General features: G+C 48.4%; 3 protein-coding genes across 3 annotated transcripts; 2 read left to right on the top strand and 1 right to left on the bottom strand.

Moving 5' to 3' along the window:
- The first annotated feature begins 34,238 nt into the window (after nt 1-34,238).
- On the top strand, nt 34,239-35,403 carry LOC103635426 (uncharacterized). The gene is made up of 3 exons (XM_020542715.1): nt 34,239-34,520; nt 34,723-34,799; nt 34,872-35,403. Exons 1-3 carry the CDS (start codon nt 34,239-34,241, stop codon nt 35,401-35,403), a joined length of 891 nt encoding a protein of 296 aa, XP_020398304.1.
- A 1,012-nt stretch (nt 35,404-36,415) lies between these two features.
- LOC103635424 (phosphatidylinositol 4-kinase gamma 4) lies at nt 36,416-39,782 on the top strand. The gene is made up of 2 exons (XM_008657881.2): nt 36,416-38,805; nt 38,880-39,782. The coding sequence occupies exons 1-2, from the start codon at nt 37,528-37,530 to the stop codon at nt 39,261-39,263; spliced, it is 1,662 nt and encodes a 553-aa protein (XP_008656103.1). The 5' UTR covers nt 36,416-37,527; the 3' UTR covers nt 39,264-39,782.
- LOC100282188 (RGG repeats nuclear RNA binding protein) lies at nt 39,460-42,196 on the bottom strand. Its single transcript, NM_001371832.1, has 6 exons — nt 41,834-42,196; nt 41,254-41,653; nt 41,004-41,148; nt 40,038-40,196; nt 39,896-39,955; nt 39,460-39,792 (listed from the first exon to the last, which is right to left on the bottom strand). Exons 1-6 carry the CDS (start codon nt 41,988-41,990, stop codon nt 39,616-39,618), a joined length of 1,098 nt encoding a protein of 365 aa, NP_001358761.1. The 5' UTR covers nt 41,991-42,196; the 3' UTR covers nt 39,460-39,615.
- Nucleotides 42,197-71,489: the final 29,293 nt, after the last annotated feature.

Below are 71,489 nucleotides of genomic sequence, written 5' to 3'. Positions count from 1 at the left end.
TGACACCTTGCAAGTCCTGTTTAAAATACATCCTTGGTTGTGTGTTTGACTGTTATCACTTAACCCTTGTCATCCCTCGATCTTTACCTTGATGCTTATCTTGTGTCTGCATTTTTAAGCCGCTTCCCCCATTTCATTCCAAGAGTGATGTCTTAACCATCTCGCTCTTGTTCGTTCCCTTTCCCTCTGTCACGTTGCAAGTCTTAGCTTTTTTTCGATATCACCCTTATCTTCCTAATATCTAGATCTTTCCATGATGCTTATCTTATGCCTACCTTTTGAAATATCCTCTTTCCCATCTCGATTTGAGAATGGTGTTTTCCTACCCTGTCCTTAATTGCATTTTCTCCCTTGTAGACTACAATCCTTGCTTTAACTCCACCCCTTATTTTTATTGCATCCATATACTGCACGTCTTATTCTTCTCCTTGCCCTTCAACAACCTCAGAGAGTAGCTATTCCCATTTCAAGAAAGACCACCATTTAATTAAAAGTTACGTATAGCAACGAGATGTTTGTTGTTGTATGCTTGTGTTGTTTGTCTTTGTGTGATGACTGATTTGCTTCTTTGTGATGAGTGTTGATGTGTTGTGGCCCTTGGTCCGCAATGACATCAGTTTACAAGATGAGTGCCATAGAGTTAGGTAGTTGGGTTCTCCCCCCTGCTCTCTCTAATCCGTCTATGCTTACCTGTTCTCGCTATTCTTTCCTCTTGCACCTATCCATTTGGCAACCTCCAACTCCTCCAAATCAGTCCAGATCAGAGTCGGCAACATCTTCACCAAGTGCATATTGACGCTTCTGTTAAGGGGGTTAGCCGCTAACCCCGATGAAGACAATGCGAGCAACATCAACCAACAAAATCAGAATGGCGCAGCGAAAGCATGTGTGGGTCCTAACCCACAGGTCCAAGAGATCCTCAAGAAGTGTTTCGCTCGGTCTCAAGCGTCTGAAGGCCAAAGCAACCGGTCCGCAAGTTAAGCCAGTAAAGTCAAAGGCAACTCAAGAAAGTCGTGAACAACCTATGAACCAACCTCGTTTTCTTGCTATCTCCTTCTTGAATCTCGGGGGCGAGATTCCGGTTAAGGGGGTTAGATCTGTAACACCCTGAATTTGGGGGTATAAATTTTTTTCTCTAATATCCAACAAATTCAGGTATTACTCTTTCTTTTCTTTGCTTTTCTTCTCCTTTTTCTAAAAAATGGAGAATTATTTTGTTTTATATCGGCATAGGCCTAGTAAAATAAAACCCTAAAAGAGTCTTTGATTGTTGCATAACATGTTGAGACATTTTTATGTTGAATTGTTGTGTTTGTGCATCCATTCAAACTCATTAAATACATTTTAATTTTGGATTTCAAAAACTATATTTAAATTCGAATGGGAAAACTAAAAGGAAGAATAAAATGGAAAAGGGCCGAATTTCTCTCCCCCTCCTGGCCTGCTCGGCCAGCCTGGCCCAGCTGTCGCGCTCCCCAAGCCACCCCGTGCCCCGGCCTGCTCCTCGGCCCAGCACGCCGCAGCCCCGCCGTGGCCCACTCCTGCGGCGAGCGCACGGCCCAGCACCACATCCAGCCAGCGCGTGGCCCAACTCCCTGCGTGGCCCAGCCGCCTGCGCCCCCCCCCCCCCCGAACCCTAGCGCGCGCTGCCCAGTGCCGCGCCCAGCCGCCGCCGCCTGCACGCGCATGTCGCGCGCGTCGTGCGTCTTCCCCGTGCCGCGCCCACGTCCTTCCCCAACCGCCCACGCCAACCCCAGGGAAGGAACCTCCATCCAACTCCCCTTCCCTTTCTCTCTCCATCCCCTCTCCCTCTCCCCTCGTTGTCCTCGGCGTGACGACCATTTGCCATGGCCGAGGCTCGGTTGAGCCGGCCCGGTCGCCCAGCTCCACCTTCTCCTTGCTGTGGCGTGTCCTCTTCTTCATGTCAGAGCTCGCCTCGTCGGAGTCGCCGTTCATCACTGCGGTTGACGCACGGCGTAGCCACTGGCGTGGCTCGCGCTCGGCGCGGCAGCCTGGCCTGGTGTGCGCACTGGCCTAGCGCCTGCCCAGCCGACCGCGCCCCGCGTGCTCCCTCGCTGCATGCCTAGTGCGCCTGCCGTTGCGCACCTGGGCCCATGGCGAACGGCCAGACCCCCCACTCCACTCCCTCTTCCCCATGTGGCCTCGAGCGCGTGAGCTAGGCTCCCCACCGTGAACAAAGCCCCAACGAAGCCCACTGCGACGCTCGATCTCGCTGTCTTAGCCGGCGTTTAGCCTGGTGCCCGCGAGCGCCCGTGTGGTTGAGCTATCCCTTGCCCCATCTCTCCTCCGCGCGACGGCGGCACAGTCACCGTTGTCATCGTGTCGCGCCCTCGCCTTGTCATGCCACACTCGAGGCCCAACACGTAAGAGCAGCATGCGCCGTCGTCCGGCGTCCGGAACCGCCCGGGCGCCAACACCCATCAGGGTGACCCCGCCTGCGTCAAGCTGTCCCCACCGTGTTCGTGCTCGTCGTCTAGTCATCAAGGTAAGCGTATATGTCTCTCTCTCATCTCGTCTACCCATTGCGCACAGCGTCGCCTGGAGCCCATCGCGGGTTTGTGTCGCGCGTTGTAGCCCACCTGTGGCTCGCTTTGTAGCCCATGTCACACGAGAATAAATTGTTTGCTCTATAATAACTAATGCTAACTAATTAATTAATTACTTGTTCAATTGTTAACTGTTAGAATATCAAGTTAATCAAAACTAAGCAGTTGTTTTAATTATATTTTATAAATGCATGTTAATATGATTATGCCAATTTAAATGTTGTATTTATTACTCGTTTAGCATAAACGCGTTATTTGCTAGCGATTCTCGCATACTGTCGCATTGTTCTCACGTCGTCGCATGTCGTTCGCAAGCGTCACATGTCTGGTGCGCGCGTTGTCACGTGCTGATCTGCGGGTCGTCCGCGCGACGCCGTTCGCGTAGTCATGTTGACTCGTGTGTGTCGCGCGCTGTTCTGCGCGTGTCGTCTTTCGCGCAAAACACTAGTTGCGCGTCTAGTAAAAATCGTTTCGCCACTTTCTGTCCATTGGATAATTAATTAGTAATTAGTTGTTTAATGGTTGGCTATTAAAATAACAATTCAACCGAAAACAAACTTGTAATTTTAATTATACGCTTCGTCAATAGCTATTAGGGTAGTTGTGTCAATCCGAAACGTTTTCATTTATGGTTGGTTAGTGTAGACAGGATATCGATTAGCGCTGCGGCATATCGTGTTCGTTCTAAATTAATTGTTCAGTCACGTCGATTTCGTATTAGTAATGTATTTTACCATGTCACAAGTCTATATCATTTAATTAGCTATTCATTCGACACTTATTAAAATGATCTTCTAATTAAAACTGTTTTATAGTCTTAAGTCATGCTTTTATAAATATAAATGTTAACTAATGCCAGCTTAAATATCGTTAATTAATTATTTGTTTGTTGTTGTTCGCGCTTGACATCGTTTGCGCGTCATCATGTTGTTCACGCGCGTAGTCGCGTTGACTCACGCGTGTCGCGCACTGTCCTGCGCATTGTTTCGCGCGTGTGTCGCGCGTGCCGTTCGCACGTGTCGTCGTACGCTGTTCGTGTGTGTCGCGCGACGTCTACGCGTGATAATAATTTGTTTTTGCTTGTAAAGACTCATGTTAGTGACGTTAATTCGTCAAGTCATATATGTTGGATAATTAGCTTAAGGTTCGCTCGACTAATATTTATTAGACTAATATTTTAATTAGATTAAATGTGTAGTGTTTGTCTCGCTCTTTTATAATAAACATTAACCTGGCTAATTTTAGCTTAACTTATTTTTTATATATTTAGTAAGTGTTTAGTATAAATGTGTCACCTGTTTAGTTTTCTCATTTGTCGCGCGTGCTATTTCGCACGTGGTGGCGTTCTCGTTCGCACTGGTCGAGCGTGCTGTTTCGTGTGTCGTCGCGTGCTATTTCGCGTGTGTCAGCGCGTTGTTTGCACGCTGCTGTGTTGGGTTCGCCATCGTCACGTTGTCTGCACGTATCGCGCGTGGTGCGCGCGCTAGGTCGCGTGCGGTTATGCTGTTTCATGTGTTACGAGTTTCGTCTCGCTCCGCTAATTCGTCCCACTTAGAGTCGCTGATGTTATTTAAAGTACTTATTTAACTATGAATTGTTAGTGTGGTCAGCTAATTAAAATGGTTAGATAGCTCTAATTTCATTTTAAATAAATATCGATTAATATAATCAGGTCGAATTGAACGTTATAGTTAATATTTGTTTAGCGTAAAGGTGATATCTTCTCGACCGTAGCTTCGAGTTCGATGTTTCATTTTCCTCGCGTAACCGTAGCAACGTTCTCTATTTCATTTTGCATGTTTTATTATGTTTTTATCTGAATGGTGTAATGTTCTTATGCAAGTATATGTTTGTTTGCTTGCGCTTGTTCGTCTTCGCTTCGCGTTGCGAATAGATTGTGATCTGTTTCCGAGCTTCGAGGGATCAAAGATCAAGCGTTGGCGACCAAGTGATCAAGCTTTTCGAGTTCTACAAAGTTGAAGACCCTGAGCATCTGTTTGGTGAAGGCAAGTGTCCTCTGACCCATTATGTCCCATTTACTTTATAACACACTGTCCCGCATACTATGAACAACCTAAGGATTTACTAGCTTTCTATTTACCTGGTCCTTGATTACCTTTTGGGCTACTATGGTTAGCTTCATGCTAGCGCTTTACTTTAATCAATGAACATGATGAGATACAATGATGATACTATGGTTTTATTCTGGATATGATGATTTACTTGTGACATTTAAGGGGGCTCGAGCGGTTTCTCGAGTGCCTCTCCGTAAGGACCTGTTCGTTGAGAGACCACCCGGGATAACAGTGCAACCATGAGGGTGAAATGGGGTGCCCTTAGCTAATTAATTAGAGGAACTAGAAGTGTAGTCGCTTCGCCGTCGTGGCGTTAATGGGGTCCAGGCACAGTGCTTGCTCTGCCGAGGCGGGGTGCCGAGGTCCTTTCGTTTTGCTTTTGTTAGTCACCCTCCTGCGGGGAGGAGTACTGTGTTTATCAAACTGGAGAAACCTAACGGGCGACTATGACCTCTAGGGAATCTTTGTAAAAGCTACGTAGTGATACCCTGCCGGACCACCTAGGAAGTGATCAATGGGGAGTCATGATCCCCGGGCAAAACGGGAATCACGGCTCATGGGTAAAGTGTGCGACCTCTGCAGAGGGTAATGAAACTGATATATCAGCCGTGCTCACGGTTATGAGCGGCCTTGGGATCCTCTTTGATTAGAGATACTTGATCAGAGATGCATGGTTTACAGGTGGTGATGAGGAGGATGGTTATGATTATGCTTATGGTAATGGTAAGTGGTATTCTTTCCGTTTGGAAAGAGTACTTTGGGTTAATAACTTGGGTTAATGCTAAAACCTGGCTTTCTACTAGTAATAATAACCTGACCAACTAAAAGCAACTGCTCGACTTAACCCCACATAAAGCTAGTCCACTACATCCAAACGGGGCATTTGCTGAGTACGTTGATGTGTACTCACCCTTGCTTTCACAAAACACCAGGTTGCCTTTGGTGCAATCTATGCTCAGGTAAAGAAGAAGGCGTCGAGGCGGATCTCCAGGAGTTCCAGGACTTCGACGAGTTCGAGGATTAGGCTAGCGACCACCCCCAGTCAGCTGCCTGTGGTGGGTTTATTTACGTTGGCTACGTTTCTATTCTGTGTACTTTGATAATATTATGTAAATGGCTCTAGTCTGTAATATTATTACATACTTTTTATTGTTATTCGAAGCATTGTGCTATGATGAGTCATTTATGTAATCGCCGTGTACGTGAATTACTGATCCTGGCACGTACATGGTTCGCATTCGGTTTACCTTCAAAACCGGGTGTGACAGAACCGCACGATACCCATCCGATGGCTACGACGCGCTCATCTAATCTTTTAATCACAGCCATCCAGTGACGGATGGACGGTCCACGCATTCTCTTCCTCCCTGAACTCGGCAGCGGCGATGCCCACCCAATCCACAGCGGCGCCATCGCCGGAGAGCTCCAGACCCGTAACCCGCGCACCAAACTTCGATCCCGATGGTGCTACGCGTAGCGGAGATTGAGGTGCATCCATGGGGCAGGTTCATACCGGAGTTAGTGATGCGCATAATCCTATCCACGATATTGTGCGGCTTGACGGAAGAGAAGCGGCTCCGGCACACAACCTAGCAGTCCCCGAGGGCCGTACCCCCGTACTGGTGCCCCGACGACCTTCCGCGCGTCACTAAGATTCTCCCCGACCATCGACATGGGCCTGTCTTGGCGCGATAGGTAGCTAGGCGCGACGGCGGTGTTCTCTGCTTGTTTTCACTCGGTCCCTCGTGCGGCACAAGTTCACGCGATGCTGGCGCGGGTGGTAGATAGGATGCTCCCGAACGCAGGTACGGCCTTATATTGTGGCGAAGACGGCGATCGGTTGACCACATCGGAGCTCGCAGATCTCGGCATGCCACCGCCATGCGCGGCAAGCCGTTCCGGAGGACTGGCTGAGGTGTGACGCGGACGCGACTTGAGAGGCTGATGAAGCGGGCCCCGCGGGACAGCGGTGGCCAGTCTAGTGCGCGATTACTGGTCGGGTGGGACCCACACGCCAGTGAGCGGACTCCGTGCCTGGTGGTGTAAAGAGGAAGTGGGCCGGCGGGCGTGCGTGGAAACGAGTCCTGGGCCAAAAGTGGTGCGGCCGGCCCAATTAGGTTAGGTTTGCTTTCTTCTTTTTTTATTTTATTTTTCCTATTCTATTTCCAATTGAATTCACTTTTGAATCTGAGTTTGAATTTTGTTTTCTATTCAAACCAAAATGCACAATCAAAATTCAGCATGATGCAATATTCATTATATATATATTATTCATTCATTTATTATTCTACATAAATAATTGCTTTTGAATATGTAGCACACATGCAATTATTTTAAGAGAAATAGTTTATATTGTATGATCTCTTAAAAAATGTTCTCATATTAATACTTATAAACTTCAATAAAGGCTAATTCATATAAGAATCTTTTTATTGAATTTTTGTTATAGAACTTTTATTTAAGGAGATGTGACTTCAAATGTTATGGGAATTCCCCATAAGAAAGAAAAAAATTCTAATTCAAGTTCTTTGAAAAATTTTACTATATTCTCCAAAATGAGATTTAGGGTATTATAGGGATTGAGGAGGAAATAAACTCCCTCAATCCCTTCAATACTCCGTGATATCTGGTCACCAAATCTCTACTACTTATTAAGGCTGCAATAGTAGTCGGCCATTCCGCGTTCTGCCATTCCGATTCCCTCCTCCCCGCGCACAGCCCATTCCCATTCCCCCGTACAGCCGGCGCCTAGCTAAAATTAAAAAAATACACATGGCCCTAAGGGGATTTGAACCCACAACCTCTCAAACAAATGCTAGCAGTAGGTACCACTACACCACATATGTGTTTATGTCTACATCTATAACAGAAAACACATCTACTACATCTCTCCCCAAGCCCACCTGCTATCATTGCACAATGCGTAGTATTAGATAAGTATCACCGAGATTCTTGAACTATATTTTTGGATGGAGTGAGTAGTATTTAAAGAAGAGCCTTACATGCAATTTCTTTTGTTTGAATAATATTTTCAACTTAAATTCTTTTTTTGCATGCGTGACATTTATTCTTTGTAATATTTTTCCATGGAACTGACTTGTGAGTCATTTTTATAAACCAACGCCAAACATGAATCCATGTTTCTTACTTGAAAACCCCAAACAAATATCATTAGCAGGAGGCACTCGCGTTGGGGTCGCTCATCGACGACAAGAACTTGGCGACTGCCAGTTCGACCTCTAGAAACAGCCCTACGTGGTCGCATGTGCCGCTATGTACGACAAGCTCTGGCGCCGCCACCGCTTGGACGCGGTGCAGAGTGGCTGCTCCGCGCTGTCCATCGTCAAGTAGGGGGACCTCATGGTCGTTGCCAACATCGGTGACTCTCGGGTTGTTCTGGGCACTGCATTCAACGACGACGCCATCACGTCGTCCAGCTCATCGTCCACCTGAAGCCCAACCTACCACGTAAGTCGCTACTGACTCGCCATGAATTCTTGTGCGCTGAGACGATGGCCATTGCTGACGTTGTATGAGTGTCCTTGAACACGATGTATGTAGAGGAGTATGCATCCGGTGGTGCAACGGTCAGGGGTACTACCTTGCTGATAAGCCCGGGGTGCACTTCGTTTTACAGCCCAGCCAAGAGTCATCAGTACTCGGTATGTCGCACGCGTTCGATGACTACTATATCGAGGACTGTGGCGTCATCTTGGCGCTAGAGGTGACGTAGAGGAGGACCGACAATAATGACCAGTTTGTCATCCTCGCCACTGTTGGGTAGCTTTTATACCGGCTTGCCTTTAATTCTCTTTGCAAATACACACTTGCCTTTTTGTTTAAGCAAAAGCGTATGGTGGTATGTGTCTGATGACTAACGATGTACGATGTAATTTCTTCCGGTATGTGTGGAACGTGCTCTATAATGATGAGACCATGCAAATCGTGACATATATCAAAGTCTGCATGATACTGATGGTTGCAATGTAGTGGTGAAATAGATAGATTATAAATAACAAAATTTATGTATGGTCAGAATCACAAATTAATTATGAAACATTTTCTCATAACGGTATAACACACATTTTGTATATAAGTTATCGTAGTATACTCGTATTATATATTCCCGTTGCAACGCACGGGCATTCAGCTAGTCAGCCATTATGTTGTGTTTTTTTATAAAAATCTATAGAATAGGGCACTCTTAGAGTAGTTTTTTTATGAATTGAGCACCAATTTAAGATATTTTTGGAGATGCTTTAGGCCTTGTTCGCTTGGGCCGGGAACGGTCTGGATTGGAAATAAACCTCCTTGGATCAGCCCCCCTTGGATGAAATCCCGACCCACATAGCAACACTATTCGTTTCAGCCCGCTCGGGCGTCAACCCCGGCCCACCCCAGGCGTTCCTTCCTCATCCCGGCCGGGGTACAAGCCTTGTCCCTTCGGCGTGGAAACATTCTCGCTGGCGACGCGCGAGGCTGCTATGGCGGTCTACGGGACGAAGGCGACTCCACCAGTTTACTGTCTCACCAACTGAACGACTGACGTCGGCGGCAGCAAGATCCACGGGACGGAGGCGGAGGCGGAGGCGGAAGAGGCAGCTAAAGGACGGAGGCGCCCAAGATCTGTAACACCCCAGGTGTTACTCAGGGTGTCCACCCAGGGCTACACCACTTAAACCTACTATCACATGTGGGTTAGTTTGAGCAAAGTACATCAAACTTAGAATTCAAGGTCCTAAGCAAGTGCAACCCATCTTGGATATCATACCCTAACTTGTCATGCACATCTAAAGGGGAGAATTGCCCGAAACCCTAAAGCAAACCCCTTTGGACAATGGGAACCCTAGATGTAAGTATGACCAAAAGGTCATGAAAACCTTATGATCATGGCTTGGGCCAAATATAAAAGTAGTAGTACACTTAATAACCTACAAATAATAGTAAAAAAGTAACCCCAAAAAGATTTCAGAAAAGCCCCAAAAGGTTCACCAAAGGTTTAAGCACAAAAGAAAAATCAGAAATTGCCTAAGTCTAAAACTAACCTTTGGCCAAAGATCACACATGTGCACCCTCATTCAAACTTCAAAACACTTCGACCCAATTGACAAAGTGGCACCAAATTAACCCTAGAATGCCCTGGAAAAAGTTGACACCTACCCTAAGAAGTTTGACACGACTTGGCACCATTTTTGTCTCGGTTTGGACATCTCTGACATAGCCAACTTCCCACCCCCATATCTCTCTAACCCGACCACATCTACCCTTGGAACTCACGTGAACTAGGTAGCTCTAGGTGCAGGGAAGAGATCTCTCACAGGCTCTAGGGCAAGATTCGTACGTTTTGGCCGCTCAGCGGAGGGAAGAACACGGGCAGAAGCAAAGAGCCACGTGTTCGACGCGCTCTGAGCTCGCCAGAGCACTCCCACGCGCGCCCCCGCGTGCCCCGCGTCGCGCCAAAGCCCAGCCCGCTCCATGGCCCGCGCCAGCGCCTATAAAGCCCCCAGGGACCTTGACCGTACCCCTCCGCACGCGCTCAACCTCACCGGAGCCCAAACCCACCAGCGTTTGCCCGTGCACGGCGTGTCCGCGGCCGCCCAATCCCCCTGCCACCGTAGACCGGCCAACCGGACCCTTCCCAACCCCGTCCAGCCCTCGGAGAAGACTGAGCACACCTCGGTGAAGCTCCCCGAGCGAGGAATCGCAGTTTGCTTCGCCGGAGAGGCCAGTCCACGGTCGCCGGACTCCACCCGACCGCCGGCGAGCGTAGACCGGGTAATCCTCTACTCCATTCCTCGATTCCTTATGCACACAGCCTCTACGTCACCCCGTGAAGCTCCCTGTGCCATTGGATTTAACTAGGTCACTGTGGTTTGGCCAGAGAACCCGCCGCCGACGAGAGCACCCGCCTGCGCACGTGGACCGGACGATTCCGGCCACCCCCGCCGTCAAGCCGTACACCGTTGTGACCGCCAGGACCTCCCGGAGCCAACTCCGCCCCTCGCCGGACCTCTCTCACCGTCGGTAAGCCGCGCCGCCCTTTTCTTTCTCGCGGGTACTGTTTAAACCTAGGGAGGGACCGCGGCGGAGAAGAAGAGAAAGCTAGGGGGTTTTGCGCATTGTCAGTGACTCAGATGAATAGTAGCGCGGTTGTATAACTGAGAGAGTTAGTTTGGAAATAACCCAAGGACCCCGGTGCAAAATGGTTTTCCAGGAAACCTTTTATTAAATCTGATTTAAAATTTAAACAGAACTTGAATAATTCATATCTTCTGTTTTATTCATCCAAATTGAGTCAAACCAATTTTGTCAGATCTTAAATAATATAAACTACTTAAGAAAAATATAAAACCTCTAAGTGCTACAGAAAACCTTAGGGTTCTGATTTAATTATTGTTTTGGCCAAAAGCTAAATAATAGGAAGAAAAATAGTTGCACTATTTAACTGAGGGTAAGAAAATTTGGAGAAGTGCATGACCACCTACTGATCTATTTAAAAATGATAAACCCCTCTGTACACCCTATTAAGGTAGAGTTTGCCATTTATTTCACATTATGCTTAAAGTTAAAGAAAATAAGAAAGGTGATTTAATTAAGGAACCAGGGGGCACCCCTATTTTTGTTAGGGTACTTATTCAGTGTAGTTTACTAGGAAAATTTATTATACCCTGGTTTAGTATAAAATAAATAGGATACCTTTTATTTTAAGAAAACAAGGAAAACTTAGAAAAACCCTACAAAAATAACCCCAAGGTGAAAACACCCCAACCCTTGGGATAGTTAGTGTTTTGTTATGAAGAACATAGGAAAAATATGAAATTTGCTGTTTGACATTTTTTCAAATAACAAAGTAGTGGAAAGTGCCTTTTTGGCATTAAACTTTGGAAAATCACAACTAAATAACCATCCCTTAGCTTTCTGTGATTTTTGGCACAGAAGCTTGTTATTATTATTAGATGCCAACAAAAATAACCCTTAGGACAGAACCCACCCCTAGTTAAGAGTTGTAGTGCAAAGTGGCCCATTTACACAACTTTTGTTATTTTTGTCTAAAGCATAGCCTTTTTATTTTGAATCTCAAATTCCTAGAACAGGCTATATTGACCAATGGCAAGCCACTGTAATTTTTACAGAATTTTTGGAAAAAGTTAATTCACTGTTGTAGTTCAAACCTACACGAGAATTCATAAATAGAAAATAAAGAAAGGGAAAATGAATAATGGAAATTAGTGTCATCCTAAAACACTTTGTAAATTGTCCACTGAAATATATAAAGGAAATACCAATCCACTATGCTTATCCTTAACAAAACTTAAACCTGGAGTGATAAGCATAAACCACTAAAAGCCACGTATGACCAAGAAACCCTAAGTTGCCAACTAACTTAGTTTTCTTCCTTTAGCATGATGTTATTAAATCCTGTATAATCATGACATACATATTCATTGCATTTCGATAGACTGTAACCTCGCTGACGGAGAGTACGTCCTCGTGCCGGAGCAAGGAGCTGCTCAGGAGGTAGCCCCGGATCCAGCACCAGAGCCTGCACCAGAGGATCTGCCTGCCACTGCTTTGGATGGCAAGCCCCGGTTTTATGCATAACCTGTTATTTATGCTATTTTACTACACTTAATGATTGTAGGGTTGAATGTGCACTTAAGTGTAGGAGTTGTTTGAAACCCTAGTTGCATGATCTCAGGAATCCTATTGAGATGAATACTAGTATGCTAGGTCGAGTAGCTGCTTTATTAACTAGGATCTCGGTAGAAGTCGAGTGGTTTTTCTAGCACTCGCGCGAGGTCAGGAATTGGTTGTACCCACTTTCATATCATATTGATAGTTGGTTTGTGGACACGGATCCATGGGGATGTGTGGCCTATGAGATGAAATTGGAATAAGGATTAACGTGCGGATACATGTGTCAAGCGTTTGAACGTACTAAGCACATACCGAGAAATATGGTAAATCGGTAAGTCTAGTACCTGAGTGAACCTGGCAGTGGACATATCCCCTCACGCGACCTGAGACGTGGTCTCCCATTCCGGTTATGGTGGGTACAAGTGCGGTCACTGCACGATGGCAGTCGGGGTCAGTGAGGCATTGTACTCCAAGGCGGTGAGCCCTGATCCGCTGACGGGGAATCAATGGGGACGGTTGATGTGTGTGGGGACGGAGTGCCCCTACATGTCGTGTGTTTAGGTTTACCTTGCAAGGATAAAAACTCGATTCGAATCGTCTGCTTCTCGCAGCTAATGAGACTGCTTGATTCATTGTACTGCATTGAGTAACAAGTGGAAATATGATGAGTTGATACAAGATGTTGATTGCTAAAAATGTTTGCTACCATGTATGAGTAGACAGTACATATTTAGCCTTAAGAGAGTCACACTTAAATTTGACAAAGTTAAAACTTGATTTAGAAACTCAGCTAGTGCTTTTGGCAACCAAACCCCACAGCCAAACAGCTGCATGTCTAGAGGTAGAGGAGTAGACTCCTCGCACCGGGTAAGTCTAGCTGAGTATTAGTATACTCAGCCTTGCTTGTGGCACAATTTTATAGGTCTTTGGAGGACATGGTTGCTGGAGTGACTTGGCCGTCCATCTTGCCACCGGGTTGGACTGTCGAGTGGGACCCTGCCTCGGCCGAGGAGGAGCATGAGGAGTGATGGGACAGGCTTCCCCTTCCCTCCATTTATCTATCGTTAGTTTTATTCCGCTGCACTTTGAACAATGATGACTACTTTTGCTAAACTCCGATGGTGATGTAATAATTTAATACTCCTTAATGTATGGTTTTATGCTTTATTGTATTTGCTCTGTGACTCACCATCGAGTGAGATTGTGGTACTTGATCCTGTCAGTGGCCTCGTCGGACTAGATCCGAGGGATTGACGGGTTATTCCCATTTAAGTGTGGTCTAGCCTCTAAGGCGGGGCTTAGGCACTTAAGTCGGAATAATTCAGGCAGTTCCGCCACAGCTGGTATCGGAACTTGTACCACCACAGAGGAATCAATAAAATATAAATACCATCCTTTTCCGAAGTAAAACTTGATAGAAACAATGTTGGATAGATCGTAGGACGATCAGGATAGACCTAGGTCGTGAAGCCTTAGGATGATAGAGGGGTAGTTAGGTGGCTAAGTGATTAAGCCCTACAGGCTACTATAAGGGATGGGAGTCCTTCCCTGTTCCCTTTACATTGATGTGAGGTCGTTCAGGACGAGCATGCATGCATTCTTAAATTAAACAAATGGATAATTGAGTAAGGACTTTAATACAAAATGATGACCAACTAAGTACCCCAGTACCAGTGTTATATTTAGGGAGAGGCTGAGATGTGTTTCCTTTTTCTTTTTCTAATTCTTTTTCTTTTACTTACACTTAACCGTACACAGATGACTTCCCACGGATCCTCAGACAACGGGAATGCACTGTCCCACACTGACGGGCTTGCACGAGAGGGCTTTCCCCGTATTTTGTGGGAGGTACTTCAGGGGGCCGGATACACGACACCTCCTCAGTACGCGGTGCAGCAGTTCGAGAAGCACCGAGTGCCCCACTGTAGAGTGAGGATGACCTTGGAGCCTCATCCCCTGCAGCCAGGCTGGCGTTCGCTGGACTCTAAGTCCTTTGGATACCGGCCTGAGGATACGATCGAGGCGATTGCTCTGCACGGGTTGACCACTTTCTGCGGATTCCATCCCTTGGAGCTATCCACCCACCCCATTGGCTTGTTCCCCACGGAGAAGGAGGACGACCCAATGTGGAAGGATCGGGTGGAGCATGCCAAGGACATCTGGGCTATCTACCCGGGCCAGACTATTCACTTGACAGTGCGGTGCATGAATGCCCTGTACCGTCTGCAAGTGATGCGTGGTGAGGCAATGTCCCATCTGACGGCACTATTGGAAGCAACTAAGATCACCCTGGACAACATAGAGGAGCTTGTGGTTGATTTGTCCACTGAGATGGTGGAAAAGGACTTGCAGGTGGAGCAGCTGTCAAATGAGATCCAAGAGTTGGAGGAATTAGTGGGAACAAGGGAGAACACCATCGAGGTTCTCGAGGATCAGCTTATCAACACCCAGCAGCAGCTTGCCGAGGCTAATGAGCACCTGGATATGCATCACCAGGAGATCCAGGACATGGAGGCTAACAAGGACGTCGACATTGAGGGAGGAGAGGAGCCTGCCTCCAGCTTGGACACTGCTGGCTCAGGGAGACCACCTTCCCCCGAGTCGAGTGTTGCCTCGTTCGCTCACTAGGTATCAGGAGTAGGGTTAGAGGTCGGAAATGGTGGGACTCCTCAAAGCTAGCTTAGCTTTTGCACCCTTGGGATACTAGGCTAGATAGAGTTGAGTCTTTTGGGCCATTGATGTAATCATGATAAACTCTTTTGGAAGCATGGTTGATGGATGATGTTAGTCTTAATTTGGGAAGAAAAAGTTATGCCTTGTGAAATCCTTTATGTTTATGCAAGAATCTATCACTTCGCCTTTGACTCTTTCTTCGCGATTGAACCTTGAACCTTAAAGATGTGTTATTGAGAATATATGTGATTTTTCAGATGGTCGGGAGAGCGCGTCGCGGTCAGAATGAGCGCGTTCCTCCACCGCCGCCACCGCCTCCCACTCTGCAGGAGCTAATGGCTCAGCAGAATGAGATCTTGAGGCAGCTAGCTCAGCGTCAGCCACCACCTCAGCACTATGGTGGTGGAGATCATCAGCGTCAGCCCACGGCAGCCACCTACTAGGAGTTCCTCAGTACCCAGCCTCCATTGTTCACCAGGGCAGAGGACCCACTGGATGCGGATGTATGGTTGAGAGTAGTGGAATCCAAATTCCCGCTACTCCATGGAGTTTGTTCAGAGGTCACTAAAGTCAGGTTCGCCACCCAGCAGCTTCGTGGACCCGCAAGGACTTGGTGGGACCATTTTCTTGCTATGCAGCCAGATGACCGAGAGGTGGAATGGAGAGAGTTCAAGGCAGCTTTCAGGGGGCACCATATACCAGCCGGAATTATGGACCGAAAGCTCAACGAGTTTCTGGCACTCACTCAGGGCAACAGGACAGTGTTGCAGTATGCTCAGGCCTTTAATGACCTGTGCCAGTATGCCGGTTATCATGCAGACACGGACGAGAAGAAGAGAGACAGGTTCAGGAGGGGGCTCAGCACTAAGCTCCGTGACCGTCTCAACACTGTCAGGGCCAACAGCTATAATGAGTTGGTCAACATGGCCATCTCCCAGGACGACTGTATCACAGCTCGTCAGGCCGAGAAGAAGAGGAATACCCCTGTGGCAGGACCCTCAGCTCAGCCACAGCGCTTCAGGATTGTGTCCGACACTCAGAACAGGGGGCCTCAGCAGCAGCAAGGGCGATGGGTGATCCGACCACAGCAGCAGCAGCAGGCACCCAACCGTACCCAGTTTCCAGCTCAGAGGAACAATCAACAGCAGCAGCAGTATCGCCAGGCAAATGACAACAGGTGTTTCACATGCGGCGACACCGGACATTATGCCAAGAATTGCCCCAGAAACCAGCAGGGGCAGAATGTTAATCAGAATCAGGGCAAGAGACAGAAGGTGCAAGTGAGGCAAGGCAGGCTGAACTTCACCACCATGGCTGATATTCCAGAGGGAGCACCCGTCATGACTGGTATCTTTACAGTTTTGAATTATCCTGCTATTATTCTTTTTTATTTTGGTGCATCGCATAGTTTTATCAGTGCAAAATTTAGTGCCAAGTGTCAATTGCCTTTTCACCACACCAATGGGGGTATTACAATTTCAACACCAGGAGGCAGGGTTGCCACCTACCAAATCAACAAGAATGTGCCTATAAAGTTTGGTAGTCTAATAATCAAAACCAACCTCCTCATTTTGGGTTTGGATAGTGTGGTCATCATATTGGGAACTGACCGGTTGACCAAACATCAGGCTGTGATTGATATTGCAGCTAGGGCCATTGAAGTGCACTCACCGACCTGTGGTGAAACCACATTATATTTGTCCGACCAAGGTTGTACTCGTTCCTGTGCCTTCGTTATGCTAGAATCCCCAGTGGAAAAGATCCCAGTGGTCTGTGACTACCCAGATGTTTTTCCGGATGAATTGTTAGGAATGTCACCTGATAGAGACATTGAGTTCGCCATTGAATTGCAACCCGGGACTGCTCCTATCTCTAAGAGCCCCTATAGGATGCCTCCCGCAGAATTGGCAGAGTTGAAAAAGCAACTTCAAGAGCTGTTGGACAAGGGGTTCATTCGCCCAAGTACTTCACCTTGGGGATGTCCGGCCTTATTTCTGAAGAAAAAGGATGAGAGTTTGAGAATGTGTGTTGATTACCGCCCTCTCAATGCGGTGACCATCAAAAACAAATACCCACTGCCCCGCATTGATGTTTTGTTCGATCAGTTGGTGGGAGCCAAGGTGTTCTCCAAGATAGATCTTCGCTCAGGTTACCATCAGATCAAGATCCGTGCCAGTGATATTCCCAAGACGGCCTTCTCAACCAGATATGGGCCTTATGAGTTTTTGGTGATGTCTTTTGGGCTGACCAATGCCCCGGCTTATTTCATGTACTTGATGAACTCAGTATTCATGCCAGAGTTGGACAAGTTCGTGGTCGTTTTCATTGATGATATTGTTAGAAATATGCCCTAGAGATAATCATAGAGATGAGCATATTTCTTTGTATCCATGATATATATTGCTTAATTGAATATCCATGGAAGGCACCTTGTATTGATTAGCAATTATGTGAATTGTTTGTGAGATTCTTTACTTATATGGTTATTCTAAATGATGTCCCTAGTCAGAGTCGATGACTAGCACATGTATTAGTTGATGACTACATTTCACAAGTCATGAACATGGAGATGTTAAACTAATAATGTGGGCGCATGTATGACATGAGGCTGGACCGACCCAACGTGAGATATTGTAATATAGTTCTCTTCTTGCAACATGAATACTGTATCCTTAGACCTGAGATTGTTGCATGTTCTCAAGATGTGAATTGACTTACTTAGGGACTATCAAACGCTATCTCGTAACTGGGTAGTTATAAAGGTAGTTTTGGGTTTGTCAGGAAGCATGCTGTGAGGCATGGTCAGTCAAGATGGAATTTGTCCCTCTCTTTGTGAGAGAGATATCTCTGGGCCCCTCGAGTGATTGGATCAAGAAATGCATGGCCGTGCTAGGGTTAAGAGTTAACCATTGAAAGGATTCCAATTCACAGTATCGAGAAAGAGAGGTCAGCTTAGAGCCAGACCAAATATCGTGAGACAAAGGGAACAGCATGTACGTAATGTCGCAATGGTTCGTCTGATATGATCTTTACGTACACATAGGAGTTGACATGTCTTGCTAGAGGCCGCTGTCAATTATTGGGCCAAGTAAGAGTACTCGGGCCATGTCTATTTGTACGTGAACCTATAGGGTCACACACTTAAGGGGAAGGAAGCCTAATTCGGATTAGATCCGAAATTAGACTGGGCTTTAGGGTTAATGATGGGCCTCGGCGTCAGAAGCCCACCATAACGCCTATATAATGAGGGGCAGGGGCGCGGTTAAGAGATAACCTAATTCGCCACCAGCGAACTAACAGCCGCCGCCCACCTCTCGCCCTCGCCAAGCCGCCGTCGCGAACCTAGCAGTTCGGTACGCGGTGCTTCCTCCCTGTACGTGTGGATACCTCAGAGGTGCTGCATCTGGAGCACTTGGACGAACCGTGCGAGGACGTGAAGGACGCCGGCGACTGCACGGCACTGCTCGACGCGTTCGTCTACATCGAGACGTCTTCCGCTGCTCTGCGCGTCTAGTGGTAATCCCATGACCTATAACCGCAGTAGATCTTGGTATTATGGGGTTGAAAATTTTGTTTTGCGCTAGTGTAGCCTCCCCGTATTCCTACAGTGGTATCGAAGCAGGTTCTGCGTAGTTTTAGGTCTGGATCTAGGTTCATGAGATGGATCTACTTAATGCACGGTTTGATTAGATCAATTGGTAATAAAGGGTTGAAGTAGATTACATCGGATATGACTGGAGAGATCAGTTCGTCCTTCTCTGTTGTATGCGCGACTTGCCCCTACCGGCTGGAATCACCATCGGGGCTAACTGCGCACACAACCAGTAGATTGACGTAACAGATCGACGTCATGAGTGTAATCTTCTTCGGGTCGAAAGTCTCGGATTTGGGTTGATTTGATCAACCGCATGAGATTTCCAGTGGAATTTCCATACATATGATGCATGAAATCCTGTGAGGTTTGTCTGCTGTAGTGGCGAACGTATAGAAACGTGTTTGTCTAACCTGTTTTTGCAGGACATGTGATCGGTATGGCTATTATGTGTATGTGATGCATGTTAATAAATTATTCATGACCTGCGTGTCGTGATCAGGGCAATACGGCTGGAGCCACATGTATTGTCCAAAATTAATGTAATGACCTGCGTGTCAACATGTGATGATCCAAAGCGTATATGTAATTTGTTTACCAGCATACGTTAGATAGGTCTTGAAGGACTCATCACATGGAGGATGGCATACCTATATCATGGAGATGGAGATCATCGTGATGGACAGATTATTGGAGATGGAGATCACCATGTGAAAACAAGCCATACCGAATCACAACTGTTGTGTGAATGCCATTCTTATTGTTCTACTTGTTTATATTGCATATAATTCCTTGCGTGCGATGTTATAAGTAGGACGATCCCTCATAAATGTTTAAGTTTTAAATGCCTCTCCAAACCTTGCACTATCATAAGTCTTGTACAATTGGTGGTGGGTCTATGAAATTAGGGTGCCACCAGTTTTCCTTGACTAGATAGGTTTGTATCGGATACGAACTGCAGAAAGGGTTGGTTAACTTAAACAAAGTCAGCTTAATGGTTAAGGACTTTGAGGCATAAGGTTGGGAGCCGAGACATAGAGATGTCACCCAACAACAGGAGTCATATATATGATATGATTAGCAAGGAGTTGCTTACCGATCTACCTTGTCTTCTAGCGGTGATGCTAAAGCTCACTAGTAGACTTGTTAGTTGTGGATTCTGAATCACTAAGTATCAATAGAGGGATATTGATTTTAGTGGGAGTAGACTATTAAATGTTTAATATGATTTACTCTGTCATGGATATTTTTGTCTTAGTATTTTGCATTATTTTGTTGTAGATAAATGGCACCTAGCACACCAACATTTACTTTGCGATCGATTCTTGAAAAGGATAAGTTAAATGGAACAAACTATACGGATTGGATCCGTAACCTGAGAATTGTTCTCAGGGCTGAAAAAAAGGAAGACGTTCTAGACACCCCACTGCCAGAGGATCCTGGTGAAAATGCAACTGCCGCAGCTAAAACCGCTTACAAGAAAGCAATGGATGCTAATCTTGAAGTAAGTTGCCTAATGCTTGCTTGCATGGAGCCTGAGCTCCAGATGCAGTTTGAGACAAACCATGAGGTGTACGATATGATCGTGGCGCTCAAGGATATGTTCCAGACTCAGGCTAGGACTGAAAGGTTCAATGTGTCCAAAGCCTTTCTGGAATGCAAGCTAGCAGAAGGCGCAGCAGTTGGGCCACACGTAATCAAAATGGTTGGTTACAGTCAGAGGTTGGAGAAGCTAGGCTTCCCAATAAGCCAAGAGTTGGCCACTGACTTCATTTTGGCATCTCTTCCACCCAGCTATGGAAACTTCATCACGAACTACCATATGCATGGGGCGGAGAGGGGCCTCAATGAACTATGTGGCATGCTGAAAACTGCAGAGGGGGACATAAAGAAAAGTGCTGGCAGCAGCGGCCATGTGATGGCGGTCCAAAACAAACCCAACTTTAAGAAGAAGGGTAAGTCTCAAAAGAAGAAGGGCAAGGGAAAGGATACAGTATCCAAGCCCAATCAAAAGCCCAAGGCTGGACCAGCTGCAGATGCAGAGTGCTTTTATTGCAAAGAACTTGGTCACTGGAAAAGGAATTGCAAGCAGTACTTGGCCTCTATTAAGGATCGCGGCGGTAAGGGTACAGCCGCAGCAGGTACACTTGCTATTCACATTACAGAAATTTTTCTTGCTGATTCTTATATTAATTCTTGGGTATTTGATACCGGATCGGTTGCCCATATTTGCAATTCGATGCAGGGAATGATAAGAAGTAGAAGCGTGAAAAGAGGAGAAGTTGATTTCCGGGTAGGCAATAATGCAAGAGTTGCTGCGTTGACCGTCGGGACGATGCAACTCCACCTCCCATCAGGATTTATTTTGGAGTTAAATAATTGTTATCTAGTTCCTAGTATGAGTCGAAACATTATGTCTCCTTCATGTTTGATGAAGGATGGTTATTCATTTGCGAGTGAAAACAATGGTTGTGTGATCTCTAAGAATGGCATGTTTGTGGCTTTTGCATCCATTATGAATGGGTTATTCATTTTAAATCTTGATGATGCACCTATCTGTAATATTAGTGCTAAAAGGCCTCGGCCTAATGATTTAAGTCCTACCTACATGTGGCACTGTCGTTTGGGACATATAAGTGAGAATCGCATGAAGAAGCTTCATTCTGATGGGCTTTTAACTTCGTTTGATTTTGAATCATACGAGACATGTGAAGCTTGCTTACTTGGTAAGATGACCAAGGCGCCTTTCACGGGTTTACCGGAGAGGACGTTAGATTTATTGGAACTCATACATACTGATGTGTGCGGACCAATGAGTACGACAGCTAGGGGAGGATTCCAATACTTCATAACCTTCACTGATGATTTTAGTAGATATGGGTATGTCTACTTAATGAAACACAAGTCTGAATCCTTAGAAAAGTTCAAAGAGTTTCAGAATGAAGTAGAAAATCAGCGTGGCAAGAAAATTAAAGCACTGCGATCAGATCGTGGTGGTGAATATTTGAGTCATGAGTTTAGCAATCATCTAAAGAGTTGTGGAATTGTTCCACAGCTTACGCCGCCTGGAACGCCTCAGAGGAATGGCGTGTCTGAGCGACGTAATCGGACTTTATTGGATATGGTTCGATCAATGATGAGCCAGTCGGACCTACCTTTGTCGTTTTGGGGATACGCTCTAGAAACAGCAGCTTTCACACTAAATAGGGTACCATCTAAGTCCGTAGTTAAGACACCATATGAGATGTGGACTGGGAAGACTCCCAGCTTGTCTTTTCTGAAGATTTGGGGTTGTGAGGTTTACGTCAAGCGACTACAGTCGGATAAACTCACTCCAAAATCGGACAAGTGCATGTTCGTGGGATATCCAAAGGAAACTTTAGGATATTACTTTTACCACCGGTCAGAGGGCAAAGTGTTTGTCGCCCGGAACGGTGTGTTCTTAGAGAAAGAGTTTCTCAAAAGAGAGAAAAGTAAACAAAAGGTGTATCTTGAAGAAGTTCAGGATGAGCCAGTGGGACAAGATTCAACAAGTGATGCTAATGTAGCAGAACAAGTTGAGACGTCTATGGCAAGAGAATCACCACCACAACCACGAAGGTCAGCAAGGCTTCGCGAGGCACGAGGAGAAGTGTTATTGTTGGGCAATGGGGAAGTGTTGTTGTTAGACAACGACGAACCTGCAACATATTCAGAAGCGATGATGGACCCAGATTCCGAGAAATGGCATGTCGCCATGAGATCCGAGATAGATTCCATGGGAGAAAATCAAGTTTGGAACTTGGTTGACCCGCCTGATGGTGTTAGACCTATAGAATGCAAATGGATCTATAAGAAGAAGAAAGACATGGATGGAAATGTTCACATCTATAAGGCTCGACTTGTTGCAAAGGGTTTTCGACAAGTTCAAGGAGTTGACTATGACGAGACATTCTCGCCAGTAGCGATGCTTAAATCTATTCAGATCATTCTAGCTATTGCCGCATATTTCGATTATGAGATTTGGCAGATGGATGTCAAAACAGCTTTCCTTAATGGAAACCTAGATGAGGACGTGTATATGATACAGCCCGAGGGTTTTGTCGATCCGATCAATGCTGGAAAGATATGCAAACTTCAGAAATCCATTTATGGGTTGAAGCAAGCATCTCGGAGTTGGAACATTCGTTTTGATGAAGTGATCAAAGGGCTTGGTTTTCATCAGAATGAAGAAGAAGCTTGTGTTTACAAGAAGGAAAGTGGGAGCGCTGTTGTATTTCTGATCTTGTATGTGGATGACATATTATTGATTGGGAATGACATTCCTATGCTGGAGTCCGTCAAGGCTTCACTGAAAAAGAGTTTTTCTATGAAGGACTTAGGGGAAGCAGCATATATTTTGGGCATAAGGATCTATAGAGATAGGTCGAAGAGGCTTATAGGATTAAGTCAAGATATGTACATTGACAAGGTTTTGAAACGGTTCAACATGGAACAGTCCAAGAAAGGTTTCATACCTATGTCACATGGTAAACACCTTAGCCAGATGCAATGTCCTGCGACGGCTAATGAGCGGGAGCGCATGAGTAAGGTACCATACGCCTCAGCGATTGGATCAATCATGTATGCCATGATAAGTACACGCCCAGATGTTTCATACGCTATAAGTGCTACGAGTAGATACCAGGCTGATCCAGGTGAGGATCACTGGACAGCGGTAAAAGGCATTCTTAAGTACTTAAGAAGGACTAAAGATATGTTCCTGGTATATGGGGGTAAGGAGGAGCTCGTTGTAACTGGTTACACCGATGCTAGCTTCCAAACTGACCCAGACGAGTTAAAATCGCAATCAGGTTTTGTGTTCACAATAAATGGTGGTGCTGTTAGTTGGAAGAGTTCCAAACAGGAGACTGTGACTGATTCTACAACAGAAGCCGAGTACATTGCAGCTTCTGAATCTGCGAAGGAAGGTGTTTGGATAAGGAAGTTCCTCATCGAGCTTGGTGTGTTTCCTAATGCATCTAGCCCATTGAACCTCTACTGTGACAACAATGGGGCTATTGCGCAAGCTAAGGAGCCAAGGAACCACCAGAAAAACAAACACGTACTGCGGAAGTTTCACCTCATACGGGAATTCATTAGGCGGGGTGAGATAAAGATATGCAAAATACATACGGATTTGAATGTTGCTGATCCTTTGACAAAACCTCTTCCACAACCTAAGCATGAGGCACACGTGAGATCTATGGGTATTAGATATCTTCTAGATTAACTCTAGTGCAAGTGGGAGACTGTTAGAAATATGCCCTAGAGATAATCATAGAGATGAGCATATTTCTTTGTATCCATGATATATATTGCTTAATTGAATATCCATGGAAGGCACCTTGTATTGATTAGCAATTATGTGAATTGTTTGTGAGATTCTTTACTTATATGGTTATTCTAAATGATGTCCCTAGTCAGAGTCGATGACTAGCACATGTATTAGTTGATGACTACATTTCACAAGTCATGAACATGGAGATGTTAAACTAATAATGTGGGCGCATGTATGACATGAGGCTGGACCGACCCAACGTGAGATATTGTAATATAGTTCTCTTCTTGCAACATGAATACTGTATCCTTAGACCTGAGATTGTTGCATGTTCTCAAGATGTGAATTGACTTACTTAGGGACTATCAAACGCTATCTCGTAACTGGGTAGTTATAAAGGTAGTTTTGGGTTTGTCAGGAAGCATGCTGTGAGGCATGGTCAGTCAAGATGGAATTTGTCCCTCTCTTTGTGAGAGAGATATCTCTGGGCCCCTCGAGTGATTGGATCAAGAAATGCATGGCCGTGCTAGGGTTAAGAGTTAACCATTGAAAGGATTCCAATTCACAGTATCGAGAAAGAGAGGTCAGCTTAGAGCCAGACCAAATATCGTGAGACAAAGGGAACAGCATGTACGTAATGTCGCAATGGTTCGTCTGATATGATCTTTACGTACACATAGGAGTTGACATGTCTTGCTAGAGGCCGCTGTCAATTATTGGGCCAAGTAAGAGTACTCGGGCCATGTCTATTTGTACGTGAACCTATAGGGTCACACACTTAAGGGGAAGGAAGCCTAATTCGGATTAGATCCGAAATTAGACTGGGCTTTAGGGTTAATGATGGGCCTCGGCGTCAGAAGCCCACCATAACGCCTATATAATGAGGGGCAGGGGCGCGGTTAAGAGATAACCTAATTCGCCACCAGCGAACTAACAGCCGCCGCCCACCTCTCGCCCTCGCCAAGCCGCCGTCGCGAACCTAGCAGTTCGGTACGCGGTGCTTCCTCCCTGTACGTGTGGATACCTCAGAGGTGCTGCATCTGGAGCACTTGGACGAACCGTGCGAGGACGTGAAGGACGCCGGCGACTGCACGGCACTGCTCGACGCGTTCGTCTACATCGAGACGTCTTCCGCTGCTCTGCGCGTCTAGTGGTAATCCCATGACCTATAACCGCAGTAGATCTTGGTATTATGGGGTTGAAAATTTTGTTTTGCGCTAGTGTAGCCTCCCCGTATTCCTACAGATATTCTGGTCTATTCAAAGAATGAAGATGAACATACTGAGCATCTGCACATCGTGCTTCAGCGACTGTGCGATCATCGACTTTATGCTAAGTTGTCTAAATGTGAATTTTGGCTGAAGGAAATTAAATTCTTGGGTCACACAATTTCTCAGGATGGGATATCAGTTAATCCTGAGAAGGTACAAGAGGTAATGGATTAGAAACCTCCTACCACAGTGCGGTAGATTCGGAGTTTTCTGGGATTGGCGGGGTATTATCGACGATTTATTCCGGATTTCTCCAGAATTGCCAAGCTAATGACTGAACTGTTAAAGAAGGGAGTCAAGTATAATTGGAGCCAGAAGTGTGAAGATGCCTTTCATACACTGAGGCAGCATTTGACAACAGCCCCAGTGCTAGCTCAACCTGACAACACCAAGCCCTTTGAAGTTTATTGTGATGCTTCTGGTACGGGATTGGGATGCGTCTTAATGCAAGATAACAGAGTAATTGCTTATGCCTCCCGAGCACTCAGACCCCATGAGCAGAACTACCCTACACATGATCTGGAGTTAGCAGTTGTGGTTCATGCTCTCAAGATATGGAGACATTACTTGATGGGAGCTCACTGTAACATTTACACTGATCACAAGAGTCTCAAATACATTTTCACTCAGGCAGATCTTAACATGAGGCAAAGGAGATGGTTAGAATTAATCAAGGACTATGATTTGGAGGTGCATTACCATCCCGGCAAGGCCAATGTTGTGGCAGATGCCTTGAGCAGAAAGGCCCAGTGCAATTGTATGAGCATGGATGCAAGAGTTACCAACCTGTGTGATGAGTTGTGCAAATTGAACCTAGAAGTTGTTTCTTCAGGTGATTTAAATTATATCTCAGTGGAGCCCACATTACAAGAGCAAATAGTCAGGGCACAGATTGAAGATAAGGGTGTTCAGGTTATCAAAGACATGATCAAGCAGAAGGCAGAGAAATACAAGTGCTTCCGTCAGGACAGCAAGGGAATTCTATGGTTTGGAGATCGATTGGTTGTTCCCAAGGACCCTGAGCTCAGAAAGAAGATATTGGATGAAGCTCACCTTTCAAAATTCTCCATGCACCCTGGCAGCAACAAGATGTACCATGATCTCAGATCCTTATACTGGTGGACCAGAATGAAGAGGGAAATTGCCAAGTACATATCCGAGTGTGACACCTGCCAGAGGATCAAAGCCAGTCATTTGAAGGCAGCAGGCCCTTTGCAACCCCTTCCCATACCATCTTGGAAATGGGAGGACATTTGCATGGAATTCATCGTGGGATTGCCCAATACCTCCAGGCACCATGATTCAATTTGGGTTATTGTGGACAGATTGACCAAGACCGCTCATTTCTTACCAGTGCACACCACCCACAAGACCAACAGGTATGCAGAAATTTATGTTGATCAAATAGTGCGGTTGCATGGTATTCCAAGGACCATTGTATCTGACAGAGGAGCACTGTTCGTGGCACGCTTTTGGGAGCAGCTACAAGAATCACTTGGGACCCAGGTAATACGAAGCTCAGCATACCATCCTCAAACAGATGGCCAGACAGAAAGAGTAAATCAAATCCTCAAAGACATGTTGAGGGCATGTGTGCTACATTATGGAAAGGATTGGGACAAGTGCCTTCCTTTGGCAGAATTTTCTTATAATAACAGCTACCAGTCTAGTTTGAAGATAGCACCTTTTGAAGCCTTATATGGGAGGAGATGTAGGACCCCGCTAAATTGGTCGCAAGCTGGAGAGAGAGAAATATTTGGGCCAGATTTGGTACTTGAAACAGAGGAAAAGGTCAGAGTCATTAAGAAGAACTTAGAAGCTGCTCAGGCCAGGCAAAAGAGCTATCATGATAAGAGGCGGAAGCCTCTGCAGTTTGAAGTGGGAGATCATGTTTACCTTAAGGTGTCACCCACCAAGGGTGTCCAGAGATTTGGAATCAAGGGCAAGTTAGCTCCTCGCTACATTGGACCCTATGAGATCAAAGCAAGTTGTGGACCTGTAGCCTATCAATTGAAGTTGCCACCCAGCATGTCAGCTGTTCATGATGTGTTCCATGTATCTCAGCTACGGAAATGTGTCCGCCTACCCACTGAAGTGCTACCTGAACCAGACATTGAGATAGAACCAGACCTGTCCTATCAAGAGTACCCCGTCAAGGTATTGGATCAGAAGGAGAGATCAACACGAGCAAGGTCGATCAGAATGTATAAGGTTTAATGGAGTCACCATTCAGTAGAAGAAGCTACATGGGAGACTGAGGATTTTCTACGCTCTCGCTTCCCCGACTTTCTGCCCAAAGGAGTCGGTACGTAACCCAAAACCCCACCCCCACCTGCCCTTTGAATACAATTATAAGAAAAACTTAGGTAATAAGGGTAGTCTAAGTTGTGGATTTAACTTAAAAAGGACTTCCTTCTGAAGTTGCAAAGAGAATGACATTCGAAGAGCAGTTAACAAGAGAAACTTGGGTAAAAGAAAGGGGTAGCACACCAACACACCTTCACGCACCCCTCCAAGGGACTCTACCTAAATCTCGGGACGAGATTCCTTTAAGGGGGGAGGGCTGTAACACCCTAGGTGTTACTCAGGGTGTCCACCCAGGGCTACACCACTTAAACCTACTATCACATGTGGGTTAGTTTGAGCAAAGTACATCAAACTTAGAATTCAAGGTCCTAAGCAAGTGCAACCCATCTTGGATATCATACCCTAACTTGTCATGCACATCTAAAGGAAAGAATTGCCCAAAACCCTAAAGCAAACCCCTTTGGACAATGGGAACCCTAGATGTAAGTATGACCAAAAGGTCATGAAAACCTTATGATCATGGCTTGGGCCAAATATAAAAGTGGTAGTACACTTAATAACCTACAAATAATAGTAAGAAAGTAACCCCAAAAAGATTTCAGAAAAGCCCCAAAAGGTTCACCAAAGGTTTAAGCACAAAAGAAAAATCAGAAATTGCCTAAGTCTAAAACTAACCTTTGGCCAAAGATCACACATGTGCACCCTCATTCAAACTTCAAAACACTACGACCCAATTGACAAAGTGGCGCCAAATTAACCCTAGAATGCCCTGGAAAACGTTGACACCTACCCTAAGACGTTTGACACGACTTGGCACCATTTTTGTCTCGGTTTGGACATCTCTGACATAGCCGACTTCCCACCCCCATATCTCTCTAACCCGACCACATCTAACCTTGGAACTCACATGAACTAGGTAGCTCTAGGTGCAGGGAAGAGATCTCTCACAGGCTCTAGGGCAAGATTCGTACGTTTTGGCCGCTCAGCAGAGGGAAGAACACGGGCAGAAGCAAAGAGCCACGTGTTCGATGCGCTCTGAGCTCGCCAGAGCACGCCCGCGCGCGCCCCCGCGTGCCCCGCGTCGCGCCAAGGCCCAACCGGCGCCATGGCCCGCGCCAGCGCCTATAAAGCCCCCAGGGACCTTGACCGTACCCCTCCGCACGCGCTCGACCTCACCGGAGCCCAAACCCACCGGCGTTTGCCCGTGCACGGCGTGTCCGCGGCCGCCCGATCCCCCTGCCACCGTAGACCGGCCAACCGGACCCTTCCCAACCCCGTCCAGCCCTCGAAGAAGACTGAGCACACCTCGGTGAAGCTCCCCGAGCGAGGAATCGGAGTTTGCTTCGCCGGAGAGGCCAGTCCACGGTCGCCGGACTCCACCCGACCGCCGGCGAGCATAGACCGGGTAATCCTCTCTCCATTCCTCGATTCCTTGTGCACACAGCCTCTACGTCACCCCGTGAAGCTCACTGTGCCATTGGATTGAACTAGGTCGCCGTGGTTTGGCCGGAGAACCCGCCGCCGACGAGAACACCCGCCTGCGCACATGGACCGGACGATTCCGGCCACCCCCGTCGTCAAGCCGTACAGCGTTGTGACCGCCAGGACCTCCTGGAGCCAACCCCGCCCCTCGCCGGACCTCTCTCACCGCCGGTAAGCCGCGCCGCCCTTTTCTTTCTCGCGGGTACTGTTTAAACCTAGGGAGGGACCGCGGGGGAGAAGAAGAGAAAGCTAGGGGGTTTTGCGCATTGTCAGTGACTCAGATGAATAGTAGCGCGGAGATCTTAAATAATATAAACTACTTAAGAAAAATATAAAACCCCTAAGTGCTACAGAAAACCTTAGGGTTCTGATTTAATTATTGTTTTGGCCAAAAGCTAAATAATAGGAAGAAAAATAGTTGCACTATTTAACTGAGGTTAAGAAAATTTGGAGAAGTGCATGACCACCTACTGATCTATTTAAAAATGATAAACCCCTCTGTACATCCCATTAAGGTAGAGTTTGCCATTTATTTCACATTATGCTTAAAGTTAAAGAAAATAAGAAAGGTGATTTAATTAAAGAACCAGGGGGCACCCCTATTTTTGTTAGGGTACTTATTCAGTGTAGTTTACTAGAAAAATTTATTATACCCTGGTTTAGTATAAAATAAATAGGATACCTTTTATTTTAAGAAAACAAGGAAAACTTAGAAAAACCCTACAAAAATAACCCCAAGGTGAAAACACCCCAACCCTTGGGATAGTTACTGTTTTGTTATGAAGAACATAGGAAAAATATGAAATCTGCTGTTTGACATTTTCAAATAACAAGGTAGTGGAAAGTGCCTTTTTGGCATTAAACTTTGGAAAATCACAACTAAATAACCATCCCTTAGCTTTCTGTGATTTTTTGCACAGAAGCTTATTATTATTATTAGATGCCAACAAAAATAACCCTTAGGACAGAACCCACCCCTAGTTAAGAGTTGTAGTGCAAAGTGGCCCATTTACACAACTTTTGTTATTTTTGTCTAAAGCATAGCCTTTTTATTTTGAATCTCAAATTCCTAGAACAGGCTATATTGACCAATGGCAAGCCACTGTAATTTTTACAGAATTTTTGGAAAAGGTTAATTCACTGTTGTAGTTCAAACCTACACGAGAATTCATAAATAGAAAATAAAGAAAGGGAAAATGAATAATGGAAATTAGTGTCATCCTAAAACCCTTTGTAAATTGTCCACTGAAATATATAAAGGAAATATCAATCCACTATGCTTATCCTTAACAAAACTTAAACCTGGAGTGATAAGCATAAACCACTAAAAGCCACGTATGACCAAGAAACCCTAAGTTGCCAACTAACTTAGTTTTCTTCCTTTAGCATGATGTTATTAAATCCTGCATAATCATGACATACATATTCATTGCATTTCGATAGACTGTAACCTCGCTGACGGAGAGTACGTCCTCGTGCTGGAGCAAGGAGCTGCTCAGGAGGTAGCCCCGGATTCAGCACCAGAGCCTGCACCAGAGGATTTGCCTGCCACTGCTTTGGAAGGCAAGCCCCGGTTTTATGCATAACCTGTTATTTATGCTATTTTACTACACTTAATGATTGTAGGGTTGAATGTGCACTTAAGTGTAGGAGTTGTTTGAAACCCTAGTTGCATGATCTCAGGAATCCTATTGAGATGAATACTAGTATGCTAGGTCGAGTAGCTGCTTTATTAACTAGGATCTCGGTAGAAGTCGAGTGGTTTTTCTAGCACTCGCGTGAGGTCAGGAATTGGTTGTACCCACTTTCATATCATATTGATAGTTGGTTTGTGGACACGGATCCATGGGGATGCGTGGCCTATGAGATGAAATTGGAATAAGGATTAACGTGCGGATACATGTGTCAAGCGTTTGAACATACTAAGCACATACCGAGAAATATGGTAAATCGGTAAGCCTAGTACCTGAGTGAACCTGGCAGTGGACATATCCCCTCACGCGACCTGAGACGTGGTCTCCCATTCCGGTTATGGTGGGTACAAGTGCGGTCACTGCACGACGGCAGTCGGGGTCAGTGAGGCATTGTACGCCAAGGCGGTGAGCCCTGATGCGCTGACGAGGAATCGATGGGGACGGTTGATGTGTGTGGGGACGGAGTGCCCCTACATGTCGTGTGTTTAGGTTTACCTTGCAAGGATAAAAACTCGATTCGAATCGTCTGCTTCTCGCAGCTAATGAGACTGCTTGATCCATTGTACTGCATTGAGTAACAAGTGGAAATATGATGAGTTGATACAAGATGTTGATTGCTAAAAATGTTTGCTACCATGTATGAGTAGACAGTACATATTTAGCCTTAAGAGAGTCACACTTAAATTTGACAAAGTTAAAACTTGATTTAGAAACTCAGCTAGTGCTTTTGGCAACCAAACCCCACAGCCAAACAGCTGCATGTCTAGAGGTAGAGGAGTAGACTCCTCGCACCGGGTAAGTCTAGCTGAGTATTAGTATACTCAGCCTTGCTTGTGGCACAATTTTACAGGTTCTTTGGAGGACATGGTTGCTGGAGTGACTTGGTCGTCCATCTTGCCACCGGGTTGGACTGTCAAGTGGGACCCTGCCTCGGCCGAGGAGGAGCATGAGGAGTGATGGGACAGGCTTCCCCATCCCTCCATTTATCTATCGTTAGTTTTATTCCGCTGCACTTCGAACAATGATGACTACTTTTGCTAAACTCCGATGGTGATGTAATAATTTAATACTCCTTAATGTATGGTTTTATGCTTTATTGTATTTGCTCTGTGACTCACCATCGAGTGAGATTGTGGTACTTGATCCTGTCAGTGGCCTCGTCGGACTAGATCCGAGGGATTGACGGGTTATTCCTATTTAAGTGTGGTCTAGCCTCTAAGGCGGGGCTTAGGCACTTAAGTCGGAATAATTCGGGCAGTTCCGCCACAAGATCCGTCATGGCTTCTTCACCGCCTTGGAGTAGGTGTTTTAGTTGGCCGCTGTGATGTTCCTGGTCGTTCATTTCTTTGCAAGTTGTAGTACTACCAATTCTTTGCAGCCCCCAATGGTTCTCGCATTCATGAGGGATGAATGAAAATGTTCTGGCCCGCCCAACCAAAATGTTCTGTTGATATGCCAAGTATCCAGAGAGGAGATGATCGTCTAATCATGTTCTGTTGTTATATATTTCAAGTTTTGAACTGTGAACTAAGACTTTTATGGCTTTTGGTTGAAAGTGAGGTTGCAGCTTAGGAAGAGGAGAGATGAGGATGATGATGTCCTTCGTCTAATCAGTTTTAGTTTCAGACGGGTTTGTAAAACTGGGTAGCAAGTGAGGTTGCAGCTTGCTGCCAATTCTCTCTTCTCCACGCATTGTAGTTAGCCTGATTGCTTTACTCGTGTATGTTGTTATATAAATAAAGTCACATATTCGCATGGTTGTATGTATTATATTTGTAGATGTATTTTTTAACAAAAACCTATTATATTTCTAGATTATTCCTGCACCGGTTCGAGTTGGAGAAGACGAACTTCCACCGTCTTGGGATCCAATATCCTCTCCATTAGGTACTTGTTATATCCTAAATGTTTTTTCTTACATATTTTTTCGCTTATGTGGGTGTTTATTTTCTGCAATGAAATTCTTTTTAGTTAGCAATGGATGCGGCATTAAGTGATCACCTTAGGAAGAGGAGAGATGAGGATGATGATGATATGATGCTGTTTTTTTACCTATGCTACATATGTTGGGTTCTAGTTCCAACACGGTAAGGAAAAAATGCAAAGGAATACATCAAAATTAAGTGGTGAAGAGCATGTTCAGGAGTTGCTGCAAGGTCATGTGAAGAACTGTCGGGTAGCGTTCGGGATGGAGCCTGAAATATTCAAATCATTGGTGAATTATCTTAGAAGGGAGAGGCTGGTTCGTGATACCAGGATTAAGGTTGAGGAAAAGCTAGCATTCTTTTTATACATGCTCAGCCATAATGCCTCATTTGAAGACCTAATAGAAGAATTTGGGCATAGTGGTGATACATATCATCGTCGCATAAAGCATTTCTTTGACCTAGTTGTTTCTACCCACTCCAAGCAATTTCTGAAGCCACCAAATCCTAATCATGTCCATCAACAAATTGAAAGGAATCCTAGGTTTTATCCCTACTTCAAGGTGATTACATGGACTATTCCATGTTATGTCAATAATTGTTATTTTCCTTCCAATGTTTAGAAATTCACGTGTAGTTTTTTCTATGCAGAATTGCATTGGCACAATCAATGGCACTCATGTGCCTATATCGATATCACCAAACAAAGCCGCTCCATTTAGGAATAGGAAGGGCAGCCTTACTCAAAATGTAATGGTAGCGTATGATTTTGATCTCAATGTAACTTTCATATCTACTGGGTGGGAGGGGTCTACGACGGATGCTAGAGTTCTTAGAGATGCAATGAACAGTGGCTTCCAAGTACCCCTGGGAAGTTTTATTTAGTATATGGTGGTTATGCCAACACACCATCTTTTCTTGCCCCATATCGTGGAGTCAGGTATCATTTGAAGGAATATGGTGCAGGTCACCGAAGACCTCAAAACTACAAGGAGATCTTCAACCATCGCCATTCAGTGTTGAGGAATCATATTGAGAGGGCCTTAGGAGTTATAAAGAAACGCTTCCCCATCCTTAAAGTTGCCACATTTCATAAAATAGAAAACCAAGTGAAGATACCGATAGCCGCTGCCGTGTTGCACAACATTATTCGATCTCTCAAAGGAGATGAACAATGGTTAGAAGATCAACAAGAAAATGTTCAAGGCAATGTTGTTGACCTTCCAGATGGAGATCAAAGCAACGATCAGGGCAATGAACAAGGCAACAATCTTAGAGACACAATTACACAACAAATGTGGACCGATTATCAACAACATAGAAATAATTAGTGGTGCATTCAAATAGGATTTAATGTGTAATGAGTATCCTCCTAGTTTGGAAATGAAACAGTTTTCTTTGTGATAATGAGTATTCTCTAAAATTTAGTATGCTTTAGCCTTATTAGTATCATGTTCTAATTATGCTCATGTTATAAGTTAACATGGTTGGAAGGGGGTCACCAAGATTAAACATGTTTGGAAGAGGGTCACCGAGATTAAACATGCTCTTATCCAACGGTGCACAAAAGAAGAAATCTCCTACAGTTGCTGCTTCAAAGACACATGGAGGCTCTCCAAAAGGTATACATGTTGGTTCTTTCTAATTTGTCTTTGTTCTTTCTTATGTTGTTTATGTGCTGATTTGTAGGGAAAACAAGAGCAAATTGGAATTCTATGTTAGAGAAGACCCTTGTTGACTTGTTACATGAACACAATACTCCTGAATATAAGGGTAACAATGGTTGGACACCTGATGCATGGAACAAGATTGCTAAGGAATTTCAAGAGAGGGAAAGATATGCAGGTTTCTCAAAAGTTCAAATCCAAGAAAAGGAAAAAGAGTTAAAGAGAGATTACAAGATGTTGAAAGATGCAAGAAAACAAAGCGGGGTTTCTTGGGATGAGAGGAGGTGTATGATTCAAGCTCATCCACAAATATGGGACAACATAATCAAAGTAAGTTTATTTCTCCAATGATCGTTACATTTCATAGTAGTGTATATGAAATAAGGTGTTATGCTAGTATAGGAAAAATGATTGCAACAATTTTATAGCATCTTCTATGTACATATTTTCTGTATAGTTACTTTATGGATAAGATTTAGAACATGCCCTATAATTTGTTTTAGTAAATAAGTTGTTTGACTTTATTATGCAGTCATTTCCAAAGGCTAAGAAATTTCGCAACAAATCTTTCCCTCTCTTTGAAGCTTTGGGAGACCTACATGATGGTTAGTTTCACCATGTCACATCTATGCTTGTTTACCATGTTGTACTGTTCCTTGTACTAAAACTTCTATGTACAAGCAATACTGCTGAAGGGACCTACAACTTCACTTCTACTCAACCAAATGGTCCAGATCTCACACAAATTGGGACTGGAGATGTTTCTATCAACGTAGAAGACCATGAAGATGTGAGAGAGCTTCTGGCAGACCACGAACAAAATGAAGTAGAAGACAAAGTGTATGAAGTTGAAGGAGTGGATGTAAATGCTGATAAACAAGATAAAATACCAAAAAGGACTGTTGTTGTTTCAAGGAATGGAGAAGAAAAAGGACCAAAGAGACAAAAGAAGAGTTCCAACATAGAGGTATTGATGGAGAGGTACCTAAACATTAGAAGCAAACAAGCTGAAGATGAAGCAACACTATTAGCAAGAGAAAGGGAGGCAAGAGGAGGTGATGACTTCTCAATTAAGAATTGCATATCAGTTCTAAACACATTGGAGGTCACAAAGGAGGAGAAGGTCAAAGCCTATAAGGTGTTCAAGGACCCTGACAATCGCCAAATTTTCTTGAGCGCATGCAATGATGATAGAGAGGCTGCATTGATGTAGTTGAGGGACGAGATGGTTTAGCAGGTATACCTAAGGTTAACTGCATATCCTAACTCGATTTTGCATAGCTTGCATTATAAGAGGTCATGAATTCTACACAATAAGTATACAGATGATATGATAGCTCATGAGTTGTCTAGTTTTATACCTTAGTCTCGTTGCATGATAAGGGCTTGTTTAGTTTTATCTTTCTTTGCACTCCCTTTCTTTCTCCTCTTCCTTTATTTCTCCACTAGATTTAATTCAACTGCCTGTGGTGCTCCTTTGCAGCAAAATTTTTAGAAGCCAGGGATATTTACCATTCCAATATATATGAATGTATATTGGACCTATAGACTTGCTTCTTTACCATTGCAATCTGAATGTATATTAGACCTACAGACTTGATGTATATTTTCTTTTGGTGATCATTTGAAATTTGGATGTATATTTTCATGTTACATATGTAGTAGGAGTGTCTGCCCTACATTTGGTTGCAGGGTCTAATATATATTTTGGCAATGATGATACCAGGGGAAGCTGCTGCTTGTGATTGGAAGTAGTGTTTAGACTGCGTATCTGACAAAGGAGTATCATGCACACTAAAAGCATCAACTTTTGCACACACAACATGTTGTGGTTGTTCTTTAGGTCTTAGCAACATTACCAGATACTCTATGCTTCATGCAGTGATAGCGTGCCTGTGTTGCTTCGAACTATTAGATTCTGTTGATATGGGTCTTTCATTATCTCCCTTTGCATGTTTCCCTAGATTAAACGAACAAGCTTTTAAAACCAAGGATTACAACCGAAGGGGATTATACCCCCAAGGGGTTCAAATGATAAGGAGAGGATTAACTCAATCCCTCTCTGGATTAAATCCCCCTCTAGAATAAAAACCTGTGAACCGAACAAGGCCTTAAAGATTTAGCACTCTCAATTCCCTTGCTCTAGAACAAGTAGGCGTTATTGTGCAATGGATGATGAGTAATGAGTGTGTGGTACATGTCATCAAACGAGAGTTCATCTTTCGTTCCTTTCAGTGGAGCTAGTCCTCGGCCACAGACCAAGTAAACATACGTCACCGCATCCGTGCATCTGGCCCAGGTCCAACCCAACTCCAGCAAACCACAGTGACCTGGGCCGACCAGAGCCAGCCATTGCAACCGTTGTCTTCTTCCACGGCAGCGCCTCTTCTCTTCCTCCCCTCGATTCGCGGCGTACCAGTGGAATGAGAGAACAGAATGCATGAATGGCTCTCTGGACACTGCTGCGCCCGCGGCTGTGTAGCTCAGCTCGCTGGTTGTTAAAGAAGGGAGAGGTACAGCCATGGCGCGGCGTGGGTGCCATGCCATGCGTCCAGACCAAACCAGGACAGGAGAGACAGCTGGCCCTAATTTTGGCTGCCCCCCAGACCGGCCGTTACTAGCTAGCGATCGACAAGGGGGTCAGGGACAGGCTGGTGGTGGTGTGTGCTAAGCTTCGCGGAAGTTCGCGCTGCCGTGCGTGGCCGGCTGGCCGCGCCGATCCATCCATATAAGAGGCTCCGGCGCCTCCCTCTCTTCCTCGGTTCTTCCCATTGGTGGTAAGGACCCATCGCCCGCTCGCGTGTCCTTTGCGCTCGCGAACTCCGTCGCCGGACACGAGCCAGGGACACCGAGTGTGGTGAGGTTGCCCCTTCCCTTCCCCCACCCCCATCGTCGTCTTGGACCAGCTCTGTACGTACCGTCCGTCGATCGTCCTTTCCCGTCCCCTCTAGCATCGATCGCAGCCTCCTCTGCTACTGCCACGTCTCTGTGCCTGCCGAGACAAGCAAGGGGGTCGTCGGTCGGGGCTAGGTTGTTCCCTTAATTCATTCTAGGGGCAGATCAGATCGAAAGAAATCAAACTAACGTAGCCATGGAAGAAGCTCCACGTCATTCCATGTAGTTACTTCTTCAGAGCGCGCGGTGGCGGCCGGCTAGAAGCTTTGTTCGTTGCATTTGAATTCATCACCAAAGGAGAAGGCGCCTGTTGGCGTTCCACCAATTCCATCCCATCGCCACAAGGTCGTCGATCACGCGGATCGTCGCGACTGACCGGCCGGCCTCCTCAGCCGTCCTTGTTGTGCTACAAGATCGAGGCGACAGGATCCAGCCAGCCACGATGTCGGCGGCCGGCGCCACCGCCGTCTGCACGAGGGACGGCGGCCTCCTCCCGCTGCGTCCGCACTGCGCGAGGTCGTCCTCCTCCTTCGCCGCCGCCGCCGCCGCCATCGTGATCTACCTGACGGCGCCGGGCCTGGCCGTGTTGCCGATGCGGGTGATGGCGTCCGACTCCATCGCCTCGGTGAAGCTCCGCGTGCAGACGTCCCGGGGCGTGAGGGCGCGCAAGCAGAAGCTCGTCTTCGGCGGGCGCGAGCTGGCGCGCGACGACGGGCGCATCCTGGACTACGGCGTGGCGGACGGCAACGTGGTGCACCTGGTCATCCGCGTCCCGGACGTGCGCCTCATCACCGTGGAGACCGTGCAGGGCGGCAAGTTCAGGTTCCGCGTGGAGCCCGGGCGCACCGTCGGGTACGTGAAGCAGCAGATCGCCAAGGACCACCCCGCGGCGGCGCGCCCCGGCGAGCAGCGGCTCGTGCTCGAGGGCGAGGACCTCGACGACCGCCACCTCATCCACGACGTGTGCAGGGCCGACGGCGCCGTGATACACCTGCTGGTGCGGCGCTCCGTCGTCGCGCGCGACGCCGGGTCCGGGCGGCCGTCGCCACCGCCACGGCGTGACGACGTCAGGATCGAGCCCGTAGGCGGCGACCATAAGGCGGCGGTGCGTGGCATGGTCGACGCGGCGCTCGCCGGGATGGAGAGCGGGAACGCGCCCATCATGTCGTCGGAGGGCACGGGGGGAGCCTACTTCATGCGGGACGCGACGGGGCAGCGGCACGTGGCCGTGTTCAAGCCGGCGGACGAGGAGCCCATGGCCGCCAACAACCCGCGCGGCCTCCCCGTGTCGTCCACCGGCGAAGGCCTGAAGAAAGGGACGCGCGTCGGGGAGGGGGCGCTGAGGGAGGTCGCGGCCTACATCCTCGACCACCCACCCAGGAGCGGGACCGCGGATGATGGGTTCGCCGGTGTGCCGCCGACCGCGCTCGTCCGGTGCACGCACGGAGCCTTCAGGCAGGGCGGAGCCGGAGCCGGAGCGAGGGCGCCGGTGCCCAAGCTGGGGTCCATGCAGGCCTTCGTTAGTAACTGCGGCAGCTGCGAGGACATGGGACCCAGCGCGTTCCCGGTGCAGGAGGTCCACAAGATCTGCGTGCTGGACATACGGCTCGCCAACGCCGATCGCCACGCCGGAAACATACTCGTCCGCAAGCACGACGGCGGCGGAGGCGGAGGCATGTCGCTGGTTCCCATCGACCATGGATACTGTCTGCCGGAGAGCGTGAGATGTTTTCCTGTCTGGTTTTTCATTTTTTGTTCCCACTTCTCTTCATCTTGGAGTGACCTGGCATGCAGTTCGAGGACTGCACTTTCGAGTGGCTCTACTGGCCTCAGTGCCGGGAGCCCTTCAGCGACGAGACGGTGGAGTACGTGCGGTCCCTGGACGCGGAGGAGGACGTGACTATGCTGAGGCTCCACGGGTGGGAGGTGTCGCGCGAGTGCGCGCGCACGCTGCGCGTCGCCACCATGCTGCTGAAGAAGGGTGTGGAGAGGGGCCTCACCGCCTTCCACATCGGGAGCATCATGTGCAGAGAGACCCTGACCAAGGAGTCCGCCATCGAAGAGATCGTCCGTGAGGCGGCGGAACGGGGAGGAGGATGCGAGACTGTCTTCTTGCAGGCTGTCTCGGAGATCATGGACCGCCGTCTCGACGACATCAAAGAACATGTTAGCCTCTAGATATGCACATGGCTGACAAAATAACGATGTAATCAACTCAATGGCTAATGCAAAGAATGGTGTACTATTTCCTCCCATGACTGATCCGAGGAAAAAAGTAAATAAATCTGGAGACCGGTCAGGCTCGAAGGATGTGTGACAAGTCTGTCAACAGCCATCAGCCAGGCAAACAGAACACGACACCCCTCAGCTGAGCTTAGCAAAACCATGCAATCACGAGCACACCAGTACATAATATCAGAAAATGTTGGATACACATAATCCGGAAAGCAAGCTTGGGAGCAACAACACTAGGACTGACTGACGCACTCCGCAAAAGTGACACAATCTTGAGCGAGAACACGAGCTGTGCTTAGGCCAGGGCAGGGAACTGAGCCTGGTCTTCGATCGCTGGAGCAGCAGCTGGTCCCCGATAACCGCCGTTGTAACCACCACGGAACCCCCCACGGCCCCTACCACGGCCACGGCCACTAGGGTTATAGTACCTTTCGCCTTCAGCTGGCTTCAAGAACTCGTTGATGCTCAGGGACTTGAGAGAGGAAGGAAAACATAAAACAGACATGACGGTCAGGGAAACAACAGTGACTCTGATTATATCAGACTGAAGCAGGTGAAAAATATCAGATATATACCTTCTTGCCCCGTTCTTCTCTTTCAGCACTTTCTTTCTTTTTCAAGTCCTTGTCAGAGCCCTACAATCAATCGTTCAAAACCGGCTGTGACCAACAGGGGTAAAAAAGAGAGGAAAGAGCAGTATGCACACAAGTAGCGTACCAGCTTGATAAACACTTCATCGCCATCCTTTTTAACTGACAGTTGTTGCATGGCCTGTAGCTCCTTGTCAATTTCAACTTTTCTCTCCTCAGCCTTAAGGGAGAGTAAAGCTTTTCGTTTTTCCTCCAGTACCTTTTCATATTCCTCCAAAGTCATCTCCTGCGTCATGATCAGAGCAAACATCATTCCACAGACTACTTTATTTTGATGCCAAAAAAAACATCCCAACTTAATTCCAGCAAGTATGCAGGTTCTGGATTGATCAAAGCATCCTTTTTTCTCTAGATATATCAACTGTGCAACAAAAACAGTTCATTCAATATTAAGTGGCATCACATCACATCTGATGCATCAAATCATGAACTGGTATGAGTGAAAATGAATATCAACAATCCATTTCTTTTGTGTGTGCTACGGTTGGTCATATCCAGAAACATTGAAAACAGCGAGTCAATGGCACACCATAGTCAAAGTTAGGTGCTAGTACAATATCCGAGATACAACATGAATCTCACATAACTGGAAAACTGATGTGAAAGCATACACTCTAATATATGGCCATTGCATTTGGCAGAGAAGAGCAAAAAGTAATGGATCGAAAAGCAGAAGAGACTCTAAATACAAAAATAATGCAATCACCAAGAAGCGCCCCATGTTGGCACAGCAGCACTAATTTTAAAGCAAAAGGTTCTAGAATAAATAACTATACTACCGAGCAAGGATTGACATGAATGAAACTAAAAGAATCACAAAATATTTCCACCAGTCTACTACACATTTTTCCATATATATAAACAAATGTTAAGAACATTGTAAGTGTCACAGTACCCAAAATCACAAGAGGTGCTAGGCATGTTAAAGGGTGCTACCATCACCCTTACAGAATGTGCTAGGCATACTACAACCATACACATTGCAACGCGGAATATGGTAGCAAGAGCATCTTAGTACAAACCAGAAATATACCTTATCCTCAGGTTCCTTTTCTTCTTCTTCATTCTCCGCGCCCTCCTTGTCCTTCTCAACCTCAGACTGTGGTGCATCTTCAGGTTTCTTCTCATCCTCCACCACGGCAGTAGTCTCCTCAGGATTAACAGCATCCACAGTGTCCCTATATGCCACACACACCAAAAGGTCAAAACTCTACATCTCCATCGTAGTAACTTGAGTGGTTCATCAAACCACATATTGAAGACTGAATAGCGACAATCTTAACTGTTCAAGGCCTTCATCAGTTGCAGTTCCCCAATTTCCACGCCCAGCCCCTTCACGCTTCATCCCGTAGCCACGGCCTGTGCCGCTGTGGCGCTCATATGCCCGGCGAGGACGTCCAAACTCATTCCCAGCCTGCCCATCGCTGTACCCACCACGTCGCCCACCTCCACGGTAAGGCTGGCGGGGCCCACGGCCCCTCTCTGCCTGCCTACCCTCACCATTTTCACCGCGAGCAACTCCACCGTCCCCAAAACCGCCGCCGCCGCCACCATACCCCCCCTCAAAGCCGTGGGCATCAGCATCGCCAAAATCTCGCCTCGGGCCAGTCCTGCCACCGCGGCCGCCTCTTCCACGTCCTGGACCATCGCGCGGTGGAGCACCATAGTTCCTTTCCTCCCTCACTATAATCACAAAAGGGCGTGATATCACCATCGGCGAATACGAATACTAATAATACGGGGCAACAGAAGAGTGAAATTTCAAAATAATACTCAAAAACTCCGAGGTCGAGACGGCACCACAGGATCTCAAAATCGGATAATTCCAACCTCGACATCGGAAGCGTATCGCTATAGGCTCACCAGGTTGCGCGGGCGGCGGAGGCTTGGTGGGCAACTTGGCCGGCGCGGGCGCGGGCTTAGGCACCGCGGCCGCCTTCTTCTCGGCAGCTGCGAGGAGGTGGGCAGGGTCGTCGTTCTCGACGTCTCCAAGTAGATCGAATTGGTTACTCGATGCCATTTCCGCTCGGCGCTTGCTCTAATCCCAGCCTGCGGTACTAATCCCCCCAGTCTCAATCGAAGCCTAGCACGCCATGGGATGGGCGCGGGTGCTCTAGGGTTTGGGCTCGGGAGGCAGCAAAACCCTAGCCGCCAACGAGTTTCGCTTGGTGAGGCGCTGAGGCGGTCTGCAATGTGCAGGTGACACTACTGTACGGCCACTGCGTCGCCTTCCGCTTTTCAGAGGACGGGCTCATTAGTTTATCATTTCCATTTGCCAAATGACGGAAAGGGGTTCAGCCAGTTTGAGGCCTAGCGTTTGTGTAGGGGGCACTTTTGTCATTTGAGTTGGTGTGCTAATCGCTCCCCTGCCCGAGAAGCGGCGGGTCGGGCTCGGGATCTGTGGGCCTAGGCTAAAGCGTGGATATGTGGACCTTTGTGGTGTTCTTGGGCGTATGCTGGTTTTTGTTGGGCCTTTTCATACTGAATGAGAAAAATGAGCCCAATAAACGAGAGAACTGTACCGGCAAACATGTACGTGCGTTGTGAGTAAAGAAAAACCATCTAAACGTTTGCGAAAAAAACAAAAACTAGAATCATAAACACTATTTATATTTTTACCCTTTTACAAAAAAAAAAAAACAAATCGAAAACCAGATCTAATTTTGGCATGACTATGTCAAAGCATCTCCAAGAGAGGACTTAAGTCGGGTCCTATATTCAAATATAGGAGTTAAGATCTTAAAATAGCTTTCAAAAAAGTTGTTATTTTATAAATTTCTATCAAATGAATATAGCACCCGAAGTCACAGTTGCTAAATATAGCACCCAGTCAGGAGACCTATTCATGTGCGTCTAATCTCACGGAGTTAACTACCACGTGGGTTTAGGAGTGGGTTTATGAGTTGTTGTTGGAGTTCATAAAAATTGTTGATCCAAGTTAACTTAAATCAGGTCCAATTTAGCTTTTGAGGCCCTAATTATAGGAGTTCCTCTTCGAGATGTTCTCATGTAAAATATAAGCTAAAAAAAATACCCTATTGAGGACAAAATATTTTTGATACCTTTTTTCCCTTTCGGTTATAAAGCACTAAATATTTTTTTAGGATAATATAATCTGGGACGATGGGACTATTCTATCTACAAGGATAAAAAAGAGAGAAGGATATGTATGAGAGCATAATAATCAGTTTTTTATTTACACGCCGAGAAATATTGGATTAGACAAAGCTGAGACTATCGAAGATCTCGCAGGCCATGTACCTGAAGCCAGAGTTGGTGCATGAGACTGTTTTCATTTTCTAGCTAGTGACCGACCAATTAGGCATCTTAGTTGTCCCAAATCTCTTGATGCTTGCTGAAGAAAAGCAGATGGACAGCAGGGCCCACGGACCTAAACAAAATGAGCTTGGCATGTCCATCAATGAATTCAAGCGGTCGTTGTTCATCATGCTTCATGCCTATCAGAATTCAGAAGAGATCTATGTCACACTCTGCTGAGGGTACCTTTAGATACAGGCAACCTATCAACCCCTCTACCTTCACTACTAGTTTCTACTACTATCTATTAAGTCAATAGTGTAGACCGCGACACTACCATAACTTCACCCTCCTCAGACCCCACCGGCATATATGTGGCCTGTCGCGGCCTCTATTGGTCATTCCGGCCTCGAGGCCCAAGCATGGCGTTCTTGCATCGGAGGCCAAAGCCCAACACAACTAGCTTCAGTTCGGTACACCTGGTAGCACTATAGCTCAGCAACAATTAGCAATAGCGGCATGCATGTAGAAGTGGCAGTTGAGTTTAAGCGCAGAAACAACCCCAGCCCCGGCAGTGTGTAGTTGGCGGTAAGTCTCCCATGCAGCGCAATGGCTTTTAATTGCCTCTCACTTACAAGTACAGTTGTAGTATCTGTTCATGTACGCACACACTCACACCAAAACTCACCCCTACCGTACACAAGCAGACCATGACTCCACCCTCCCCAGGCCCACGCATGCTCGCCAACACCCGTGTCGCCTCCCGCACCCTCTACACGACACGCCCCAGCCAGCCTCCCGCTTCTCGCGTTCACGCGGATTGGTTCTCGCCAACAACTGTGTCCTTTTCTTCATCTTCATACTTTGCTAGCAAACCATGACCTCCGCGCCAGTCTTCACGCCATCCGCAACCTCCATGCCATGTCAATTGTCGCGTCCTACCCACCCACTCCACAACAGACTCCCACCCGCTTCTTATGCCGCCGGTACTCCACCTGTAAGGAGGAGGGTGCCTGCCTAGATAAGGTTGCATCGGCTTCTCCCGTAGCTACCACTGCGAATGGCGATTGATTTCCAATAATTGGTGGGAGCTTTCCTCACTAACCTAACCGGCCAACAACTCACGATCGAGGTTCTTCTTGGCTTGATTTCCTCCCGCAGAGGGCCTGAAAGCATCTAGGCCCCTAATTGGTTTTAGTGATTAATAACAACGTAATATTATATGTGACTAACGTGTGTTTTGCAGAGCAAATGGTAAGTTAGGTCGCATTACAAGAAGTTGTACTACAACGGTGAAAACAATCCCTGAGATGAGAACTTGAAGTGACGGTTGAAACGACGAATCAAAAGATGAAGGTCTTCGTATTCTGAGTGTCGAAGGAGTTGCGGACACTCGGTATAATTGAAATAGAAACACTCCCTTCCAAATGCTATTGCCATTCTCCATTCCGGTCTGTAGCAACGTACTTAGCGCACTAGTTCAATTTTTTTATTCACTCTTCTGTATCTAGCATTGATAAATCAAACAAACTATGACAAATTAAAGGAGAGGGAGGGCACTCTAACCAGGCTATATTTTCACTGCTTCATGGATTTTCGTTATTGGGTCTCACCCCGGGAGAGATTTTCTGCATTAGCGATCATGCCCCCCTTATTCTAGCAGAGGAACAGCTTCATCAGATTCATTCCCTTGCTAATCCGCCTTCAAGTACAGGAAAGGCTCCTGAACTGCTACCTAATAATAGATGACTTCATTTTACGGAATACCTGCAACGAGGTTAAGGCGTTAACAAAGAGAGGCCATAGATAGGCACAGTCTTCCCATACTGGGAGTCAACAGCTTAGATGAAATCCAAAGGCTTCTTATTATTCACCGCTAGGATCTCTACTCGTTATCTAGGATGGGCAAATGAATGGACTCTCCCTCCCCCTCAATAATAGTCGTATCAAGAGACAGAGGTGAGTTAGCAATTTCAGATAGCTCGGTTGTGGGTACAGTTGCACTGAATACTCCTCTGCTTCCCCAAGGGAATCGAGTGGATTAAAGCACTCCACTCCGTAGTACAAAGAAATTCACAGCACTGATTTGTGACAGTACCATGCTAGCACAGTGAATTTTGTGCTTCCATTCTAATCTAATTACAGAAGAAATGATGCTGGAAGAAACCCAGCGACTTTCTCAATTCTAAATGCTAGTTCGCGTCACTCACATATGCCCAACCAACTGAGCTATCTGAACCATGCCGACTTTCTTTCAGCATATAGCGTCTACAAAAACAACATTGGATCACTTTTCCAGCAAGATCTTTCTATTTACGAAAATCTTCGATGTGGTGAAAACCGAACGTTGGCTTGTCTCGCGTGGTGGCGCTTACTACTTGAAAATACCTATAGTTTCAGTCCATCTTTCTCTTCCTGCAAGCATAAATATCCAGCCTTTGTGGTGAGATTGATTGCCTAGCAGTTCTAAGCAAGTACTTGATTTATAAGAAAGAGCCCGGTGGTACCACCCCACCATAAGTGGGTTCTTTCGGTATTGACCAACAAGTCCCTCTCATTGAGATTAATACCAGCTTGGTGAAACCGGAATTTCCTAATCAATCAAATCTGCTTGAAAATTAGCATAAGGAACAAGGTTTAGGAAAAACAAACCAAGGCCGGTTAGAGCTAGTGGTCTTAACCAAAAACACAGGGACTGGGTTATTAATCTTAAAAAAGAAATACTAGCTAGGGTTTCCAATTTTGGTCCCAATGTATCCATCATTTTTCTATTGACCAAATGCAATGTGATGTAAAGCACTTAAGATCTTTGTCAAGAAGGTGATGAAAGAAATGGGCAGCTTGTCCAGCCAATGGCTTACCAGCTTTCCGTCTTACCTGTCGAATGGCATGTGTCATATCTAATAGCAGATTGACCGCCACCAATATAGCAAGCTACGGGCCAGCAAGCAATCAATAGAAATATCAGTATGAAGAGGATGGAAAAGCTTACTGAATACTGAAAGGACAACTTGTTAAGTAGCCAGAGAATAAAGAAGTAGACAGGAAAGAGTGGCAGAACTGACTCACAAGCAGGCGGACAAGCGTCGTTCTGAACACCATTCTCGATCCATCCTTGGAATACCTCGCTCTAACAACTTTATCTGGAGATAGTCCTACTTTCTTTAAGTCAGGAAGATACCGACATGGAACTGAACTTTACTTTCTATTTTATTTTAGCTATACTATAAAGAGGGGTTGTGGATGAGAAGTTTGACCAAGAGAATTCTAGTGTAGTGTTGGTGCATATTCACACTCACATCTAGTGCTAGGTGTCACTCTATAACACACTCACGAGTCAGAACGAAAACAGATTCGAAAAATAGAAGGAAAAAGAAGTTAGGATTTCTGTCTTAGGGGCACCGAATTGTCCGGTGTGCACCGGACTGTCCGGTGCGCCCTCTTACAGTGGAGCCAGCCAGCCTCGGGGGCAGCGCCTCTGCCCCGAGAAAACCTGAGAGCAACGAGTTGGGATAAGGAATTTTAGCCGCCACACCGGACTTTTCGGTGTGCACCGACAGGAACTGTTCACTATCCAGTGTGCCATCAGCCCAACGACTAGCTGTCAGAACTAGCCGTTGGAGTCGACCGTTGGCGCGCCGGTGGCGCATCGGACTGTCTGGTGTGCCCATGCGCAGAACAGCCTGGTAACGGCTAGTTTGGTGGGTGAGGCTATTTATACCCCCTCCACCTACCATATTGAGTGTCTTGCTGCCCACATTGATGACCATACATTGCTAGATCATTACAAGCACCACAAAGCATAGTGAGGTGATTAGAAAATCTTAATCCCGCATCAAGACCTCTTTAGTGCAAGTGAGAACCACCTAGAGCACACACCACATGCATTAGGCTTCTCTTGGTCAAGTGAAAGTCTATAGCTTGTTACTCTTGGTGATCGGCATCACCTAGACGGCTTGTTGGCATTTTGGAGCATAGTGATCACCTTGGAGGATTTGTTGGTGACCCGGCTCAAGATTGTAAGTGTAAAGCCCAAAATTTGTATCATAGAAAATAATAATAATAATAATAATAATAATAATAATAATGATGATGATGATGATGACGACGACGATGATGATGATGATATAAATGAATAAATATTATTGTGTTGGGTTTTAGGATTATGAAACCGTTGGATATTACTTGATTTTCTTTTATTTGTGCATATTCAATTAATGGAATTATATTGGTTAAACAAGAAATAAATAAATATAGAAAAATGCATATCATGCTGGAATCCTTGTATGTTTGCATTTGTACTAAAAAAATTTAGTACAAGTTAAGTTGAAAAGTAGAATTTGTAACACCTAAACTACCTATTTTGGAATTTGAAAGAGGTTCTCCAAAAGATGTGAATTAAAATGGCTTTGATAAAGTTCTTCATATCCATGAAAATACTTTTTTGGAAACACATAAATGATAATATTAAATGGGTCATATAGATACATATGTTTGAATACTGAGACTGGAATTCTAGTTAAAAACAATAAATAAAATAAATATATCTATATATATTTGTACATAGATTATTTTTGTTTGGAATACAATCATTCCCAATGAATTATATATTTTTATGCCTCTATGCTTAAAGAGATAAAATAAATAAGTAAAATATAAAAACTTCGCACTCATGCTTGGAGTTTTGTCTATGCATATAAAGTTAAACTCAAACATTGATGAGAAGTTGAATCCAAATGAAATCTGAATTTGAATTTAAATAGAGAAGAGGAAACGAAAATCAGAAATAAAAAAGAGAAAAACCCTTATATGGGCCGAATTTCGTTGCTCTCGGCCCATCTTCCCTTCTCTGCGTGGCTGTAACGCCCTGAATTTGGGGTAGAATTTTTTCTTCTTTTCCCTCACCAAATTCAGGCGTTACCCTTTCCTTTTCCCTTTTCTCCTCGCTAAACCTTGATCTTTTCCAAAGTATAGCGGGATTCGGCTTGAGATCCCATGTAAAGCAAAACCCTAAAACACTTTATATTTTGTGTGATGCACCATGCCGAACCATGCATACTTTTTGATTGTTTAAAAATATAAATGCATTCATCTAGGAAAAATAGATTTTTAGAAAAAGGAAAACCTTTTTCTTCTCTCTTCCCCCCTCCTTCCCCATTTTGGCCCAGCCGCCCCCGCCCTCGCGCCGCCCCCCCGGCGAGCCGCCCCGTCCCGACCTCGCTCGTCCCCGGCTCGGCCGCCCTGCCCTCGCGCCGCCCCCCGGTGAACCGCCCCCGCGCCGGCCCCGCCGGGCCGCCCCGGCTCGGCCGCCCGAGCCCCGCCCCTCCCCGGCCCCCGTTCTGCCCCGGCGAGTCCGCCCCCGCCCCGCGCCCGGCCGCCCCGGCGAGGCCGCCCCCGCCCTCGCGCCGCCCCCGGCGAGCCGCCCCCGTGCCCGGCCCCCGCGCCCGGCCGTGCCGCCCCGGCTGCGCCGCCCCGGCCGTGCCCCCGCCACGCTCGTGCGCCGTGCTCGCCCGCCCGCCCCGGCGTGCCTTGCTCGCGTCGTGACGGCCCCGGCGCGGCCTCGAGCTCGGCCCAGCGTGCCTATGGCGCGCGGCCTTGAGCTCGGCTAGCGCGCGGCCCCGACGTGCGCACGACTAGTTCGTGGCGCGTGCGTGCGGCCTTGCGCGCGTGCTCGCGTAGTGCGCAGTGCCTTGGCACGGCCCGTTGTGCCTTCGTCTACCCCCAGACGTGCCCGTCTACCCCCCTTTTTATATTTTATGCGTGCTAATCACATTGTTCATGTTAATAAGAAAGGAAACTCGATTTAGAAGTTGGTTACGTTAGTTAATTTATATAGCTAATCGTCTATCTCATTTAATGTTAATCTACTAAAATTGGTCACGTTTCCATTAGTGCATGTAGCTAATCCTTATCATTGAAGCTAAGTAGAACTAGAGCACGTAGCATTTAGTTATTCGTCTACCCGTAGTGCGCCTCGAGCATAAGCTTTAACCCCTGCGAGACCTTTCCCCGTTTCTTTCTAACCATGGTAAATGCATTATCGTATGTCATATTCTATGCATGTTTAATCTACTTGTTCTCTTGTATGGTGTACTGTTGGTTTCCTAATTTCAATGGATGGATGTATGTATGTTTGCAACCGCATAGAGAACGATCTGGTTGAAGAGCCCGAGGAACTCGCAGGAGAAGCCCCTGAGCAGCAGTCGGTTGGTGGAGGCAAGTGTCCCTTGACCTATCTCTGTCCTATTCATTCTTTAATTCACCTCCCGCATTACACATTTATACCTAAGGATTGACTAGCCTTTGTTGTCCATGTCCTTGCTTACCTATTTGGGTTACATTATTATTGTTTAGCTTTATGCTATTGCTCAACTCTAATCAATGAACATGATGAGATTATCTATGATACGCTGTTTTCCCTTCTCTTATTATGATGTTCTACTTGTGGCCTTTAAGGGGGCTCGAGTGGTTTCTCGAGTGCCTCTCCGTAAGGACCTGTTCTTTGGATGATCGCCCGGGAAAACAGTGCAACCATGAGGGTGGAATGGGGTGCCCTTAGCTGAATAATTAGAGGATCCGGGGTGTAGTTCGCTTAGCCATCGTGCCGCCAATGGGGCTCGGTGTATGCGGCTCGCTCTGCCAAGCTTGGGTTCGCCCCCTTGGGGAGGAGTGCGGTGCATTTAGGAAACCTAACGGGCGGCTACAGCATCGGGGAACCTTTGTAAAGGCTACGTAGTGATGCCCTGCTGGACCACCTAGGCAGTGGTCAATGGGGAGTAGCTCTCTCCGGGCAGAAAGGGAATCACGGCTTGTGGGTAAAGTGCACAACCTCTGTAGAGTGTTTGAAAACTGATATATCAGCCGTGCTCGCGGTTATGAGCGGCCAAGGGAGCTCCAGTGATTAGTGGTACTTGATCAGAGACATTTTGGTTTACAGGTGGCAATGAGGTTGATGGTTCTGGTTATGATTATGGTGCTGGTAAGTGGTATTCTTTCCGCTTGGAAAGGGTACATCGGGCTAATAACTTGGGTTAATGCTAAAACCTGGCTTTCTATTAGTAAATAATAATCTGACCAACTAAAAGCAACTGCTTGACTTATCCCCACATAAAGCTAGTCCACTACAGCCAAACAGGATACTTGCTAAGTATGTTGATGTGTACTCACCCTTGCTCTACACACCAAACCCCCCCATCCCTAGGTTGTCAGCATTGCAACCATCTCAGGAGAAGATGAAGCCGTGGAAGGAGACTTCCAGGAGTTCCAAGACTACGACGAGTTCTAGGCGTGGGTTAGCGGCAACCCCCAGTCGGCTGCCTGTGAAGGCCGCGTTTATCTACGTTTCTTTTCCGCACTTTGATTATTTGTAAAGACTATGTGGATGTCTCAGACATATGATGTAATCGATCATTATTTCCCTTTTTAATACTATTTGAGCACTGTGTGATGATGTCCATGATTATGTAACTGCTGTGTACGTGAATTGCTAATCCTGGCACGTACATGGTTCGCATTCGGTTTGCCTTCTAAAACCGGGTGTGACATAAGTGGTATCAAAGCCGTGCTGACTGTAGGACCGCTAACCTAGAGTAGAATGGTCGTTCTAAGGACTATAGACCTCTGTCCCTGCCTTGACTTTGATATCCCTTCAAAAGTTGGTCATACCGACCAAACCTATGTTCTACTATATATTATACCTTGCTGAAAATTATGTTTTATTCTAATCCTTCATTTATTTATGATTCATTACTTGCTGGTCATCTTGATTCTGTTCTCACTCTTTTGCTTGCGGTGTCTTTTGTAGATGGCTCGACTTAGACACACTGCACGAAAGTCCGTCATCCCCTTCTTACCCTCCCGCCTTGCTGAGCGTCCGCTTCGCCGTCCCGTGGCCGGACAGTCCAGCCACTTGGAGAGGCTGCACCACCGCCTGCATGAGGAGCAGGAACGTCGACGACAGGAGCAGCAAGGCTCTTCTTTCTCGCTCCAATAGGAGATAGAGTCAGTGAGGAGCTGCTCCCCTGTGCTTCCTCTGGAGGCGCCCCCTGCACCACCACTGGGCACCCCAGCCTCTGGAGTAGCTGCTGGAGGAGACCCAGATGACGGAGGTGGCGACGACAGCTCGAGCCACGACACCGACTTCTCTGCTGACCAGGAGCCGGAAGGATGAGTCGCTCGACCCATCACTCGCGACGCTGCTCGCGGGTGTCACTTCCACGATGCGCTCGACACCCTGCTACGTCGGGCACTTAACCGGCGTACTTGGTCCATCGAGTATCGCTGTGTGGTCTACCAGCATAGTCGAGGGGTCTACCCGGACCGCTGGGAGGCGACCTGCTTGGTGCGCCGTCCGGAGAACAGTCTCCAGGGTGCGGAGGCCTGCTCAGAGCGGGACTCAGCTGAGGCGGCCATGCAAGATGCTGCACGGCGTGCGCTTTCGCACTACTGCTCGGTTCTCGGTGGGGTAGCTGACGGTCTCAACCTGAAGTATTACCCCCGCCGTCCATCTGGCAGCACAGGAGGCGTGATTGTTTCACCTGTCGGTGAGGACAATCCTAGGTTGAGCAGCACAGTCAACCTAGCCGCCGTGCTAAACACGGAGCTGGACCATGCACTAGACGAGCTGAGTAAAGCTCGTGCTGAGATCGCCCTGCTGCGGGTTGAGCGCGCGGAACGTCATCACCTGGATGATGGTTCCCCCCGCTCCCGTCGGGACTCAGCACCCGTACCGCTCACCTCGGCGTGGACGCCAGTCTTATGGCAATCCCGACTGCAAGACCAAGATAAATCTAGAACCATAGATCATTAGAATTGGATCTTGTAATTAATACAAAATATACGTAGAAGCTACAGTCTTAGCGTTAGTCTCGCTTTTAGTTAGTCTTAGTTAGACAGGGTAGTTTGCTATATCCTGTGCATTTATGTTTGTCATGATGAACTATGTTTGATTTGGATCTTTGTAATGACTGTCACCAGAGTGCGGGTACCCCCTGCATTTTTTGGTTTACCTATTATATTAATGGAGTTAGTTACCTAGTTGGGAAACCTTTTATTCCACTTTCCTCTTTATCTGAGAAGCTGTGTTGGTCTGTGTTGGAGATCAGTGAAGATGCTCATCTGTTCAGGGTCGTTGGAGAATTCTATACTCTTTTCTTATGCTGCAAGATTTGCAGGATCAGTTCTGATGTGTGGTTGCATTCTGCAGATGTCAGAGAACAGGCGCAGAGGAGGAAGGCGTGCTCAGCAGGAGCAAGCCGCTCAGCAGGAAGAGGTGCCCCAGCAACAGCAGCTGCCGCCCCCGCCCCGATGTCCATCGAGCAGATGTTTCTGATGCAGACTCAGGCAGTCCAAGCCATCGGTCAGACTCTGGCCGCCTTTCAGCAGCAACAGCAGCAGGCACCACCTTAGCCTCAGATGCCTCACATGCCCAGGGACAAGCGTGCTGAATTAATGAGAGGTCATCCCCCAACGTTTGCTCATTCTTCTGACACCATGGATGCTGAAGACTGGCTGCGCACTGTGGAGCAGGAGTTGCATACCGCTCAGTGCGATGACAGGGAGAAAGTCCTGTATGGTCCCTGTCTGTTGAGAGGAGCAGCTCAGTCATGGTGGGAGTCTTATCTCGTCACACATGCCAACCCCGACACCATCACCTGGGAAGAGTTCAGAGGTAGCTTTCGTCAGTACCATGTGCCTGCAGGTCTGATGACAGTGAAGATGGAGGAGTTCCTGGCTCTCAAGCAAGGGTCATCGTCTGTCAGTGAGTACCGAGACAAGTTTCTGCAGTTGTCTCGCTATGCTCCTGAAGATGTGAACACCGACGCCAAGCGACAGTACCGTTTCCTGAGAGGCTTGGTTGACCCTCTTCAGTATCAGCTGATGAATCATACCTTCCCGACATTCCAGCACTTGATTGACAGAGCAATCATGACAGAGAGGAAGCGTAAGGAGATGGAGGATCGCAAGCGCAAGATCAGTGGACCCCCGCCTGGAAGCAGCAATCGTCCTCGTTTTTCAGGCAATCAACCTCAGCAGTTCAGGCAGAACCAGCGTCCACCTCAGCAGCATCAGCAGTTCCAAAGGCAGTATCCTCAGCACCAGTATCAGAACCGTCAGAGCAATCAGTCAGGAGGTCAGTTTCAGAGGCAGAATCAGCAGGCACCTCGTCTTCCTGCCCCAGCCGCTCAGCAGAACAGTCAGGCAGCACCAACTCAGGTTGGAAACAGGGCATGTTTCCACTGTGGAGAGCAAGGCCATTGGGTGATGCAATGTCCGAAGAAGGCAGCCCAGCAGCAGTCAGGCCCCAATGCCCCAGCGAAGCAGAACGTGTCTCAGCCTGGAGCAGGCAACCGCTCCCAGCCGCGCTATAATCATGGAAGACTGAATCACTTAGAGGCTGAAGCAGTTCAGGAGACCCCCGACATGATAGTAGGTATGTTCCCAGCCGACTCCCATATTGCAGAAGTGTTATTTGATACTGGAGCAACGCATTCTTTCATTACTGCGTCATGGGTAGAAGCACATAATCTTCCAATAACTACCATGTCGACCCCCATTCAAATTGACTCAGCCTGTGGTAGAATTCGAGCCGATAGCATTTGTTTGAATGTAAGTGTGGAAATAACGGGGATAGTGTTTCCCGCTAACCTTATAGTAATGGGTACTCAGGGAATAGATGTCATCCTAGGGATGAATTGGCTAGATAAGTATCAGGCAGTTATCAGTTGTGATAAAAGGACAATCAAGTTGGTGTCCCCACTAGGAGAGGAAGTGGTGACCGAGTTAGTCCCGCCTGAGCCAAAGAAAGGAAGTTGTTATCAGATGGCTGTCAATAGCAGTGAAGCAGACCCAATTGAGAGGATCAAGATTGTGTCTTAGTTTCCAGATGTGTTTCCAAAGGACTTACCGAGTATGCCACCAGAGCGGAAAGTTGAGTTTGCCATAGAGCTTCTTCCTGGAACCGCCCCCATCTTTAAGAGAGCTTACAGAATATCTGGACCAGAGTTGGTTGAACTTAAGGAGCAGATTGATGAGCTGTCAGAGAAAGGTTACATCCGGCCAAGCACCTCGCCTTGGGCCGCCCCTGTCCTATTTATGGAAAAGAAAGATGGCACCAAAAGGATGTGTATCGATTACCGAGCTCTGAATGAAGTCACGATCAAGAACAAGTATCCTTTGCCCAGAATAGAAGACCTATTCGACCAGTTGAGAGGAGCCAGCGTGTTCTCCAAGATTGATCTGAGGTCAGGTTACCATCAGCTCAGGATCCGACCTTCGGATATTCCGAAGACGGCATTCATTACCAAGTATGGGTTGTATGAGTTCACTGTGATGTCTTTTGGTTTGACAAATGCGCCAGCCTTCTTCATGAATCTGATGAACAGTGTATTCATGGACTATCTCGACAAGTTTGTGGTGGTATTCATTGATGACATTCTGATTTATTCTCAAAGCGAAGAAGAGCATGCAGATCATTTGAGGATGGTATTGCAGAGATTACGAGAGCACCAGTTGTATGCAAAGTTGAGCAAGTGTGAATTCTGGATCAGTGAAGTCCTGTTCTTGGGTCACATAATCAACAAAGAAGGATTGGCTGTGGATCCGAAGAAAGTGGCAGACATTCTGAACTGGAAGGCACCAACAGATGCTCGAGGAATCAAGAGTTTCATTGGAATGGTCGGATATTATCGGCGATTCATCGAAGGGTTTTCGAAGATTGCGAAACCAATGACAACTTTGCTAGGCAACAAGGTTGAGTTCAAGTGGACCCAGAAATGTCAAGAGGCCTTTGAAGCGCAGAAAGAGAAGTTGACAACATCGCCTGTCTTAGTCTTGCCTGATGTGCACAAGCCCTTCTCGGTGTACTATGATGCTTGTTACACAGGTTTGGGATGCGTGTTGATGCAAGAGGGAAGAGTTGTGGCTTACTCGTCCCGACAGTTGAAGGTTCATGAGAAGAATTACCCAATCCATGATCTAGAGTTGGCAGCAGTGGTTCACGCACTGAAGACATGGAGGCATTATCTGTATGGACAGAAATGTGATGTTTACACAGACCACAAGAGTCTGAAGTACATATTCACTCAGTCAGAGTTGAATATGAGGCAGCGAAGATGGTTAGAGTTGATCAAAGACTATGAGTTGGAGATTCACTACTGTCGGGGACCATAATTAGGGGTACCCTCAAGACTCCTAATTCTCAGCTGGTAACCCCCATCAGCATAAAGCTGCAAAGGCCAGATGGGTGCGATTAAGTCAGGGATCAGTCCATTCGAGTGACTCGATCATGCCTCGCCCGAGCCTAGCCTCGGACAAGGGCAGCCGACCCCGGAGGATTTCTGTCTCGCCCGAGGCCCCCCTCCAACGGCGGACATATCTCCGGCTCGCCCGAGGCCCTGCCTTCGCTAAGAAGCAACCCTGACTAAATCGCCGCACCGACCGACCAAATCGCAAGAGCATTTAACGCAAAGGTGGCCTGACACCTTTATCTTGACGCACGCCCCCCGGCAGAGCCGAAGTGACTGCCGTCACTTCACCGCTCCACTGACTGGCCTGACAGAAGGACAGCGCCGCCTGCGCCACTCCGACTGCAGTGCCACTTGACAGAGTGAGACTGACAGGCAGTCAGGCCCTGCCAAAGGCACCATAGGAAGCTCCGCTTCGCCCGACCCAGGGCTCGGACTCGGGCTAGGTCCCGGAAGACGGCGAACTCCGCTCCGCCCGACCCAGGGCTCGGACTCGGGCTAAGTCCCGGAAGACGGCGAACTCCGCTCCGCCCGACCCAGGGCTCGGACTCGGGCTAAGTCCCGGAAGACGGCGAACTCCGCTCCACCCGACCCTAGGGCTCGGACTCGGGCTCAGCCCCAGAAGACGACGAACTCCGCTCCGCCCGACCCCAGGGCTCGGACTCGGGCTCAGCCCCAGAAGACGACGAACTCCGCTTCGCCCGACCCCAGGGCTCGGACTCTTCCCTGGCCTCTGCCGAACGACCTCCGCCTCGCCCGACCCAGGGGCTCGGACTCGGCCTCGGCCATGGAAGACAGACTCGACCTCGGCTTCGGAGGAGCCTCCACATCGCCCAACCTAGGGCGCAGGCCAGCCACGTCAACAGGAAGCGCCATCATCACCCTACCCCGAGCTGACTCGGGCCGCAGAGAACAAGACCGGTGTCCCATCTGGCTAGCTCCGCCAGATAGGCAATGATGGCGCCCCGCATGCTCTGTGACGACGGCGGCTCTCAGCTCTCTTACGGAAGCAGGAGGACGTCAGCAAGGACTCAACCGCTCCGACAGCTGTCCCTCTGCCAGGCTCCATCGCTCCTCCGACGGCCACGACATCACACCAGCTGGGTGCCAAAATCTCTCCGGCTGCCACATCGGCATGTACTTAGGGCGCTAGCTCTCCCCCGCTAGACACGTAGCACTCTGCTACACCCCCCGTTGTACACCTGGATCCTCTCCTTACGCTTATAAAAGGAAGGACCAGGGCCCTCTTAGAGAGGGTTGGCCGCGCGGGGACGAGGACGAGACAGGCGCTCTCTTGGGGCCGCTCGCTTCCCTCTCCCGCGTGGACGCTTGTAACCCCCTACTGCAAGCGCACCCGACCTGGGCGCGGGACGAACACGAAGGCCGCGAGATTCCCACCTCTCTCACGCCGGTCTCCGGCCGCCTCGCTCCTTCCCCCCTTCGCGCTCGCCCTCGCGCTCGCCCTCTCGCTCGACCCATCTGGGCTGGGGCACGCGGCGACACTCACTCGTCGGCCCGAGGGACCCCTCGGTCTCGAAACGCCGACAGTTGGCGCGCCAGGTAGGGGCCTGCTGCGTGTTGACGAACAGCTCCCCGTCAAGCTCCAGATGGGCAGTCTCCAGCAACCTCTCCGACCCGGGACGGTGCTCCATTTCGGGAGTCTTGAGTTCATGTCCTTCGACGGCAGCTACGACATGATACTCCTTCCACCGCCGCGCGACAACGACAATGGCGTCCGACAGCCCGCCCGCCGGCGGCGGAATCGACGACGTCTTCCCCGCGTAGAGGAAGAACAACATTCGAGCTCGCCCCGTCCTCTCCCCCGCCAACGGAGGAGGAGGCGGGGCAACCAAGGCCAAGCGGGAGGCCACGCCTCGTCGGCTGTCGAGCGAGTCGACGGCCCCAGCGCCCCAACGGGGGGCGCGTCGGGCATCGACCTCGCGTCTGAGACGAAGGCGAGCGCCGTCTCCCCGCGACACGCCAATCCCGAGCAAGCGGACGACGCCAGCGCGCTCGCGGAAAGCTTGCTGGGCGTCACCCTCGTACCTGAGATGACGGTGCAGTCAGTCCCTGACGTGACTTCATCGCCGCTCGTCGACCAAAAGGTACCGACCGATTCCCATCCTACGTTATTTGGATTCAGCCTCAACCCGCCTAGCGACCTTGCTTTGGCGGGCGCTCTCGTAGAGGCGAGTTCAAACCCTCTGGGGTTTCGCACGCGATCGCCTTGGGACCGGCTGACGGACGTCTCGACCTACGGGCCCTCCGGGTCCGAGGAAGACGACGAGCCCAGCATCTGTTGGGATTTCTCTGGACTTGGCAACCCTAGTGCCATGCGGGACTTCATGACCGCATGTGACTACTGCCTCTCCGACTGTTCCGACGGTAGCCGTAGCCTCGACGACAAGGACTGCGGCCCAAGCCGCGAATGTTTCCACGTCGATCTAGGGGGTCCCTCCGAAGGCAATCATCTCGGCATGCCGGAGGACAGTGATCTCCCTAGGCCGGTGCCTCGCGCTGACATCCCGCGAGAGCTAGCTGTGGTCCCCGTTCCGGCGAGGGGTCACGACCCACAGCTTGAGCAAGTCCGCGGGGCACAGGCCAGGTTCGACGAGGGAGCAGGAGCGCTTGAGCCAATCCGCCGGGACATCGGGCAGGCATGGGCGGGCCAACCCCCGGCCGGAGAAATACGTCACCTGCCCTAGGGTTTCCAGCACCGCGTCGCCGACGACGCCAGGGTCAGGCCGCCACCCGCATCTAGTGGCGTCGGCCAGAACCTGGCTGCAGCAGCGATGCTCCTCCGCGCGATGCCGGAGCCATCCACCACCGAGGGTCGGCGAATCCAGGGGGAGCTCAAGAATCTCCTGGAAGGCGCCGCGGTCCGACGGGCCGAGAGCTCTGCCTCCCGAAGGCAGGGATACCCCTCGGAACCTCATGCCGCGACTTCCCGATTCATGCGGGAAGCCTCGGTCTACACCGGGCGCACGCGCAACACCGCGCCTGCGGCCCCGGGCCGCCTCGGCAACGAGCACCATCATCGCGACCGTCGGGTCCACCTCGACGAGAGGGTGCGCCGAGGCTACCACCCCAGGCGTGGGTGACGCTACGACAGCGGGGAGGATCGGAGTCCCTCGCCCGAGCCACCCGGTCCGCAGGCCTTCAGCCGGGCCATCCGACGGGCACCGTTCCCGACCCGGTTCCGACCCCCGACTACTATCACAAAGTACTCGGGGGAGACGAGACCGGAACTATGGCTCGCAGACTACCGTCTGGCCTGCCAACTGGGTGGAACGGACGACGACAACCTCATCATCCGCAACCTCCCCCTGTTCCTGTCCGACACCGCTCGCGCCTGGTTGGAACACCTGCCTCCGGGGCAGATCTCCAACTGGGACGACCTAGTCCAAGCCTTCGCCGGCAATTTCCAGGGCACGTACGTGCGCCCCGGGAACTTCTGGGACCTCCGAAGCTGCCGGCAGCAGCCGGGAGAGTCTCTCCGGGACTACATCCGGCGGTTTTCGAAGCAGCGCATCGAGCTGCCCAACATCACCGACTCGGATGTCATCGGCGCGTTCCTCGCCGGCACCACCTACCGCGACCTTGTGAGCAAGTTGGGTCGCAAGACCCCCACCAGGGCGAGCGAGCTGATGGACATCGCCACCAAGTTCGCCTCTGGCCAGGAGGCGGTCGAGGCTATCTTCCGAAAGGACAAGCAGCCCCAGGGCCGCCCATCGGAAGATGCTCCCGAGGCGTCTACTCAGCGCGGCGCCAAGAAGAAAGGCAAGAAGAAGTCGCAAGCGAAACGCGACGCCGCCGACGCGGACCTTGTCGCCGCCGCCGAGTACAAGAACCCTCGGAAGCCCCCCGGAGGTGCCAACCTCTTCGACAAGATGCTCAAGGAGCCGTGCCCCTATCACCAGGGGCCCGTCAAGCACACCCTCGAGGAGTGCGTCATGCTTCAGCGCCACTTCCACAGGGCCGGGCCACCCGCGGAGGGTGGCAGGGCCCGAGACGACGACAAGAAGGAAGATCACCAAGCAGGAGAGTTCCCCGAGGTCCGCGACTGCTTCATGATCTACGGTGGGCATGCAGCGAATGCCTCAGCTCGGCATCACAAGCAAGAGCGCCGGGAGGTCTGCTCGGTGAAGGTGGCGGCGCCAGTCTACCTAGACTGGTTCGACAAGCCCATCACCTTCGACCAAGCTGACCACCCCGACCACGTGCCGAGCCCGGGGAAATACCCGCTCGTCGTCGACCCCGTCGTCGGCGACTTCAGGCTCACCAAGGTCCTTATGGACGGGGGCAGCAGCCTCAATATCATCTACGCCGAGACCCTCGGGCTCCTGCGCGTCGATCTGTCCTCCGTCCGAGCAGGCGCTGCGCCCTTCCACTGGATCATTCCCGGGAAGCGCGTCCAGCCCCTCGGACGACTCGACCTTCCCGTCTGCTTCGGAACACCCTCCAACTTCCGAAGGGAGACCCTGACGTTCGAGGTGGTCGGGTTCCGAGGAACCTACCACGCGGTACTGGGAAGGCCATGCTACGCGAAGTTCATGGCCGTCCCCAACTACACTTACCTGAAGCTCAAGATGCCGGGCCCCAACGGGGTCATCACCGTCGGCCCCACGTACAAGCACGTGTTCGAATGCGACGTGGAGTGCGTGGAGTACGCCGAGGCCCTCACCGAGTCCGAGGCCCTCATCGCCGACCTGGAAAGCCTCTCCAAAGAGGTGCCAGACGTGAAGCGTCATGCCGACAACTTCGAGCCAGTGGAGACGGTCAAGGCCGTCCCCCTCGGCCCCAGCGGCGACGCCTCCAAGCAGATCCGGATCGGCTCCGGGCTTGACCCCAAATAGGAAGCAGTGCTCGTCGACTTTCTCCGCGCGAACGCCGACGTCTTCGCGTGGAGTCCCTCGGACATGCCCGGCATACCGAGGGATGTCACCGAGCACTCACTGGATATTCGGGCCGGAGCCCGACCTGTCAGACAGCCTCTGCGCCGATTCGACGAGGAGAAGCGCAGAGTGATAGGCGAGGAGATCCACAAGCTAATGGCAGCAGGGTTCATCAAAGAGGTATTCCATCCTGAATGGCTTGCCAACCCCGTGCTTGTGAGAAAGAAAGGGGGAAATGGCGGATGTGTGTAGACTACACTGGTCTCAACAAAGCATGTCCGAAGGTTCCCTACCCTCTGCCTCGCATCGATCAAATCGTGGATTCCACTGCTGGGTGCAAAACCCTGTCTTTCCTCGATGCCTACTCAGGGTATCATCAAATCAGGATGAAAGAGTCCGACCAGCTCGCGACTTCTTTCATCACGCCCTTCGGCATGTACTGCTATGTCATCATGCCGTTCGGTTTGAGGAATGCGGGCGCAACGTACCAGCGGTGCATGAACCATGTGTTCGGCGAACACATCGGTCGCACGGTCGAGGCCTACGTCGATGACATCGTAGTCAAGACGAGGAAAGCTTCCGACCTCCTTTCCGACCTTGAAGTGACATTCCGATGTCTCAAGGCGAAAGGCGTCAAGCTCAATCCCGAGAAGTGTGTCTTCGGGGTGCCCCGAGGCATGCTCTTGGGGTTCATCGTCTCCGAACGGGGCATCGAAGCCAACCCGGAGAAGATCGCCGCCATCACCAGCATGGGGCCCATCAAGGACTTAAAAGGCGTACAGAGGGTCATGGGATGTCTCGCGGCTCTAAGCCGCTTCATCTCACGCCTCGACGAAAGAGGTCTGCCTCTGTACCGCCTCTTAAAGAAGGCCGAGTGCTTCACTTGGACCCCTGAGGCTGAGGAAGCTCTCGGGAACCTGAAGGCGCTCCTCACAAAGGCGCCTATCTTGGTGCCTCCAGCTGCCGGAGAAGCCCTATTGGTCTACGTCGCCGCGACCACTCAGGTGGTTAGCGCCGCGATTGTGGTCGAGAAGCAAGAAGAGGGGCATGCATTGCCCGTTCAGAGGCCGGTTTACTTCGTCAGCGAGGTACTGTCCGAAACCAAGATCCGCTACCCACAAGTTCAGAAGCTGCTGTATGCGGTGATTCTGACACGGCGAAAGTTGCGACACTACTTCGAGTCTCATCCGGTAACTGTGGTGTCATCCTTCCCCCTGGGGGAGATCATCCAGTGCCGAGAGGCCTCGGGCAGGATCGCGAAGTGGGCGGTGGAAATCATGGGCGAGACAATCTCGTTCGCCCCTCGGAAGGCCATCAAGTCCCAGGTCTTGGCGGACTTCGTGGCCGAATGGGTCGACACCCAGCTACCGACGGCTCCGATCCAACCGGAGCTCTGGACCATGTTTTTCGACGGGTCGCTGATGAAGACGGGAGCCGGCGCGGGCCTACTCTTCATCTCGCCCCTCGGGAAGCACCTACGCTATGTGCTACGCCTCCATTTCCCGGCGTCCAACAATGTGGCTGAGTATGAGGCTCTGGTCAACGGGTTGCGGATCGCCATCGAGCTAGGGGTCCGGCGCCTCGACGCCCGCGGTGACTCGCAGCTCGTCATCGACCAAGTCATGAAGAACTCTCACTGCCGCGACCCGAAGATGGAGGCCTACTGCGATGAGGTTCGGCGCCTGTTGTGGGCTTGTTCTCAAGTGCTATGAGTTAAGAACAAGGCAACATAGAAAATGTTAATCGTTAAAGTCCTTCGTCCTCCGAAGCATTATTTCCCTTAGGATATAATGGTTTACGGACGAAGGTTATGAAGGACGTACCTTCATAAATTCATTAAACAATGACGAAGGTAGAAATGTAAAGGATATAAAAGGCAACATGAACAACTATATATTATTATCAGGCATAAACAGAAATATTATTGAATTACAAGTGTACCTTCAATCGAGAGGAGATAACAGTACAAGCGCGACGCAAAAAGCGAATACCAAGTCAGCGTGAACAGTACGGGGGTCCTGTTCACCTATTTATAGGCACGGGACACAGCCCATACAAAATTACATTCATGCCCCTTACATTTGATAATAATTCTATAGTAATCTATCGAGGCTTGAATAGCCTTTTCATCTTTAAGTCGGTTTCATTTTCTGCAACCATGCCGAAGCTTTCCTGCTAACATCTTCGGCGTTGTATCAAGACCTTCGTATTATCCTGGTCTTCTTCTGCCGTGATACCGACATGAGTCCGAAAGTACCTGCTCACACATTATACTTCCAAAAATACTGTTAAATCCTGTTTTTGAGGACCTTCGGATGCCGAAGGTCCCCAACAGTAGCCCCTCGCAATATTAATTTGTTTAAAATAACGAATTTAGATTGCGACACGGACGAAGGCTTTACGCCGAAGGTCCGAAAAAACACCTTCCCTTTGCTAGAATAGCAACATTCACTGACAAGCGGGGTCTTTGAATTTTCAACGCTCTTGGCGTATAAATACGGCCATACCGCAAACTCATTTGACACGCTTTCTGGCCAACTACTCCCGCTCACTCAATTTTTAGCTCTTGTGCACTTGTGATTTGCTAAGCTTTTAGTTTTGAAGCTTCGGCTTTGAAGACAGTTTTTTAGTGTTTCCGAAGATGTCTGAAGCTACTAAGAAGGCTGCTGCTGAGATGAAGCTGAGTCTTGATGAAGAGAAAAACTTGGGATTTCTTATGGCAATGTCGAAGACCAACACAGAAAAAATCACCAAGGAGATTCTGGAAGGTTTGTCTGAAGATACTGGTGACAGCGACAGTTATGATGTGGACAGCGGTGGCGAAGACTCCGAAGATCGTCCCTGGCGACCAAGCCATTCAGTTTATGGTAAATCAACTATCAAAGAGAATCATCTTGTTAATATGAGAGGAAGGTATTTCCGGGATTTGTCCGTTGTGAGGGCCGACGAAGGGGAGAAAACTTGTCCACACCCTAAAGAGAATGAAGTCGTAGTGTTCCGAAGCTTTTTGAAGGCTGGGCTACGATTTCCCTTGAGCAGCTTCGTCGTGGAGGTGCTGAAAATTTTCGAAGTCTATCTTCACCAACTTACCCCCGAGGCAATCATAAGGCTGAATATCTTCGTGTGGGCCGTGAGAAGCCAAGGTCTGAAGCCTGATGCAAAAAGTTTCTGCAATATACACGAATTATCATACGAGACAATACCTTGGGGTAAGGAACAGTATCACAATAACTTCGGCTGCTACAATTTTGTTTCTCGGTCTGGGTCAAGCTGCCCCGTGCCAACTTTTCGGAAGAGATGGCCCGACGGCTGGATGACAGAATGGTTCTATGTAAAAAATGATCTGAAAGCACGAGAAGATATCAAAGGTGTAATTATGCGCCCTATTTGGCAAAGCTTCGGCCTTCGCAGGCCGAAGGTTGAAATGAATGAAGCTGCCGAAGAATGCCAGAGAGCCTTCGGTGTTGTCTGTTCTTTTATAGGAACGAGGGACTTAGTACAAGAGCATATCGCCTTCAGGGTATGACCGCTTTCGGAGAAATGGGAAATGCCACAAGAAACCATAAAAGAGGCCGACGAAGGTGGACTTATCAGGTTGAAGTACACTTTTAAGTTTGGAGATAAATTTGTTGAGCCAGATGATGACTGGTTAAAAAGCATTGAAAATTTAAGTGATGAGCTGCTTGGGACTTATTCGAAGGCCGAAGACACCGCAATGTCAGCAGCCTTCGGAGGCCGAAAAAAGAAGAGGCTGAATCGGGTATTTGATGCAATCGGGTTTGTCTACCCTGACTATTGCTATCCCATTCGAAGGCAGAAGAGAAAAAACACAACCTCTGCAAAAGAAGAAACTGCAACTGCTCCTAGCGAGCCAGAACCGAAAAGAAAGAAGATAAAGGTCCTTACGCATCGGCCGCGCTATATTGAACCAGCTTCGGTGCCCGAGTTTACCGGAGAAACTTCTTCGGCCACCGAAACTGAAAAACCAACCGAGCCAGCCCTGCTGCCGGAAGTCGCAGCAACGGCCGAAGTGCCAACAAAGATAGAATTGAAACAATCAAACATTTTGTTATCAGAAACAAAAGAGAAGGCCGAAGCGCCGTCCACAGAAAAAATGGAAGAGGTAAAAGAAGCAACTGAGGGCTCCAAAACATCAGGAGTTTTGAGTCCTGCAGCAAACGTTGAGACAGTAGAAAATCAAAAAGTGCCAGCAATGACTCCGAAAAGAAAGAGGATGGCTAATGTGCTAGATGTGCTGGAAATGATCAAATCTTCAAGCACACCTCCGAAGAAAGCTGCTGTCATTCCTGAAACAACAACTGAAATTTCTGGTTCTGAAGCTCCAGAGCGAGAGATTGAAGCCGAAGCTGGGCCCTCAGAGCCCTCAAAGATAAAACCCTTGGAAAGTGAGGCAGAAAAAATAACAAAGCCAACTTTTGTTGAAGAAACCGGTGTTATTGCTCCCGAAGCATCCCCCAAAGTTCGTGATTATATTTTTCGTCATGCTTCGGGGAAAAAATTATCAGAAAAAGAAGAGCAAGAGGCCCAGCACTACGCCCAAAAACTGAAATATCCAAAGGGGGCGTTAATATTCAATGGCAGTGGAGAAGAAGACTTTTTGTATTGTCTTCCCGACAGCAAGGAGATTTCTGTCTGTCGGGAGATGAGCAAGAGCTTCGGATTCCCGACTTTAGAAGACGGGCTCTCGGTGCTATCGAAGAACGATCTAGCCGACAGCCTGGCTTACAATAGCTTAAAGGTACGACAAATGAAATCCTTGTATTTTTTCGTTCGTTTAAACCTATTGACATACACATATGTCTCTTTGCAAGGCCTGATACTTAGCAATGCCCTCAGAGCACAGAAAGATGCTGAAGACGAAGGGTGTACTATAGCCCTGAGCAACCTTCGTTCCGAAGTAATTGAACTGAGGAACGAAGGTCTCGAAAAAGATAAAATATTATACTCATTGATAAATAAAATAAAGGAAGACGAAGCTGGTTTTAAAGTTCAAGCTGAAGCTCAAAAGCGCGAAATTGAAGATCTTCGGAAACAACTGGCCAGAGCTAAGGAAGAACGCATACTTGAAGAAACAAAGCGTGAACTCAGCGATCAATGGGCAGATCACCTAGAAGTGACTGTTGAAGAGCTTCGTTCGTCCAAAAAGAGATGCTATAACAAATCTATAGATTGTGTTAAGAAGCTAAAGGCTAGCTTCGCCAAGGTCGGCGCATTCTCAAGTAAGGAAAACTTTTCGAGAGGCAATCCCGAAGGTGTCATCGAATGGATCGACCACGAAGCTGACGCCTTCGAAGAAATTTTAAATAGCCGAGGAGATATATGCGCCTTCTCTGGTGCCAGAGGGATTGCCACCATCTTAGAGAAGAAGGGGTGCGAACATGTAAAAATTTTAGCACAATCCGAATCTGCTTTGTCCTTTGAAGATGCAAGAGATCCTTCGGCCGAAGCTAGTATAATTGGTGGAAAATTTTTTACCGATATCTGGGATAATGGTGGCCGAGAAATGGCCGGGGAAATTATTCGAAAAAGTGAAAAGGGCATTCACGATGCTAGAGAAGTAGCTGAGACTGCTGAAAAGAGCGCAGAGGCCGAAGGTCAATTAGGTATTAACTAATAGTTTTTATCGTGTTGTAATCTTAGGCTTTAAGATTTGTTTGCGATTTGTAATAGCAATGTAGGCGCATGCTGTCTTACTTCAGATCGTGCTAAAGCGTCTTTGGGCCCTCAGCCGAAAGGAGACGACGAAATTAAAAAGATGGCTGAAGATATTATGGACGAAGTCGTCAATCGGCTCCTGAACGAGGCTGCGGAAGTCGTTTTGAGAGAAGATTAAGTATTTTTGTGAAAACTTTCTGAAATGTAATATACTGTGACATTTTGTAACCCCAAATGTAATATACCTATTTTTGTTAGTCAATTCTTTGCGATGCATGAAACTTTATACGTACCACTTTTGAGTCTTTGACGAAAAAACACCTTCCCTTCTTTTCATGCTTCGTGAAGAAGAATTTTTCTTTGTCACAACAATATCCAATGTTCTGATGAATAATATCCAGGCTTCGTGAAAATATTTTCCGAAGCTACACCTCCGAAGATCAATGATGTATTTTTCAAAGCGTTCCTCTGTAGATTGATAATGTGTCCACCTCTTGTGCCATGTGCAAAATGATGTATGATGCTTATGCTGTGCAAAATGATGCGATGATGTTATGTTATATGAGATGATGTTTATTCCGAAGATACATACTCATCCCTGCAATAAAACACAATCTTTTATAAGCCTCCCTTAGGAGCTTCTTCGCCTTTTACTTCAGCGGAATCAGCGTTTATTTTTCACTGTAAGCCTCCCTTAGGAGCTTCTTCGCCTTTTACTTTCAGCGGTATTCGCGTTGACTTTTCGCGCTTCGCCTTTTACTTAGGCGGTATCAGCGTTGACTTTTCGCTGTATGCTCTGCATTCCCTTTGGAACGACTTTGGAGCAGAAAACTTACACTGCGCTCCCTTTGGAACGACTTTTTTGTGACTTCGGCAAACCTACTCTGCGTTCCTTAGAACGACTTTTTGTTGCTTCGAAGAATTTTTGATAGTTCGAAGGTCCTTCTTATTATCACAAGTCTTTTGAACTTCGATCAATTTAAGCCTGTGGAGAAAACATATTTTCTTTGTAGGAATCAACGAAACTGATTACATGAAATCTGAACAATGTCCTTTATTACAGAAAATAAAACTGAATGAAAAAGATTGCTATTAAGGTAGGATATTCGTCAATAGATGTGCTTTGACTCTGGCACAGTGCTATTGACTGTACGAGCTTCGGATTGCTCTCTGAAGTCCCTCTGGTGTGGAGCATACTGGCTCCCTTCTGGCTGCTGGCCTTGTTGCAACGGAGGTGGAGGCGGAGGCTGTTGCCAGGAAGCTTGAGGCTGACTCGCCGAAGCAACAGAAACTACAGGATGATTGCCCACATATTCTGGGATGTAAGGCGAATGATACGAAGCTGTATGCATGACCTGCTTCGGCTGAGCCTGTTGTGCTGCTGCTTCAGCTATTTCCTTTTGCTTCTGAATAGTAACATGGCACATCCTGGTAGTATGGCCTTTGTTCTCACCGCAGAATAAGCAAAAGATTCTTCTCGGTTGATCACCAAATCTTCCTCCGAAGCCCCTGGCGCCTCTGCCTCTTGGAGCTGGTGGTCGGAAGGAGCTTTGCTGTTGCCCCGAAGCCTGTGAGGAGTATTGTGGCCTTTGATGCTGACTCCCTTTATCATCATTTTGAGTAGAATTGTGAATTGACCTGACATGCCTCGGGTAAGACCTTCCTCCGAAGCCCCTGGTCATCTCAGAAAACCTGAAAGCCTCCTCCCTTCTTTGACGAAAATCATTGTCAGCTCGAATGTATTCGTCCATCTTCTGGAGCAGCTTTTCCAGCGTTTGTGGTGGCTTCCTGGCAAAATACTATGCTGACGGCCCTGGCCGAAGCCCCTTGATCATAGCCTCAATGACAATCTCATTGGGCACTGTTGGCGCCTGTGCCCTCAATCGCAGAAACCTTCGGACATACGCCTGAAGGTACTCTTCATGGTCCTGGGTACACTGGAAGAGAGCCTGAGCAGTGACCGGCTTCGTCTGAAACCCTTGAAAGCTAGTTATCAGCATATCCTTCAATTTCTGCCAAGAAGTGATTGTCCCTGGCCGAAGAGAAGAGTACCAAGTCTGAGCAACGCTTCTGACGGCCATGACAAAGGATTTTGCCATGACTGCCGTATTGCCACCGTACGAAGATATAGTTGCTTCATAGCTCATTAGGAATTGCTTAGGGTCTGAGTGACCGTCATATATGGGAAGCTGGGGTGGCTTGTAAGTCTGTGGCCAAGGTGTAGCCTGCAATTCTGTTGAGAGAGGAGAAGCATCATCAAAAGCAAAGTTTCCATGATGGAAATCGTCATACCAGTCATCCTCATTACGGAAGTCTTCCTGATGAAGCTCTCTGCGTGGAGGCCTTCGGTTTTGATCATCTTGAACAAGATGACGAACCTCTTCGGAAGCTTCATCTATTTGTCTCTGAAGATCAGCTAGACGGGCCATCTTCTCCTTCTTGCGTTGAACCTGCTGCTGAAGGATTTCCAGATTTTGAATTTCCTGATCTAGATCATCCTCCGGAGGTGTTGGACTGGCAGCCTTCCTCTTCTGGCTTCGTGCCTCTCTAAGAGAAAGGACGTCTTGATTGGGGTCCAGCGGCTGCAGCGTGGCAGTCCCTGCTGCTGAAGCTTTCTTCGGCGGCATGACGAAGGTGATGCTTGCCGAAGGTGTTGAAAAGCTCAAGAAATGGAAGTGAGTTCACCGTAGGTGGGCGCCAATGTTGTGGGCTTGTTCTCAAGTGCTATGAGTTAAGAACAAGGCAACATAGAAAATGTTAATCGTTAAAGTCCTTCGTCCTCCGAAGCATTATTTCCCTTAGGATATAATGGTTTACGGACGAAGGTTATGAAGGACGTACCTTCATAAATTCATTAAACAATGACGAAGGTAGAAATGTAAAGGATATAAAAGGCAACATGAACAACTATATATTATTATCAGGCATAAACAGAAATATTATTGAATTACAAGTGTACCTTCAATCGAGAGGAGATAACAGTACAAGCGCGACGCAAAAAGCGAATACCAAGTCAGCGTGAACAGTACGGGGGTCCTGTTCACCTATTTATAGGCACGGGACACAGCCCATACAAAATTACATTCATGCCCCTTACATTTGATAATAATTCTATAGTAATCTATCGAGGCTTGAATAGCCTTTTCATCTTTAAGTCGGTTTCATTTTCTGCAACCATGCCGAAGCTTTCCTGCTAACATCTTCGACGTTGTATCAAGACCTTCGTATTATCCTGGTCTTCTTCTGCCGTGATACCGACATGAGTCCGAAAGTACCTGCTCACACATTATACTTCCAAAAATACTGTTAAATCCTGTTTTTGAGGACCTTCGGATGCCGAAGGTCCCCAACAGCGCCTGGAAGACAAGTTCTACGGGCTCGAGCTTAACCACATCGCTCGGCGCTACAACGAGACTGCGGACGAGCTGGCTAAAATAGCCTCGGGGCGAACAACGGTTCCCCCGGACGTCTTCTCCCGGGACCTGCATCAACCCTCCGTCAAGATCGACGACACGCCCGAGCCTGAGGCGCCCTCGACCCAGCCCGAGGTACCCTCGGCCCCGCCCGAGGTACCCTCGGCCCCGCCCGAGGTATCCTCGGCACAGCCCGAGGCACCCTCAGCTCGGCCCGAGGCAACCTCGGTTCAGCCCGAGGTACCCTCGACCCCCGAGGGTGAGGCACTACGCATCGAGGAGGAGCGAAGCGGGGTCACGCCTGATCGAAACTGGCAGACCCCGTACCTGCAATATCTCCACCAAGGAGAGCTACCCCTCGACCGAGCCGAGGCTCGGCGGGTGGCGCGACGCGCCAAGTCGTTCGTCTTGCTGGGCGATGAGAAGGAGCTCTACCACCGCAGCCCCTCAAGCATCCTCCAACGGTGCATCTCCGTCGCCGAAGGTCAGGAACTCCTGCGGGAGATACACTCGGGGGCTTGCGGCCATCACGCAGCGCCTCCAGCCCTTGTCGGGAATGCTTTCCGACAAGGCTTCTACTGGCCAACGGCGGTGGCTGACGCCACTAGAATTGTCCGCACCTGCGAAGGGTGTCAATTCTATGCGAAGCAGACCCACCTGCCCGCCCAGGCTCTGCAGACGATACCCGTCACCTGGCCCTTTGCCGTGTGGGGTCTGGACCTCGTCGGCCCCTTGCAGAAGGCGCCCGGGGGCTACACGCACCTGCTGGTCGCCATCGACAAATTCTCCAAGTGGATCGAGGTCCGACCTCTGAACAACATCAGGTCCGAGCAGGTGGTGGCGTTCTTCACCAACATCATCCATCGCTTTGGGGTCCCGAACTCCATCATCACCGACAACGGCACCCAGTTCACCGGCAGAAAGTTCTTAGACTTCTGCGAGGATCACCACATCCGGGTGGACTGGGCCGCCGTGGCTCATCCCATGTCGAATGGGCAAGTAGAGCGTGCCAACGACATGATTCTACAAGGGCTCAAGCCTCGGATTTACAACGACCTCAACAAGTTCGGCAAGCGATGGATGAAGGAACTCCCCTCGGTGGTCTGGAGCCTGAGGACGACGCCAAGCCGAGCCACGGGTTTCACGCCGTTCTTCCTAGTCTACGGGGCCGAGGCCGTCTTGCCCACAGACCTGGAATATGGCTCCCCGAGGACGAGGGCTTACAGCAATCAAAGCAACCAAGCTAGCCGAGAAGACTCACTGGACCAGCTGGAAGAGGCTCGGGACAAGGCCTTACTACACTCGGCGCGGTACCAGCAGTCCCTGCGACGCTACCACGCCCGAGGGGTCCGGCCCCGAGACCTCCAGGTGGGCGACCTGGTGCTTCGGTTGCGACAAGATGCCCGAGGGAGGCACAAGCTCACGCCTCCCTGGGAGGGGCCATTCGTCATCGCCAAAGTTCTGAAGCCCGGAACGTACAAGCTGGCCAACAGTCAAGGCGAGGTCTACGGCAACGCTTGGAACATCCAACAACTACGTCGCTTCTACCCTTAAGATGTTTTCAAGTTGTTCATATACCTCGCACCCACGCAAAGTTTAGTCATCAAGGAAGGGTCGGCCTCGCCTCGGCAAAGCCCGACCCTCCCTCGGGGGCTAAAAGGGGGGAAGGCACCCCATCTGCGTTGAAATTTTCCTCGAAAAAAGATCTCTTCTGCCAGAATATCTTTCGTGCTTTCTGACTACTTCGAAAAGTGGACCCTGAAAACGACGGAGTACACATAAGCAGCCAAGGCTGACCGAGTCGAGGGACTCCTACGCCTGCGGGATACGGATACCTCACTCATCACCTTCTGCGATAAGTAACTCGCGTTCGGATAAAGTGATTCCGCGGACCGAACAAGTCTTCACGTTCGGAAGCTCTTCTGCCGAAGCGATCCTTCGAGCCTTCTCGACTGAGTCGGTGACAGGGCCTCATGGACGGGTGAAAGTGCGCGTAAGCGGCAAGGCCGACCGAGCCGAGGGACTCCCACGC

The sequence above is a fragment of the Zea mays genome, chromosome 8 (assembly GCF_902167145.1).
Source record: "Zea mays cultivar B73 chromosome 8, Zm-B73-REFERENCE-NAM-5.0, whole genome shotgun sequence".
NCBI classification, from domain to species: Eukaryota; Viridiplantae; Streptophyta; class Magnoliopsida; order Poales; family Poaceae; genus Zea; species Zea mays.
This window is presented reverse-complemented; position numbering and strand designations above follow the sequence as displayed.

Coding starts and splice junctions, on each gene's coding strand:
- LOC103635426 (XM_020542715.1), top strand. CDS start 34,239: ATGTTAGAGAAGACCCTTGTTGACTTGTTACATGAACACAATACTCCT. Junction 34,521..34,722: donor TATGGGACAACATAATCAAA/GTAAGTTTATTT, acceptor TTTATTATGCAG/TCATTTCCAAAGGCTAAGAA. Junction 34,800..34,871: donor GGAGACCTACATGATGGTTA/GTTTCACCATGT, acceptor TCTATGTACAAG/CAATACTGCTGAAGGGACCT.
- LOC103635424 (XM_008657881.2), top strand. CDS start 37,528: ATGTCGGCGGCCGGCGCCACCGCCGTCTGCACGAGGGACGGCGGCCTC. Junction 38,806..38,879: donor GATACTGTCTGCCGGAGAGC/GTGAGATGTTTT, acceptor CCTGGCATGCAG/TTCGAGGACTGCACTTTCGA.
- LOC100282188 (NM_001371832.1), bottom strand. CDS start 41,990: ATGGCATCGAGTAACCAATTCGATCTACTTGGAGACGTCGAGAACGAC. Junction 40,197..41,003: donor AAAAGGAACCTGAGGATAAG/GTATATTTCTGG, acceptor ATCATGACGCAG/GAGATGACTTTGGAGGAATA. Junction 39,956..40,037: donor ATGAAGTGTTTATCAAGCTG/GTACGCTACTTG, acceptor GATTGATTGTAG/GGCTCTGACAAGGACTTGAA.